Here is a 72,089-nt window from a genome sequence, read left to right on the forward strand (position 1 = left end):
ACATGAGTTAGGTCTTTCTTATTTATTTATCCAAATGAATGTTGCACCTACACCATTTAGTCATCTTCATGTAGCCAAGACTTTGGTGATCAGATATCTGGGATCAAAACAAACTGCCAGCATTGCTTACTATGTACTTTTATAATGTTTCTGCAAGTGTTCCAAACTGCATTTTGCAATGTCTATACTTTGATGTCAAATTTCAAACGTAACAAAAATCTGACATATTTACAATATATATTAAAATAAAGATGAGTGTAATGGCAAAACAAATATATACGAAATAATTTATTTGCCATGAATTAAGTTTATGATATTTGAAGAAATGTGTGATCATGCCCCAGTCAGTGAAAGTGTGTTTCCTACCCCTAGACCCCAGAGGGTTAATGAGGTGGCGTACCTCAGACTAGTCGATGAGGTGATATACTGGCTCAGACAATCCTGGAAGAGATCTCCTCGTCCGAAGACCCGCACCGTGTGGAGGAGATGCGAGTAAGCCTTCTGCAGCTGAGGAGTGAAGTAGCAGAGACGATGATCAGGCAGGTATCCCTGGACTGTGGACTGGCTTGTTCTCTGTTAGAACTGCCTGAACCATCCCTGGCTCTGACTAAAGCTGCAGGTAAAAAGAAGTGAAAGAATCGCAGAGAAGCATTTTCCTCAGGAATCCAGTTAAAACCCCACGTGAACCCCGCTTGCTTCCCAGTGGTTAAGCATGAGGTGTATCTCACAGTACTCGACCTGGCGGTGTTTGTCACACCTGGGTCGTCAGCCACCACTACTCCTGAGTCTGCATCTGACCTCCCTGCTGCCGGTCCACTCAGATCGGCACTTAAAGTCCCCGCCGCTCCATCCCTGTTGGGAACCCCGGTCTCCGGCCTCCCGACACAGAGTCTTCTGTTCCCTGACTTCCAGTGTGCTCAATCTCCTTAGCCCCAGTTCCTAAGGTTCCTGTATCTGTCCCAGTTCCTGCACGTGTCCCAGCTTCAGGTCCTGTCCTGGCTCCAGTTCCCGTGTCTGCGCCAGTTTCTGTCCCAGCTCCAGACCCTGTGTCCTGGCTCCAGTTCTCGTCCCAACTCCAGACCCCATGGCCACCCCATTTTGGAAGATCTCGGCCAGGATCCTGTCTCTCTGTCTCTTGCAATGGGAGAGGCCACTTACACAAAGGTCAAATCCCACCCACCCTGCCCCCAGGTTTGCCTTCAGTCCCTGTTGCTTCTGCCCAGCAGTCACTGATTGTTCCTCCACCTCCTGCTCGGCTGTCGTCTGCAGTCCCACTGGCTCCTGCTCAGTGGTCACCTGCGGCCTCCCCTGCAGTGACTCATTGGGCATCTACGATCCCACCTGTGATGACTCGTTGGTTGCCTGCGGTTCCCCCAGCTCAGCCTTGTCAGTGGTTATTAAAGTGTATTTGAGTGAACCTAAGCGTGCCTGTTTGTTCCTTCGAGAGCCCTATATCCCTCTCTCATCCATTTTAATACACCTCCTCATTCACTTGGTTTTCCCCTGTTCCCTTTTGATTTTTCTCCCCCTTTAGTCAGTGTGCCCTAAGGTGCTGTCCCTTCATTGTCCCCTTCCTTGATTTCTTTGGGTCTCCTGTTCCTGTCCTTGGTGTCCCTGTTTGTGTCTCCATTTGTTCAGTTGGTGTACTGGTTGTTGCTATTCTGCTTGTTCCTGGTGCCTGTACAGTATCCGTTTGTTTGTTAATGTCTTTTGGTTGTTGTTTCCCCCAGGTGGTGCTGTGCACTGAGTTCCATTGTGTCCCCTGTTTGGTCCCTTTAGGGGGACATTTAGTTAAGTCAGTCATCAGCTCTGGCAACTACTACAACTTTTGAAATGGGAGAAATCCATTTCTGTGGTTTACAGTAATTTTTCAAAGAACTTATTGAATTACTATAAACTCGTGGTTGGATAGTTCTGTAAAATTCCACTTGTAGTAAGTCAGGGGGCACCTCTGGCAACTACTACAACCTTTGAAATGGGAGAAATCCATTTGTGTGGTTTACAGTAATTTTCCAAAAAACTGATTGGATTACTGTGCGATCATGGTTGGATATTTCTGTAAAATTCCACTTGTAGTAAGTCAGGGGGCACCTCTGGCAACTACTACAACCTTTGAAATGGGAGAAATCCATTTGTGTGGTTTACAGTAATTTTCCAAAAAACATATTGAATTACTATAAACTCGTGGTTGGATATTTCTGTAAAATTCCACTTGTAGTAAGTCAGGGGGCACCTCTGGCAACTACTACAACCTTTGAAATGGGAGAAATCCATTTGTGTGGTTTACAGTAATTTTCCAAAAAACATTTAATTACTATAAACTCGTGGTTGGATATTTCTGTAAAATTCCACCTGTAGTAAGTCAGGGGGCACCTCTGGCAACTACTACAACCTTTGAAATTGGAGAAATCCATTCATGTGGTTTACAGTAATTTTCCAAAAAACATATTGAATTACAGTAGACTCATGGTTGGATATTTCTGTAAAATTCCACTTGTAGTAAGTCAGGGGGCACCTCTGGCAACTGCTACAACCTTTGAAATGGGTGAGATCCATTTGTGTGGTTTACAGTAATTTTCCAAAAAACATATTGAATTACTGTAACATCATGGTTGGATATTTCTGAGAAATTCCACCTGTAGTAAGTCAGTCATCACCTCTGGCAACTACTACAAGCTTTCAAGTGGGAGAAATCAATTAGTGTGATTTACAGTAATTTTCAAATAAATAAATAAATTACTGTACACTCATGGTTGGATATTTCTGAGAAATTCCACCTGTAGTAAGTCAGGGAGCACCTCTGACAACCACTGCAACCTCTGAAGTGAGAGAAATTGGTTTAGTATGAATGTGAAATTATTGCAATTTCACAGATGTTTGTATTAAAAAATCTTAGCAGAAAAGCTCCAGTAGCAATGCTTGTTTCTCCAGAATGCACTGAACACTTTGTAGACGGTCCCTAGCAAAGAGCTGCGCTTCCAATGCTGGCTTATTGGTTTCGCAGAAAATGCCTCGTCACTACAATAATTAATGAACATATCACTCACTATGCAATGTTGTAGTATAATCTGCATTTTCTCCTGAAACAGAGAGTGTGACTTTTGTGATTTTTGGTGGTGTCGTTTCAAAGATATAGGGGAGGCAAATCCGAATATCAAACGAATATCGAATATAAAACTAACTTTACCACGCTCGCGAAGCGTGGTTTTTGATGTGGGTGACGCAAAAAATCTCTGCGTGCTCGCGGGACTGTACCCGTTAAAATATCTTGGAAATGGAAAAAGACATGGACAACAACACCAATAACATGCATCATATTTTCCATATTGCATTTTAAAAATATAGCTCATTTGCATCAGGAGTTTGAGTTAAGAGTTGTTTTTCCCCTCGTCTTTTAAACGCGTTCCACCACTGCCTTCTTCCACAGGTTAATGGGTACAAATAGGTACTTTCCAAAATCATGTACCTTTAAAGGTACAACATGGTATCACAAAGGACCTGTCCTGTACCCTTTGAGATACAGTCAACTGAAAGGAACAGTTTTGTACCAGGAGGTTTAATATTGTACCCTGTGTGTACCTTTATTTCTCTGTGTGCACTACCATTGTCTGTACCACTACCAGACTATCATGGTACCCAGTACACATTTAGCTTAAACAAAGCTGCCAAATGTAGCACAACAGAGTGTAGTTAATAAATAATTTCAGATGAAATAGAGTTTGTATGGATTGAATCAATAAGACAAAAATGAATGAAAGAAAGCCAGATGACAGCATAGAAGAGGAACCAAAAACTCCCAAGTAGGGAGTTACAATTGGAGCAGACATAATACCAATTAAATTCAAGGAAGGTATTTTAATACAGACACTTAAATGTCTGGCTGTTACAAACAATCTTTTATGTGAACACAGTCTGGATGAGGTAAAACATTAAAATGCAAATCAGGAGGAGCTACTTGGTCCAATGTAATGGTATGGTGATTGCTTCCCCTTCATGCGTTCCTTGCAGCCTTAAGAAGTGGGCTCACACAAATCTTCAGAATAGTACATTCATACATTATTAGCCAACCTTTAACTTTAATATTCCAGAAATTGTCATCTGGGGGTGTGGTACCTTCTGATTGGAAGCATGCCCATATTCAAATAGAAGTAATCCAGCAAACTATAGGCCAAACAGTTTAACTAGCATTACTGGAAAAATAATGGATGCTATAATCCAAGTGAAAATGGTAGATTACCTGGATGCAAATACATTCTGAGGGATAGCCAACATGGATTTAGGAGAGGTAGGTCCTGTTTAACGAATTTACTTGAGTTCTTTGAGGAAGCTACAAGAGAAATTGATCAAAAAAGGCCTACAGTGTGATCTGCTTAGATTTCCAGAAGGCATTTGATGTTGTCCCTCACAAAAGGCTCTTGCTTAATAGGCTAATAATGAATGTGGCAGGTTGAAATCAGTGTGAGTTGGAATGAAAACATTCTGGCAGGGGGGGGGGGTGCCCAGAACAGGACTGAGAATTACTGATCTATACAGTCCTATAGAAAGAGACATGAGAGACAGCAATGTGAAAGGTTACATGTTGTTAGGTACAGTGGAGTCATAGAGTCATTAATGCAGAAATCCATAGAATTCCAAAGTGTTCAAACTTTCTCTTAAAACCAAGGCTGAACTGGCCAACATTTTCCCAGTGGGCCAATGGGTTTGTGGGTCAGCAAATTATGGTGACCTTTCCGATCATGGGTATGTATGATCTGTGGTGGGCCTTTCTGGTCCATCATGATCCCTGGGGCTCTAATCACTGTTTTGCAAACAGAGGAGGGCTCATCCCAGTGCATCATCTTCCAATAGATGCCTGTTTATGTCTGGCTACTCCTCTTTTAGTCTGCTGATTGGTTACCTTTTCTGTTTGATTCTGGGTGCATTTTATTGGCTCTGTGGCCTGTCTGGCAGTGGTCTTGGAGCTATAGAGTCTGGGCAGAAGTGTTCATGTGGAGGGCCACATCCTAGCAACACAGTCCCCACAGAGCACTCCCTGGCCAGTATTGACTTTAAGCGAGTGTGCCATCTGCTGGCCCAGGGGATTCAGCACAACAAAGTACACTGGATGGAGCTGGCTGTCCAAGGTACCTGTGGCTCTGTCAGGAAGGAAGCTCTTCCACACAACACCTTCATAAATGGACTCTATATTCAGCAGAAACACTCACTGGTACCTTTCATGTTTTCATGTTTCTACATAAGAATTAAAGTAAGGCATCCAGCTACACCCTGGCACTGTGGTGTAACTCGATGTAGCTACCAGACACCATGCCATCCAGAGGCCATGCTGTCACAGGCTTGTATTGGGTCAGGACTGAAACCCCAGCTCAGCAGCACAGACTCCCCTGAATGAACCAGCAATTTCTAGAGCCTGGGCCTACAGCCATTGCGGGCAGGCAGCACCCTCTGCAGGAAGACTTGGACAGGCACTTTGTATAATGAATAAAAAATTTGCCCTGACCACTTTTCTACAGTGACATGTCTGATGTGTCACTGTCCCAGGATAGGGATCTTCTCCCTAAGCCCTTTGCAATTAAAATTTTTTGTATTCTCATCTTTCTGTCCCTTTGTTTTGTAGGAATTATTAGCTCAGGTAAATTTTAATATCTCCACCAATATGTTTGAATTAATTAAAGTTTAATTAATTATTATTTAATGCTGATTATTAATCAATTGTTATGCCGAATGGTCGGCTCCTCCAAACTCGATTGCGGTATCCCCGTGAGTCTGTAAATGTGAGACTTAAATGGGATTCACTAATTACCAGTATCACTTAGTAAGCTGGGTTAGAAGGCTCGTCCACCGAGCTGCATCACCAGGTAATGTAAACGATTGGTAGCGAAGCTCCCCTCACGGCCGATGAGAAAGAGTCTCGCGATGTTTCAGGCGAGTTTGAGGTTCAGAGCGTGTAGCAAGATCGCACAGAGGCAGGGACTTAGTGTGAATACTCAATGACGGAGGCTGAAGTTGTGTAAAAGACATGCATTTATTCCTAACTAACACTACAACTAACATAAGACAGACATTACACCTAACACAAACAATAAACACGAAATAACGGAATAAAACAAACGATGTAATTATGAAAATGCAATGACCAGATTTAAATGAGTAACCTTAAATGGGAAATACTGTTCTGCAAAGCAAGCACAGTTTGTGGAAACACGACCCTAAAGTCTTATAGCAGGTTAACAGAACAGCTTAAGTTGTCAGAATGAAAGGAAGTTGGTTTACTTGGTTGAAGAGTTGGGGGGGGGGGTGGTCTTGGCAGTTGATGGCAGAGCTGCTGAGCTGATGGCACTCAGGAAGGCGCGGCGTTTGGAGCAGTGGAGTGGAGCCCCTTTGGATTCTCTCTCCTGGTGAAGCTTTGTCTTGGGTGCTGTTCTCTGTTCAGCTGGGCCTTCACCGGAGGACTTCTTGTGGGCTTCTCTTCTCCCGGGCTGATGGTCTTTTTCTGCGCTGCTGATGGTCGTTCTGCGTTTGATGATCTGTTTGCCCCGGCTGATGGTTGTTCTCCTCGGGCTGATGGTTGTTCTCTGCGCACCTTTGTTCTGAGGAGCCAGGTTTTTATGGTCTAAAGTTCATGAATAGGGATGACCAGGAATTCGACTCCTGGCCCAATGGCTGACCATCCATTTGGTGGGCTTTCGGAAGGGGGTCTGTATCAGTCCTTTTGGGATTTATGGCCCGACTGATTCTCCCTTTACTGATGATTTTCATTAAGCTGTTATAATTTTTGATACATCCACTTTTATGGTAATCACTGACCAGATTTGGAATCAGGGGTGATTAACAATCCGTTTGACACCAAACATGCCATACCAGCTTCACAGGTACATACCTCATACCATCTGTATTAATTGATTAAACAATTAATTATTTTATCTATGTGACTGATTCACATCAGTATAGGATACAGGTGTTTTGGGTTGCACCTCAACAGATGTTACACTTTGTGCAGACATTACATCAAATATTCATATTACAAACAGCACATCTTATCCATAGATAGGCGTGGCCATTAGTTTGTGGTAATATCAATATAAGTTGCACATCTGGACACAACATATCTTGGTTGGTGTGGCTTATTCTAATTGATCTTCTCCAAAATGGATAAAGTACACCTTAATTCAGTTCTTTTTAATATAGCATGGTAGAACAAAGAAACTTGGTAACGGTCCACCAAGATCAGATAAGGACCACAAAGGAATGTTGGAAGAGAAGGGGGGGTTGTTAACAAAGAAGACTCTCTAAAAGTTAGGACACATTGGTTACACTCACTTTCCAGATTCTTCTGGTATACCATGAGAACATATATACAATGGTAGCTATACCTATCTATTTATTTAAATTTATATGTGTTCAAGTGCAAAGGGGTAAAATAGGTGATACTCAGTGAACATGGTTATAAGAGTGGCACACAAAACACTGAGATTGTCTAAGGACACATACAAACATAACGTATCTGTATATTGAGACTAGTAGTCATGAGTAAATCAATATACAGGGTATACAAAAGCCAAACTTAAATGAAACTTCCTTTAGGGTGTTTTCGTCTGTTGGGTGAGTGATATGTGAGGCAGAATGTATGGGGAGGGGGTTGTGTGCCAAGTCGAGGGACCCCTGTCCATTAGGTCCGCTCTGCTTGTCTGTAGGTCCCTAAATCTTTGGGCAATAAAAGTTGGAGTGCTGGCCTCCCTTGTTATCTGTGTGTGTGTGTTTATGTGTGTAACCCCCCTTTGGTGCCTCTCGTACCAGGCTCGGCCTTGTCTCAGGCCACCTGGAATTTAGGCCCTGTGATATGTGCATGTGTGATCCTACAGTTTCTTTGAAGCTTTGTATTAAATGTGAGGCTTTCCCTGTCTGTAATATGGACACAGGTTTCAGCGGGAGCCCTTTCAGAACCTAGTCTGCCTGATTTAAAACAGAGTCACAGTCCTCCATGTGCTGACAAAAAAGCAAGCAAGGAGCATTCAGAGAACAGACATTTATTTCATGTTAAAAAGGCAGAACATGTACAAAGAGAGTATAAAATGACCCCAGGATAGAGCTGCGAATGAGCAGTAACTCTTATACTGAAAGCCTGTCAGAAGCTGCTCAGGCTTGATGCAGAGCTTGAAGCTGACAGTATGCATTTAGCCTGAACCTGCTGCCTTGTGACAGTTTATCAGGTAGACCTGAGGGCACTGATACCTCGAAGAGGGTTGCATGATGCTGGGTGCAATGCATGCTGGGAAAAAGAGCAACATTCATATGGCTGGGGATCTCTGATGTCTCTCTTTGGGTTAGTTGATTCAAAATGAATCCCAAAAGAACAGATGTGGTTAATACTAATAAACATTAATGGCATTCAGGTCATCACTTAAGGTGCCAGTGGCCCTTCAGTTGGGGGCCCTCTCACTCCCTCCAGCTGGAGAGCAGGGAAAAAGCTCAGAAAAGGCAGAAAAAAAGGGGCCTGGAATCCATTATCGATCCACTGTGACCCACTCAGTGCAGAAAGGAAGCGCGGGGCTGCTGACACTCTGATACTCTTCTAGGAGGCGCTGTCCACTGATGAGCGCCTAAGCACACATATCATCTTCCTCCTCTTCTGGGAATGACGGCTCAGTATGTGTCTTCAGAAGCTTTCCTCCTGACAGAGTGACACAGGATAGGGTCTCAGAGAAGAACTCGCCCTCCCCTCGTGATTTCAGTCAGACAGGCAGCCATGCCAGCACTGCTGTGTGCACTCTTGCTCTCTTCTCTGATTGGGGGTGTCCCCAGGGATAGGTGGCACTGGTCTACAGGTTGGCCGTGGTGTATCCTAACTCTCACTGCCCTCTCTGCCTGTTCTTCCTCAGGTTGTGATTTCTAAATTACTATGCCATCTGCTTGGTATTATGTCTGCTCCAAGACCAAAGGTGAGACTCTGCATCACTGCTGCCCTTGAGTTTTGTGTGAAAACAACTGAATGTGTTTCTGAGCTTAGTCTGAGCAACACAGGTGTGTGGACAGCTGATGCAGCAGAATGACTCCTGAAACCACAACGTAATACGGAGAAACAGCACCGCCATAATGTGGTCCTGCCAGCCACTGGCCATGGACCATGTGACCCGCTCATGAGCGGACAGTACAGTACAATTAAAGGCTCGGTCACTGCTTTAGCTGGGATACCATCATGATAACAGTAGCTGGTTGTAATGGGGGGTCTATGGGGCAGTATCAGCTGCTGGGGTGCTGTGAAGACCCTACCTGCGGGAGCATGAAGCTGGTGCTGATAGGGTGTATCTTTGCACCTGGTCAGGGCCCCCACATGCTCCTCGGGACATGCACCTAACCCCACCTGTGCAAGTGGATGTTGTTTGGCTCCTCCTGGCTCCTGGCACAATCGGCCTAAGTGGGTGAAAGGGCATGTGGGGCAGGCCAAACACAGAGAAACACAATCAGTTGGCCAACCAGCTATTCAACCTGCTGGCTCTGCAGTCAGCAGCCAGCACAATGCTAAAGATGTTAGTGAAGAAACCTGAGGATGTAAAAACACCACAGAGTTTGCTGATCATACAGGTACTGTGCTTACTTAGGCAAAAGAAAATGTTTAAGACTGTTTTCCTGGGTGACGAGTGCATATCTTCCTAGGAAAAAAAACACAACTTACTACTAGAACATATGCAAATAAAAACAGGAATTTCTTCTCTTGTCCAAAAGGTTACCCATATCTAGTTGGGTGGCTAGATCTATTCCTAGCCCTTTGTTACACCATGTAGACTGTGATCTACATTTCGCAAATGACGTGGGTACTGTAAGCCTCCTACCTTTGCTTGATTTAAGCACGGCCTTTGACACAATCACACACCCTTTTCTGATTCAGAAACTAAACCTAGGTATTTGTGAGGCAGTGCTTGGTTTATTTCATATCTCACAGACAGAAAACATCTTATTACCCTATCTGGTTATAAATCATACTTAGCAGGTATCAAGGATGGCATCCACCAGGGCTCTCTTATAGGGTTGCTGCTCTTTATCACTCATCCCGTAGGCCTGATCATTGGTCGCTTCAACCTAAATTTTCACCTCAATGCTGATGACATCCAGATCTACTTCAGTATCAGCTTCACAAACAACCTGCCACTAGCAGATGTCAAATCATGCATTTCTGAAATAAAATTATGGATGAGCCTCAATTTTCTCAAACTTAACAGTGATAAGATGGAGATAATTGTCATTCGGTCAAACTCTGTTGTGTTGCAAAACAAATTGGTCAACATATATAGGATACAGTATTTAATGCTTGTTCTGTATAATGTATTAAAGTGGAGATTCCTGCCTGGTACACTCCACTTAAGCTCCTTCCTTGCGCTGTAATTTATTGGTGTCCATGGTAGAAGGGCCAGTAATACACAGGTTCAGAAAGCCAGCTGAGTGAGCTTGATGAAGGAGAGCACAATTTTACATATAAATATCTGACCAACTAAAATTGGTCATATTGTCAACTGTCCACACACTGTCCATTTTAAAAATTACCATTTGCAACTGCTAGGAAGCCAATGGAAGCCTGAGCCAAGTAGCCAGTAAACCATGTTTCGAATAGAGGTGCAATCGGATCGGCATCACCACCAGTCCTTACCTATTAGACGGATCAGGTATTGGCCATATATGACCGATCCAAGTCCGATACTTACTTATTTAGTTTTCAGCAGTTTCGTAAAAGATAGCTCCTATTTCTTGTTAAATCGATTTGTACAACCAATTGCACAACAGCTCTTTCCCATTTTAGATGTGTTTTTTTCGTAACATTCAATACATTCAAACACTGCCACTCAGTTTTTGCCATTCAGTGGGTGTGAGCGTGGTGACTGCTACCTGCTGAGACGTCATGTGCATAACCTTTGCAGTAGAATGTGAGCATAAGAACATCAGATACAAGGGTGACAATTTGGAAGTACTGCATTTTATGCTTTTAACAACGGTGATTTTCAATCTTTGTAAAAAAAAAAAAAAGTTTTTAGAGGTGGAAGTAGTGTTTAGTGGAAAATCCACTAATGAAATACCAACAAAACTAGTGAAACATACGTATAAATAAATATAGTTTTATATTTCTAAACATTCATGTACAGGAAAAAGAACACTCACATATTCATTTGTTGAGATTAATATACACTATATGGACAAAAGTATTGGGATACCCCTGTTAATTAGAGGAATTGTTTAGTTTTTAATGTTTTGGTTGACTTAAACAAATTTACCTGTCAAGATAATAAAGGTACAAGAGTTTAGTTCTGCTCCTTTGGTCACATCGTCCAATTTCTCTGATCCTACGTATCTCAGACCAGTTATCTCAAAATTAGTGTTGGTTTGTGTCGCCCTTGTGCTTCACTTTTTTCAACTCAAATTTCTTCACAGGAATAGTTGCACAAAATGAAACATCCACTCTTTTCTGGCAAAACACAGAGCTTCTCCCCGATATCGATCTCTGCTACGCTCCAATTTGTAAAATACATACATTTCACAACTAGTTTCAGTGGCTAACGTATTTGGTACAGTAAATTGTACCGCTGAAAAATTTCCATCTTAGCATTCAACATTTTTAGGTAAAGTTAGTTTACTGATTTGTGATTAGTATCTTGAAATGTTATTTTGACATACAAAGTCATTGTGACGTCCAGTTGCACGAGCAGGGAGTGGGGAATCAGGTACAGGAAATGGGAGTCCAAAAATGGGGTTTTATTGTGGAAATGCGGAACAACACGGGACACACTTCAATGACAGACTTAGGGTTACAGACACTGACGTGGACTTAAATACACCAGATGAATCAAACTGAGAGAGAATAGCTGGTCAAAATCGGGGTTGCACATGTGGTTAATAAGGGGGCGTGGCACACAAGAGGTTCGTACATGCAGGTCATGACAGAACCCCCCCCCCCCCAAAAGCGTGCACTCTAGGCGTGCCTCAGGGGAGGCAACGGATCAGACAGGACCGGGGATGCGGGACCTGAAAAACAAAAGCAAAAAACATCAACAGGAGACCAGAAACAGGACGTACACACAGAACAGGCACAGGGACAAGAAGTAGGACAAAACCTGACACAAAACAGTAAACACAGACAGGCAAACCAGAAAGGGAGACAGGGGGAATACCAACCGGAGGGACAAAGGGGCTGGGAGTGAACAGAGGAGACAATGAGGGATGAGGAGCAGATACAGGAGGGATGAAGGAAAAAGGTAGAAAGACAGAGGACAGCGGACAATGGGGACCCCGAGGGAACCCCAGTGGGTGGAAGGCGGCAGCTGCAGGGGCAGCAGTCGACCACAAGGCCGGAGCAGGAGGGGACCTCGGAGGGAGCAAGGAGGAAGCCAGAGGGATAGACAGAGGAGGCGAGGAGGAAATCGGAGGGGGCACCAGGGGAGGCGAGGAGGAAGTCTGAGGGGACCCCGGCGAAGGCAAGGAGGGAGGGGAAGCCGCAGCTGACGATGGCACAGCCACAGCAGGTGAAGGCGCCGTCCACCAATGAGCCTTAGTGGGGAGACCTGCCGGCGACCGACGAGTCGAAATGGGGGAACCCACAGGTGACCGTCGAGGCGCTGGAGGCGGAGCCGAAGCCAGGGGTGGGACCCGACCCCTGCAAATATGTCCTCTCCCCTTCCAGGACATGGACAGGTGGGGACCTGGCCGGGATCGACCACGCTGGGGTGATGGTCGGTGCAACCCCTCAGTGGGGGTCGGGCCGTCATGGACCTCCTCGGGGCCAGGGACTGGTGGTGTTGGACCTGGGTCAGTGGTAAACAGGGAAATCCCCGAGGGGTCCCATTCGAGCTCCTCCTCTCCTTCCACCAAGGGAGGAGGAGTGACAGTCAGGCAGTCTGGAACCTCGGGTGGAGCAGGAGGTGCGGGCAGAGCCGGGATCTCAGGTAAGGCAGGAGCCGGAATATCAGGTAGAGCAGCGTGCGGGAACCGAGGGGGGCGCTGTGTCAACTGCTGGGTCTTTAGCTGCAGGTATGGGTACCTTGGGGCCAGGAACCTCAGACACAAGCTGGTCAGACACATCAGGTACAGGCTGGTCGAGGACATCAGATGCTAGAAGAGCATCGACCTCTGGTGTAGGAATCTTAGGAGGCACCTCTGCAACAGGCGTGGGCCCTTTAAATGTCTGTGGGACCCGTGGGATAGCATCCAAAACTGACCTGCCCCCTTTAAGAACCAGGCGGATTCCCCGGGAAGAGGTGAGCTGCCAACGGGGACAGCTTCGCGGCGGCGATGTGGGCTTTGGGCACCGGTACTCACAAGGCTGCTGTGGCAGCATCTGTGGTGAACCCAGGTTAGAAGCGGCGATGGAGATGGCCCCCAGGAAGATCGTCGGCTCTGCCTCTGATCTCCTCTCTTTCCACTTCTTTTTTCTCCGGTTTGTTTGGGGCAGTGAAGCTGGAAGCACCTCAGAGACAATGGGTATCCACTCTCTGGTAGGCTGCATAACCAGCCGGAGCTGCCTCTCTGTAATTCTGTCCGTGAGTTGCTGGACATTCTCACGGACTGCACGAATTGTGTCCGTGCTCCTGGGTGGGGACATATCACTGAGAAGGGTCCCACTCCGGCTGGCTTAGTCCAACGCTGTGGGGTCCTCCCGGAACTAAGGCTGGTTGAGCCAGTAGACCACCTCTTGCAGTAAACAGAGGCGTTGATCCTCAGTCCACCGCAGTGCATCTTCGCTGAAGTCATTCTGTGACGTCCAGTTGCATGAGCAGGGAGCGGAGAATCAGGTACGGGAAACAGGAATCCAAAAACGGGATTTTATTGTGGAAACGTGAAACAGCACGGGACACACCTCAATGACAGACTCTGACGTGGACTTAAATACACCAGACAAATCAAACTGACATAGAACAGCTGGTCACAATCAGTGTTGCACACATGGTTAATAAGGCGGCGTGGCACACAAGGGGATTGTACAGGCAGGTCATGACAGTCATTGAGAAACTCTTGAAATAATGACTTATTGGCCTGAATAAAAAAATACTTTATTCATTAATACCTATGTACACATTTGTAGATTTGTCTATGCCATGGAAGGTAGTGTGTGTCATGCGCTGAACAGGGAAGCAGAGGCAAGGAGACGTAGGATAAGGGGAATACGGGGTTTAATGAGGGATACACACGAAGGAGAAGGCAACACACAGATCGACATTACAACATCAATGACCGGACTGGGGAAACAAACGGAAACGCAGACTAAATACAATGAACTAATGACAACAATCAGGAACAGCTGGTAAACACGGGGAATCCACATGCGGTTGACGAGGGGGCGTGGCACATAAGAGGAGTGGACGATCGGGGCATGACAGAACCCCCCCCCAAAGGCGCGCACTCCGGGCGCGCCCCAGGGGAGGCGACGGACGCGACCTGGAGAGACAAAAGCAAAAAAAACTCAATGGGGCACAGGGAACAGTATGGACACACAGAACTGGCACAAGGTGGACAACTCAAACAATAAGCCACAAACCACGGGGAATGCAGACAAAGACACCAATGACGGAAACATGGGACCCAGGGACACTAAAGGGGATGATGGAGGGACCACACCAGGGGGCACATAGGGACGAACAGGGGGCATGGGCACAAATGGACGAGAAGGACATACAAAGGAACCGAAAGGGGACAAAGGCACAGAAGAACGAGGATAACATGTGGGGGCCACAAAAGGACTAGAAGACACCGAGAGACAAGGGGGAACCACAGGGGGCACGAAGGGACCAACCAAAGACGAAGGCACTGAGGGATGAAGGGGAAACACGGAGGGCCCGAAGGGACCAGAGGGGAGCAATGGCACAGAAGGACGAGGAGCAAACATGGAGGGCACAAAGGAACCAGAAGGGAACAACGGTGACAAAGGACGGGGAGTGAACACAGGGGCCAAGGGATCTAAGGGCAGGGGGCAACAGGGAGCAGAGGGGACCTTCAGGGCTTGGGAAGTAGGGCACCCTGGGGCAGCAGGCCTCTGCGGGACTGGAACAGGGGTTGAGGGTAGTGAGGATGCAGGTAATGGGGCTGGTGGAGGTGGCAAGGAGGGAGCTGAGGGGAGAGCCATGGGCGAGGGACCCTCAGGCCGTGGAGGGGACACCGGCAGGTGGGCCGTGGCCGACTGAGCAGGTGCCCCAGATGAAGCCGGGGGAACCGGGACCGGGGTGACTGAGGCCGAGGGGACCGAGTGGACTGAGGCCGAGGGAGCCGGGACCGGGGATACTGAGGCCGACAGGTGTGGTGCGGGCGGAGCCAGGGCCGGGACGTCGGGCGCGGGCGGAGCCAGGGCCAGCTCCTTAGAAGGGGGCGCCAGAGCAGGAGCCACGGGTGAGGGGGCCTTGGGCGCCCGAGCAGGAGCCGCAGGGGACACTGCGGGGGCCTCGGGGGACGCCGCGGGGGACACTGCGGGGGCCTCGGGAGACGCCGCGGGGGACACTGCGGGGGCCTCAGGGGACGCCGTGGAAGGCACAGGAGTCACGGGGAGCTCAGGAGTCACGGGGAGCACAGGAGTCACGGGGAGCACAAGGGATGCCAGGACCAGGACCTCGGGCGGTGTAGCAGCAGCAGCAGTCTCCAAGCCAGCAGGGGGAGGCGCAACAGCCGCTGGAGGCACAGGCACCTCTGGGGCCACTGCAGGAACAGGAGGTAGTGCAGCTGGAGAATGGTGACATAGGAACCTCGGGGGCGAGAACAGAGACCTTGGGGGGTGCTGCAGGCGCCACAGGAGCCTCGGGGGGCGCTGCAGACGCCACAGGAGCCTCGGGGGGCACTGCAGGTGCCTCAGGGGGCAGTACGGGGACCTCCGGGACCGCTGCGGGCTGAGCAGGGGCCGCGGGCACCGTAGCAGCAGCAGCAGGGGACTGAGCTGGGAGCTCAGGCACTGGAGTCACGGGGAGCACTGCAGTCACGGGGAGCTGAGGCGGCTGCACAGGGGACTGGGCAGGGGGCACCCACTCCGGGCCAACAGGGGGCGCTGCAGGCGCCGCCAATTCTGGGGGCGCCACAGGAACCACCGCCTCCTGGCCAACAGGGGGCACCGCAGGAGCAGGAGACACAGGCGCCTCTGGGAGCACCGTTGGAGCAGTCACGGTATCCTCTGCTGGGGAAGTCTGCTCCATCCTCAATCGGAGCAACCTCTTCAGGTTCTCCTCCACCCTTCCCAGCTGCTGTGGTGGAGATACCAGGGTGATTGCAGCCAACTCCCCACGCAGCTGCTCCAGGAGCTTGGCAGCCCCTGGGGAACCTCGCACCGCTGGTTCCCCCATCACCCGCCAATACAGGCCCTGGAGGGTGAATAACCTTCTAGCTAGGGCTTCAGTCGTAGGTGAGACTGCAGGCAGGCGAGCCACGGGCGTAGCAGTGGCAGCCGCGACCGCCAACTCTGGGCCAGCATGGGGCGCCGCAGCCGGAACCTCACTGGGCAGCGCGGTATCCATCGGGACAGGCAGATGAGGCTGGACAGGCTGAGCAGGCTGGACAGGCGGGACAGACAGATTCAGTGCCAGCGGGTCGTGCTCATCAGGTGTAACCATCAGGGTTGGCACCTCAACAGCAGGCGCTGCCCCTTTTAAGGACCATGGAACTCGCAGGATGGCATCCCTGATTGCTCTGGCCCCTTTAAGAACCAGGCGAGAGTCCCTGAAGGGGTGAGCTGCCAGCGTTGGCCGTATAGCGGCTGTGTCAGACTCATGCTCGTGCATCAACCAGGTAGCGGTGACATCGGGGGTGAACACAGTTGGGCTCAGGATTGGGAGGCCCAATTACCGGCGGGGGGAGAAGCAGCGGCCAGAGAGACAGCCCCCAGAACCATTGTTGACTCATCAGGGCGTCTCCAGTTCCTTCGCTTCTTCTTACGGCTTATAGTTGGGGACACGTCGGGCAGATCAGCCAGCGGGTCTATTGGCAATCGCCTGCCTGTTTATCTCCGCCACCCGACTTCGGAGCTGCCGTAAATTCAGTCTTACCTCTTTGGCCAGGAATGCATCCTTTGACGGGGAAATCCCTCGCAGGACATCCCCCGTGTGAATTGCCAAGGCACGAGCGGCGGGGTCCTCCTGGATGTCTGGCTGTTGCATCCAGTATACAGCCTCGCTGACTAGCGCGCTGTATTCCATCTCCGTCAGTGGAGGCGTCTTCTTTCACAGTCCAGTCATTCTGTCATGCGCTGAACAGGGAAGCAGAGGCAAGGAGACGTAGGATAAGGGGAATACGGGGTTTAATGAGGGATACACACGAAGGAGAAGGCAACACACAGATCGACATTACAACATCAATGACTGGGGAAACAAACGGAAATGCGGACTAAATACAATGAACTAATGACAACAATCAGGAACAGCTGGTAAACACGAGGAATCCACATGCGGTTAACGAGGGGGCGTGGCACACAAGAGGAGCGGACGATCGGGGCATGACAGTGTGCATGAAGATACTCCAGTCAGTGTTGTCAAAACAGTCCTGGAGTTCAGAGACAGCACAACAGATTCTGAATAAACATGTACAGATTCCTGTACACATTCACAAATTCAGAAATTCTTTTACACAATTCAATTTCATTTTTATTGTCATTAACACAATGTGCGAGCACGTGTCAATAAAAAGAGTGTTGCAGATTCACTAGAACATGTGAGACATAGCGGGACTGTGGAGGGAGATACATAGATTGGACATGTGTTATGTACATTATACATAAATTATGCATACATTATATATAAATTATACATGCAACATAAATTACACATACTGTATTTTAGAAACAGGTAAGCACCGGATGATTTTTATCATGTCCTGACATGTATTAGGTGGGACCAGAGGTGGAGATTTCAGGTCCAAAGAGTACAAATCCAGACCAAGATTTCATTTCCACCACCCAGTTGAGTATAAAAAGTCTCAGTCACAGAGTACTCAACCTCTGGGTGAGACCCATCTCTTCACCTCAAAATAGAAACAGTTTCTACTGTTTTTTTATTTTTTTTTAAACCTTTGAATCCTAGTTAACCTATTCTTTTGAATGTTAAATTTTTATGTTCTTGTCTTCTCTCTCCCACCCCACCCCTCCTTGATGCACCAAGGATCCAGTGGACTACTGCCAGTTTAGAAGAGGATAACTCTTTATGGGGTACAATGTACTGTCACCTGTCACGATTTCACTGTATGTTTGGTCAGGAGGGCTTGCAACATTATTAAAAAAAAAATTGTGCAAGCTACACCTCTGCAACATTGTCCCGGACTTGTATTGCATTTTGGTGGTCCAGCTGACAGGGAGGAAAGAAGCAAAGTTTAAACTTTTAAACTTTGAATAATGTTGTGGGAGGCATTTGCAGTGGACCCTCCCAACCACTCCCACACTTGATCACCATGTTTAAAGACTATGGGTCTATACCATACTGTAGGCCTAATTCTACAAAACTGAATCGTTGCATTGTATTTAGTGCTGTAGGATCACACATGCACATATCACAGGGCCTAAATTCCAGGTGGCCTGAGACAAGGCCGAGCCTGGTACGAGAGGCACCAAAGGGGGGTTAAACACATAAACACACACACACAGATAACAAGGGAGCCCAGCACTCCAACTTTTATTGCCCAAAGATTTATGGACCTACAGACAAGCAGAGTGGACTTCACGGACAGGGGTCCCTCGACTTGGCACACAACCCCCTTCACATACACTCTGCCTTACATATCACTCACCCAACAGACGAACACCCTAAAGGAAGTTTCATTTAAGTTTGGCTTTTGTATACCCTGTATATTGATTTACTCACGACTACTAGTCTCAATATACAGATAGGTTATGTTTGTATGTGTCCTTAGACAATCTTAGTGTTTTGTGTGCCACCCTTATAACCATGTTCACGGAGTATCACCTATTTCACCCCTTTGCACTTGAACACATATAAATTAAAATAAATAGATAGGTATAGCTACCATTGTATGTATGTTCTCATGGTATACCAGAAGAATCTGGAAAGTGAGTGTAACCAATGTGTCCTAACTTTTAGAGAGTCTGCTTTGTTAAAACCCCCCCCTTCTCTTCCAACATTCCTTTGTGGTCCTTATCTGATCTTGGTGGACGGTTACCAAGTTTCTTTGTTTCTACCATGCTATGTTAAAAGAACTGAATTTAGGTGTATCTTATCCATTCTGGAGAAGATGAATTGGCATAAGCCACACCAAACAAAATATGTTGTTTCCAGATGTGCAACTTATATTGTTATTACCACAAACTAACGGCCACGCCTATCTATGGATAAGATGTGCTGTTTGTAATATGAATATTTGATGTAATATCTGCACAAAGTGTAACATCTGTTGAGGTGCAACCCAAAACACCTGTATCCTATACTGATGTGAATCAGTCACATAGATAAAATAATTAATTGTTTAATCAATTAATACAGATGATATGAGGTATGTACCTGTGAAGCTGGTATGGCATGTTTGGTGTCAAACTGATTGTTAATCACCCCTGATTCCAAATCTGGTCAGTGATTACCATAAAAGTGGATGTATCAAAAGTTATAACAGCTTAATGAAAATCATCAGTAAAGGGAGAATCAGTCGGGCCATAAATCCCTAAAGGATTGATACAGACCCCCTTCCGAAAGCCCGCCAAATGGATGGCCAGCCATTGGGCCAGGATTCAAATTCCTGGTCATCCCTATTCATGAACTTTAGACCATAAAAACCTGGACCTCAGAACAAAGCAGCGCAGAGAACAACCAGCAGCAGCGCAGAGAATAACCATCAGCCCGAAGGAGAACATCAGCCCGGGAGACGAGAAGCCCACAAGAACCCTCCGGTGAAGGCCCAGCTGAACAGAGAACAGCACCCAAGACAAAGCTTCACCAGGAGAGAGAATCTAAAGGGACTCCACTCCACTGCTCCAAACGCCGCGCCTTCCTGAGTGCCATCAGCTCAGCAGCTCTGCCATCAACTGCCAAGACACCCCCCCCCCACCCACTCTTCAACCAAGTAAACCAACTTCGTTTCATTCTACAACTTAAGCTGTTCTGTTAACCTGCTATAAGACTTTAGGGTCGTGTTTCCACAAACTGTGCTTGCTTTGCAGAACAGTATTTCCCATTTAAGGTTACTCATTTAAATCCGGTCATTGCATTTTCATAATTACATCGTTTGTTTTATTCCGTTATTTCGTGTTTGTTGTTTGTGTTAGGTGTAATGTCTGTCTTATGTTAGTTGTAGTGTTAGCTAGGAATAAATGCATGTCTTTTACACAACTTCAGCCTCCGTCATTGAGTACTCACACTAAGTTCCTGCCTCTGTGCGATCTTGCTACATGCTCTGAACCTCAAACTCGCCTGAAACATCGTGAGACTCTCTCTCATCGGCCGTGAGGGGGGCTTCGCTACCAATTGTTTACATTACCTGGTGACGCAGCTCGGTGGACGAGCCTTCTAACCCAGGTTACTAAGCGATACTGGTAATTAGTGAATCCCATTTAAGTCTCACATTAACAGACTCAAGGGGATACCGCAATCGAGTTTGGAGGAGCCGACCATTCGGCATAACAATTGATTAATAATCAGCATTAAATAATAATTAATTAAACTTTAATTAATTAAAACATATTGGTGGAGATATAAAAATTTACCTGAGCTAATAATTCCTACATTAATTGGTGGAAGAACACGGGCACAAGGTTCAAACTTTTTGTGAGCACACAATTTAAACTTTTTATGACCGAACGTGCAGTTGAATAAGTGCTACTGTGAACAGGTTGCAAAGTTGAGGATTAATTGCACTCACGGCAGTCCGAAGGCATTTAAGCGGGATTATACGGGCTTATTATTTTTTTTTATTATTCCTATTATTAGTAGTTATTTTCTTTTGTTTTTATTTTCGGTTATTTTATTTTAGGTTTCATTCGTTTTAAACTGCAGTAAACTTAAACCCTATATCTGACGAGATTCTCAGGTATAGCGCGTTGTTTCCAGGATCGATTCGGACGAGTTTCTCCGCTTCTATAAATCCTGGCAGAGATCTCTCTCTCTCTATTAGCGTGCTGGGTGTGCTGGGTGTGCTGGGTGCTTACCATTCGCTCTCTGCTGTCACTGCTTACGATCGTACAGTTTGTCAGAACCGAAGGGGAGTTCTCAGCAATTGGATGCCCAAAAGCGCGCCAGCCCGGCTGCACCTGCTGACTCATTAAGGGCAAGGCTGACAGGTACCTCATGCAGTCATTACAACTTTTGAGCAGGACCTCGTCTAGGGCGAAGTTCAGGAGAACAGCCCTAGCTTGGACTCTCAATCGGTTGGGTGACACCCGAGTGCCGTCGCGCCGTCTCTTGTTCGAATCAGGGCCAAAAGTGCGCCCGATAAGCTGAGCCCACAACCCTCACCTGAACCCACACCAGACAATGCCCACAAACTCCCTCAGATGTCAGCCCCAAATGACACTCAACAGTCATCGGCCTTCCCTACCAGAGATATTGGGATAACTGAAGAAGTCCCACCTCAACCAGAAAGAGTGGCTGACTCAGGCCTGGTAAGAGCACCTGATGTCGCCGTCACCAACACAGAGCTTGATCAAGGGGATGAGCTCCCACCAGTGCCTGACAGCGCTGTCCTGGTTGTAAGCTGTGACTCAGAAGAGCACCAACCCTACTGGGGTGATGCCTCACCAATTCCTGACCAGGCCCTTGTGCCACAGCTTCTGGGTGACCTGATGGAAAGGGGGGTAGCCAAGAAATTCTACCTCTCCATCACCCTGGAAGATGTTCTCACCCTCGAGACCCTCATCGACACTGCAGCAGACATCACCCTCATGTCAGCCAGTCTCTTCTACCAGGTACAGCACCTAGCCGCCCAGAAGAACAAAACCCTCCAGCCGAGGAAATGCTCTTTGGACGTGCAGGCATATTCAGCCGTGGGCACCAGGATGGATCACATGATCCCCCTCAGATTGTCTGTCGGCCCCATGGATCTCATGCACCCTGTATACATTTCCCAACTTGAGTCCATTCCTCTCCTCATTGGGAAAGACTTGCTGAACCGGTTTCAGCCGTTATTGGATTTCCAGCAGTTGAAAATGTGGGCTCAAGTCAGAGAACCGCTGCCACTGGGGACACCTGACACCACCTCACAGGAATGTCAAACCCTGGCTGCCTCCTCAGACCTTACTCCACACCATGGAGGATACCCAACTGGAGAGCACTGTCGTGACACAAGAGACCTATGCCAGCATCATGCCTCCTTCCTGTGCGGGCTGGACCCTACCCCGGGATCCTTCCGTCCCAAGATCAGGAAAGGCATTCGGCTCCAAGGCATGGAATTCCCCGATGTGCTGATGACCATGGGGGTGGAAAAATCAGCCATCAACCAGAAGCTGTACAATTAGCTGAAGAGTAGTGACCCTCCCGTGCCTCATGTCAGCAAAACCTCAAGGTTCCCACTGAGCATGGACCCGGAGTCCACCACTACAGCCACTGGTGTCTGCGCCCTGGACCTTGTCTGGAACAAGCGAGCCCTGAAACACTGCTTCATGGTCGTCCCAGACCTCCCACATTCAGTGTACCTCGGTGCAGACCTCCTGGTCAGGTTAGCCGTTCAAGTGGACACAATCAACAACGTCCTTTGGACCTCCTTCAGGGGACAAGCACCCCCACCTGAAGTGACCCTAGACAACCTCTGTTTGGGACAAACCATCCCAGAAGCATGTGCCATGACCACTGAACACACCACGACACTCCCCGCCTACACAAAGAGCATCTCGATTCACATAACCATGAAAAGGGGCCAGACGTTAAACCATTCCCTGGCCTTTTTCCAGCCATCCACACAAGCCACGGAAATGGGGTTAACGTTGGAAGCCACACCGCTGCTGGAAGTCACATCCCGGACGGCATACGTGCTGTTTAATAACTGCACAGCAGCCGACATCACCATACCCAAGAGGACTACGGTGGGATGGCTCATCAGCTAACAATTCCACGACTTTGACTTGACTCTCCCAGTGATCGGCCAGATCCCCACCAATTTGCTGCCGGCCCAACTGGACAGGGACCGTCTGTTTACAGTACCGACTCAAGCTATCACCATCGTCTCCTCAGTGCCGGTGACAAAAGAGGCTGTGTGTCGCATTGAGCTTGCTGGTGATCAACATCTCACAATCCATGCCATAACCACCCAGCCAGACGTAGTACAATCACCTAGCATGCCGATTCCAGGAGGGGCCTGCACAAGTGCACTCAGGGAACCCTACTCCGGTTTTGACACGGAAGTGCAACAAATCCTTGCAGAAGCCGATGCTATCGACAATGAGGGAGATCGACAACAGCTTCGTCAAGTCATTTACAAGTACAAGGATTTCTTTGCCAAAGACTCCCTGGATTGTGGACTGACGGACATCCACATGGTCCGCATCCCCACCTGGCCTGGGGCCCCACCAACCTTTGTAAAGCAATACAAGATACCCATTGCATCGTATGAACCCATACAGGACATCATTGACTCCATGCTGGAAAAAGGGATCATCCGACCGTGCAATAGCACTTACTCGGCTCCCATCTGTCCAGTTCTTAAGCCAAATGGAAAATGGCGGCCCACCATTGACTACCGCAAATTAAACCAACAAGTTCCCCTGTCCCGTTGGCCCATGACGCAACTGGACCAGGAACTGCCTAAAGTCAGAGGCGCCAAATTCTTCTCAACCATGGATGTGGCTTCAGGATTCTGGACTATCCCAGTCCACCCCGAGGACCAACATAAGTTAGCCTTCACTTTTGCCAACAAACAATACACTTTCAACCGCTGCCCTTTTGGATACGCTAATTCACCGGCCGAATTCAACATCTTCCTGAACAAAGCATGCCCTGATGCCCATGCTCGAGGGAACCTCATCTACGTGGATGACATCCTCATCAGAAGCACCACAATGGAAGAGCATCAAGCTGAAATCGACCATGTTCTGGAACAACTAGCGAAGGCTGGTGCCAAAATCGCCGTCCGCAAAGGCCAGTGGTGTAGAACTAGAGTCAACTACGTGGGTCTACTGTTTGGTCCAAATGGTATCGAACCTCAATACAGCCGTACCCAAGCCATCCAGACCATTAAGGCACCATCGAACCTGACAGAGTTGCGTAGTTTCCTCGGCGTCTGTAACTACTCTCGGCAGTTCATGGAAAACTACGCCGATGTTGCCAGACCGCTAACTATACTCTTGAAGAAGGATGCTCCATTCCGGTGGTCCACAGAACAGGAAAACAGCATGAAAGAGCTGAAGCGACTTTTGTGCTCAGCCCCTTGCCTAGCTTACCCTAACCCAGACAAGGAGTTCTATTTGGAAGCGGGCTTTTCAGACCACTGCCTTAGTGCTGGGCTGTATCAAACCTACGACCAAGATAAATGCGTGGTCGCATATGCCAGCAAAACCCTTCTGGCACCAGAGCGCAAGTACTCTGATTGTGAGAAAGCACTGCTCTGCACTGTCTGGGCAATAAAGCATTTCTCCAACTACATTGGAGGGCAGAAGTCCTCACGACTACTAGTCTCAATATACAGATACGTTATGTTTGTATGTGTCCTTAGACAATCTTAGTGTTTTGTGTGCCACCCTTATAACCATGTTCACGGAGTATCACCTATTTTACCCCTTTGTACTTGAACACATATAAATTTAAATAAATAGATAGGTATAGCTACCATTGTATATATGTTCTCATGGTATACCAGAAGAATCTGGAAAGTGAGTGTAACCAATGTGTCCTAACTTTTAGAGAGTCTGCTTTGTTAAAAACCCCCCTTCTCTTCCAACATTCCTTTGTGGTCCGTATCTGTTCTTGGTGGACGGTTACCAAGTTTCTTTGTTTCTACCATGCTATGTTAAAAGAACTGAATTTAGGTGTATCTTATCCATTCTGGAGAAGATGAATTGGCATAAGCCACACCAAACAAAATATGTTGTTTCCAGATGTGCAACTTATATTGATATTACCACAAACTAACGGCCACGCCTATCTATGGATAAGATGTGCTGTTTGTAATATGAATATTTGATGTAATATCTGCACAAAGTGTAACATCTTTTGAGGTGCAACCCAAAACACCTGTATCCTATACTGATGTGAATCAGTCACATAGATAAAATAATTAATTGTTTAATCAATTAATACAGATGGTATGAGGTATGTACCTGTGAAGCTGGTATGGCATGTTTGGTGTCAAACTGATTGTTAATCACCCCTGATTCCAAATCTGGTCAGTGATTACCATAAAAGTGGATGTATCAAAAGTTATAACAGCTTAATGAAAATCATCAGTAAAGGGAGAATCAGTCAGGCCATAAATCCAAAAAGGACTGATACAGACCCCCTTCCGAAAGCCCGCCAAATGGATGGCCAGCCATTGGGCCAGGAGTCGAATTCCTGGTCATCCCTATTCATGAACTTTAGACCATAAAAATCTAGCACCTCAGAACAAAGGTGCGCAGAGAATAACCGCCAGCCCAGAGAAGAACATCAGCCTGGGAGACGAGAAGCCCACAAGAACCCTCCGGTGAAGGCCCAGCTGAACAGAGAACAGCACCCAAGACAAAGCTTCACCAGGAGAGAGAATCCAAAGGGGCTCCAAACGCCGCGCCTTCCTGAGTGCCATCAGCTCAGCAGCTCTGCCATCAACTGCCAAGACACCCCCCCCCCCCCCCCACTCTTCAACCAAGTAAACCAACTTCCTTTCATTCTAACAACTTAAGCTGTTCTGTTAACCTGCTATAAGACTTTAGGGTCGTGTTTCCACAAACTGTGCTTGCTTTGCAGAACAGTATTTCCCATTTAAGGTTACTCATTTAAATCCGGTCATTGCATTTTCATAATTACATCGTTTGTTTTATTCCGTTATTTCGTGTTTGTTGTTTGTGTTAGGTGTAATGTCTGTCTTATGTTAGTTGTAGTGTTAGCTAGGAATAAATGCATGTCTTTTACACAACTTCAGCCTCCGTCATTGAGTACTCACACTAAGTTCCTGCCTCTGTGCGATCTTGCTACACGCTCTGAACCTCAAACTCGCCTGAAACATCGCGAGACTCTCTCTTATCGGCCGTGAGGGGGGCTTCGCTGCCAATTGTTTACATTACCTGGTGACGCAGCTCGGTGGACGAGCCTTCTAACTCAGGTTACTAAGCGATACTGGTAATTAGTGAATCCCATTTAAGTCTCACATTAACAGAGTCAAGGGGATACCGCAATCGAGTTTGGAGGAGCCGACCATTCGGCATAACAATTGATTAATAATCAGCATTAAATAATAATTAATTAAACTTTAATTAATTCAAACATATTGGTGGAGATATTAAAATTTACCTGAGCTAATAATTCCTACAGCACCTTCTGGCCAGACAGTGACTGTCTTTACTGGCTTGACCTGTTTAATGAGGGGTCTTTAGGCTGGGGTCAGGAACAGGCAAAGGTGGTCGGACTGCCCAAGGTAAGGGCAGGGAGTAGCCTTACATGAGTCTTTAATGTTAGTGTAAAGGTGGTCTAGTATGTTTTGTGCTGCTGGAATTTACCCACAGTCCATGAATAGCTGACATAATATCACACTGCAAGGTTGTTCAGCAGGACTAATTATGCAGTTATCGGCATGATTTGCACCGCACCGCATGTATCTTTAAGTAGTGTAAATTAATATGTGAATTTGTGTGTTTAAGGGTTTAAGGATACTGGAGTTTGTAATACTGACTATTTGTCACACAACCCTAAATAAATATCCCTAAATAAATCATTATCCTGAGAAAGTTTCTCAATATTACGACATTCATTTTTTTGAGATAATGAGTCATTATTTCAAGAAAGTTTCTCATTATTTTAAGAAAGTTTCTCATTATTTCGAGATACTAAGTTGTTATTTCGAGATACTAAGTTATTTCCAGAAAGTCTCTCATTATTTCAGGAAAGTATTAAGTGATTATTTCGAGATGTTTTATTTCAAGATATGAAGTCGTGATTTCAAGAAAGTTTCTCATAATAATGACTTACAGGATCTTTTTTATCACTTCGGCTGAGATGTAGTGGATGAAAACAGCTGTTCCATTCACAACACCTTAAACTTCTCATACAAAACCAGCATTACAACCAGCAACATGGTACAAATATGCTGGACCATGCCTTCACACCGACTCCATAGCATGAGCTGCAAAACCAACCACCTAAAAGCCCAGGTTAGTGGTACAGGGGTGAGGAGAAGTTGGGCCTACCTGAGCCCAGAGTTAGGGAGGTGCTGCTGGCGGGTGTGAGGGCTGTACCTCTCATGGCTGGTGCCGTGTAGACCCCATACTTCCTTTGTGCCCTGCAAAGCTCGCTGGATGGGGCCTGACATGGGGATGATGGGCAGGTTCTTAACAAATGCCATTTCAGTAACAAAACCCAGACTTCACTAACAGAAACCTCATATAGTACATGATAGCTAAATGTAAAACAGGTGCTTATAGCTGGCATTTCCAGTTCAGCACAGGACGGATATGTTGTGTGTCACATACATCAAAGGAGAAATCAACCACATCCAACCACACAAATGATCTGTGAGATCAGCTATAAAAGTGGACATGAGGGTCCTACCTCTCCCAGATATTCTGTCTCCCGCTTGTTTCCAGTTTCTGGAAGAAATAGGTAGATTAATAAAGTCCAAAAGATTTGCTGATGTCAACTTAATTCAGCATTAAACAACACAATCACCACCCAGAACACCCATTCTTGCTCTGGATGGTGATGTTAGACTAAGGCATCAACATTGGATACTCCTCTTTATCTGAGAGTGTTTATATGTGTGAACATCTTCTGGTTCACACTCAAAAGAGCTCTATAGGCTGAAATCACTCATTTGCAGGATAGTAAGTGATTATTTTACATGATTGTTCACAGTAGAGAACACGAGTAACCTACCACCATTTAGTACTAATGCAGCGTTGTCTATGACCAATATATGTATAACTGAGACTGATGTAGTACAAAGCCTAGTTAGGCTCAAAATAAATAAATCACAGGGCCCTGATGGCATCTTACCTATAGTTTTAAAAGATATGAGAGATATTATTAGCCAACCTTTACTGTTTCAGAAATCCTTATCTGCTGGTTTGGTACCTTCTGATTGGAAGCATGCTAATATAACACCCATATAAGGGGATAGAAGTAATCCAGCAAACTATAGGCCAATCAGTTTAACTTGCCTAACTGGAAAAGTAATGGAAGCTATAATCCAAGTGAAAATGGTAGATTACCTGGATTCAAATAACACTCTGAGGGATAGCCAACATGGATTTAGGAGAGGTAGATCCTGTTTAACTAATCTATTTGAGTTCTTTTAGGAAGCTATGATCACAAAAAGGCCTATAATATGATCTACTTAGATTTCCAGAAGGCCTTTGATGTTGTCCCCCACAAACGGCTCTTGCTTAAGCTAAAAGCTGCAGGGATTTTAAGAACTGTAGCATCTTGGATCGAAAACTGGGTAACAGACAGGAAGCAGTGGATAGTTATTAGAGGCACAATGTCACAGAGTCCCTGCGTTCATAGTGGGGTACTGCAGGGTTCAATTTTAGGACCACTGTTGTTCCTAATTTACATTGATGATATTGACAAATACCATTGACCAATACATACAGTAAATTAATTAAATTTGCAGATGACAACAAGGTGGGTGGTGTAGCAGATACTGAACTAGCAGCATAGAGGCTACAACGGGATCTTGATTTAATTAACGACTGGACTGATACCTGGCAGATGAAATTCAACATAGATAAATGTAAGGTAATCCATGCAGGGACCAGAAATATAAAGTCCAGATATTTTATGGGTTCCACTGAAATAAAGGTAGCTGATTATGAGAAAGACCTTGGTGTGTATGTTGATGCTTCCATGTCCCAGTCTCGCCAGTGTGGGGAAGCAATGAAAAAGGCCAATAGGATGTTGGGTTACATCTCTTGGAGTACGGAGTTTAAGTCAAGGGAGGTGATGTTACAATTATACAATTCCTTGGTAAGACCCCACCTAGAATAGTGTGCGCAGGTTTGGTCACCATGCCTTAAAAAGGACATTGATGCCTTGGAAAGGGTGCAACCTAGGGCTACAAGAATGATTCCTGGTCTTAGAGGAATGTCTTATGAGGAGAGGTTAGCTGAGCTGAATCTGTTTAGCCTTGCACAAAGGAGATTAAGGGGGAACATGATCCAAGTATATAAGATTCTAACAGGTCTGGATGCTGTTCAGCCAAATGGCTACTTCAGTATTAGTTTAAATACTAGAACTCGTGGCCATAGGTGATAATTAGTTGGAGAACGTTTTAAAATGGATTTGAGAAAGCACTTCTTTGCACAGAGTGCAGTTAAAGTATGGAATAGTCTCCCTGTTAGTGTAGTGCAAGCTAAAACCCTGGGTTCATAAGAACATAAGAACATAAGAACTATACAAACGAGAGGAGGCCATTCGGCCCATCGAGCTCGCTTGGGGAGAACTTAACTAATAGCTCAGAGTTGTTAAAATCTTATCTAGCTCTGATTTAAAGGAACCCAAGGATTCAGCTTGCACTACGTTATCAGGAAGACTATTCCATACTCTGACTACACGCTGTGTAAAGAAGTGCTTCCTTAAATCCAGTTTGAAATGTTCTCCCGCTAATTTCCACCTATGGCCACGAGTTCTTGTATTTGAACTAATGCTGAAGTAACTATTCGGTTGAACAGCATCCAAACCTGTTAGAATCTTATAGACCTGGATCATGTCCCCCCTCAGTCTCCTTTGCTTGAGGCTGAACAGATTTAGCTCAAATAACCTTTCCTCGTATGACATTCCTCTAAGACCAGGAATCATTCTTGTGGCCCTACGCTGCACCTTTTCTAAGGCCGCTATGTCCTTTTTAAGATATGGTGACCAAACCTGTACACAATATTCTAGGTGAGGTCTCACCAAGGAATTGTATAATCTTAGCATTACCTCCCTTGACTTAAACTCCACACACCTGGAGATGTACCCCAACATCCTATTGGCCTTTTTTATTGCTTCCCCACACTGGCGAGAATGAGACATGGAAGCATCAACATACACACCAAGGTCTTTCTCATAATCAGCTACCTTTATTTCAGTAGGTCCCATAAAATACCTGTACTTTATATTTCTGCTCCCTACATGGAGTACCTTACATTTGTCTATGTTAAATTTCATCTGCCAGGTGTCAGCCCAGTCACTAATTAAATTAAGATCCCGCTGTAGCTGCTGAGCCGCTAGTTCAGTATCTGCTACACCACCCACCTTGGTGTCATCTGCAAATTTCACCAGTTTACTGTATATATTGGTGTCTATATCATTTATGTAAATTAGGAACAAAAGTGGTCCTAAAATTGAACCCTGCGGTACCCCACTATGAACGCAGGCCCACTGTGACATCGAGCCTCTTATAACTACTCGCTGCTTCCTATCCGTTAACCAAAAGTCAGAGCTAGATAAGATTTTAACAACTCAGCTATTAGTTAAGTTTTCCCCAAGTGAGCTTGATGGGCTGAATGGCCTCCTCTCGTTTGTAAATTTATGTTCTTATGGACATCTGTTTTTTTTTTTATTACTAAACGTTTCTGAATTTGAAAGAAAGTCATCCCGTTACTCCTGACATCACATACTAATGAGAGATCTCTGGCATGTCCTGGAAACGATAAAGATTTCATACTAGTGAAGGAATTTCTCACACCTGCTGTTTGGGTGGGTTTGGAGCATGGTGTTGATATGAAGTACCATTAGGATTAGTCAGCTGGCAAACGTGACAAATATCTAACTGACAAAAACATTTCACAGCTGTCTGATGAAAACTGTGAATGTCCACTTTTTGATGATCGTGACTTTTTACTGTAGAGAATATTGCAAAACTTAGAACAATGCTCTCACTTCAGGATGCAAAAAAGCGAGTACACGCCTTTATAATAGGGTTGCTACCTGTCCCGGTTTTCCTGAAATTGTCCTCTTTTTTGAGCAACTGTCCTGGAAAATTTATATTCTTTCCCGGGACACAAATTGTCCTGGTTTTTTGAGAAAATGAACATGCACTAAGAATTTCATCCATCCATTACCTTCCACTTGTCTGGGATTCGGGTCGTGGGGGTAGCAGCTTCAGGAGAGATATCCAGACCTCCCTCTCCCCAGCTAACTCTACCAGGTCTTTGGGGGGGATTCCGAGGCGTTCCCAGGCTAACTGAAAGATATAATCCCTCCAGTGTGCCCTGGGGCCTCCTTGCTGTAGGACATGCACGGAAAACCTCTCCGGGTAGCCGCCCAGGAGGCATCCGCACCAGATGTACAAACCACCTCAACTGGCTCCTTTTGACGTGGAGAAGCAGCGGTTCTACACTGAGACTCTTCCGAATATCCGAACTTCTCACCTTATCTCTAAGGGAGAGCCCAGACACCCTGCGGTGAAATCTCATTTTGGCTGCCTGTATTCGCGATCTCATTCTTTTGGTCATTACCCATAGGTCATGACCATAGGTAAGGGTAGGGACGAAGATGGACCAATAGTTCGAGAGCTTTGCTTTCCAGCTCAGTTCTTTCTTAACTACGACGAACCAGTTAAGCGCCTGCAAAACTGCAGACACCACTCCGATTCGTCTGTCCAGCTCTCGATCTCGCCTACCCTCACTCGTGAACGACACCTGAAAGATACTTGAACTCATCCACTTGAGGCAGTACCTCCTCCCTGACCTGAAGAGGGCAATCCACCTGTTTCCGGCTGAGAACCATGGTCTCGGACTTGGAAGTGCTAATCCTCATCCCTGCCGCTTCACACTCGGCTGCAAACCACCCCAGAGCATGCTGGAGGTCCCCAGCAGATGAAGCCAACAGGACGACATTGTCCACAAAAAGCAGCGAGGCAATCCTGAGGCCACCAAACTGGACACCCTCAATACCCTGGCTGCACCTAGAAATCCTGTCCATAAATATTATAAACAGGACCGATGACAAAGGGCAGCTCTGGCGGAGCCCAACCCGCACTGGGAACACGTGCAACTTATTACCGGCAATGCGGACCAAACTTCTGCTCCTTTCATACAGGGACCGAATCGCCCACAATAGTGGACCCCGAACCCCATACTCCCGAAGCACCCCCCGCAGGGCACCTCGGGGAACCCGGTCGTAAGCCTTTTCCAAGTCCACAAAACACATGTAGACTGGATAGGCAAACTCCCAGGCCCCCTCCAGTAACCTCACAAGGGTATAAAGCCGGTCCAGTGTTCCACGGGCAGGACGAAAACCAAATTGTTCCTCCTGAATCGGAGATTTGACTATCAACCTCACCCTCCTCTCCAGTACCCCGGAATAGACTTTCCCAGGAAGGCTGAGAAGTGTGATCCCCCTAGAGTTAGAACACACCCTCTGGTCCCCATTCTTAAATAAGGGGACCACCACCCCGGTCTGCCAATCCAGCGGCACTGTCCCTGACCTCCACGCGCTGTTGAGAAGGCGTGTCAGCCATGACAGCCCCACAACATCCAGAGCCTTTAGGTACTCCGGGTGGATCTCATCCACCCTTGGGGCCCGCCCACCACGTAGCTCTTTAACCACCCTGGCCACCTCAGCCCCAGTGATGGGCAAGTCCACTCCAGCCCCCTTGGGCTCTGTGCCCTCAGATGTCTCAAAGGTAGTACTTGTAGATGTATCTGAGGTAGGGTTGAGGAGGTCCTCAAAGTATTCCTTCCACCGCCGGGTGATGTCCTCAGGTGAGGTCCACAGCACCCCCTCCCCACTATAAATAGTAGGAACTAGGAGCTGCTTCCCCCTCCTGATATTCCGGATGGTTTGCCAGAACCTTTTTCAGACCGACCGAAAGTCACTTTCCATGGCCTCACCAAACTCCTCCTATGTCTAGGTTTTTGCTTCCGCAACCGCCCGAGCCGCGTTCTGCCTGGCCTGCCGGTATCTGTCAGCTGCCTCCAGAGACCCCAGAGCTAATAATTCCCGGTAGGCCTCCATCTTCAGCTTGACAGCCCCCCTCACCTCTGGTGTCCACCATTGGGTACAAGGGTTACCACCATGACTGGCACCGACCACCCTGCAGCCACAGCTCTATACGGCCGCTTCCACAATGGAGATCCGGAACAGTGTCTATTCAGAGTCAATGTCCCCAACCTCCCCTGGTATGCAGTTGGAATTCTGCCGGAGGTGTGAGTTATAGCTCTGGTGAACAGGAGCCTCTGCCAGACATTCCCAGCAGACCCTCACTATGCACTTGGGCCTACCAGGTTTGACCGGCCTGCTCCCCTGCCACCTGAGCCAACCCACCACCAAGACAGAAGGCCGCAGGTCAGATGATACGATTATGAAATCGACAATCGACCTGCAGCCCCGGGCGTGTTCCTACCATGTCCACTTATGGACACCCTTATGCTTGAACATGGTATTCGTTATGGACAAAACATGCATTGCACAGAAGTCCAGTGACAGTACACCACTCGGGTTCAGATCAGGGAGGCCATTCCTCCCAATCACCCCCCTCCAGGCCACACTGTCATTGCCCATGTGAGCGTCGAAGTTCCCCAGCAAAACAATGGAATCCCCTTGTGGCGCGCTAACCAGGAAACCCCTCAGGGAGTCCTAGAAGGCCGGTACTCTGATCTGTCATTTGGTGCATAAGCGCAGATGACAGTCAGAAACCTATCCCCGACCCAAAGGCGCAGGGAGACAGCCCTCTCGTTCACTGGGGTGTTACGTGCCGCTGTTTTACCCCGCCTCCATATCCGAACTCCGCCCACGACCATGCCCACTCGGCCTGCCCTAGCTCCATCTCCACCTCCGGGCCCCGCCTTCGGTTCCCGCACGTCGTCATCACTTCCGTCCGGCGAAGGATAACAGCCGGACAGAGACACACTTCGGGAGCTTAGCTCATTTTCTTGGATTATTGTTAGATTGCTTTCTTTGGTTTGGATAACTCGTGTATGACATTTTGATTCCTTGGTTTACGATTCTTTGCCTTACCCCTTTTCTGTACTTTTGCCCGGTCTGCTTGACTTCCTGGTTATCGATCTTTTGCTTGTTTTTGGTTTACGTCTTCGCGCGCCCCTCAAACTTTGATGCTTTGCTGTATGTATGTTCTGTGTGATTGTTTGGTGCATAGGGAGTGATTGCCGGTTTTGGTTTGGAACTTTTTGTGAATGCTTTTTGGATAGGGAGTGAGGAGTAGCACTTGTTAGTTGGTTTTGGTTTTGCACTTAGTTAAGTTAGAATTGGGTTGTGTTTTGTAGTTGGGTTTTTGTTTCTTATTTTGGCGATAATCACTCCTGAGTCTTTCTGCACCTACACCATTTGTTCTGTGTCTGTCTTGCGTGAATAAAATATAAAAACTATAAAAATATCCCCTTTGTCCACGTGTGTTCCCTTGTGCACCACACCCTGTGTTTCCCTTTGTTCCCCATTCCCCGTTCCCCTCCTCTGTTATGCCCTAACCCTAGACTAGGGTCGTAACAGGGGTAAACTACATTGTTAATGCACCGAGCTGTGAGGCCACCAGTAGCCCCACCCCTGTCTGGCGCCGCTCACCTGCCGCAACTCCAGAAGAAAAAAGCGCCCAGCCCCTCTCCAGGAGATTGGTTCCAGAACCCACGTTATGCATTGAGGTGAGCCCGACTATATGTAGTCAGTATCTCTCAACCTCATGCACAAGCTCAGGCTCCTTCCCCACCAGAGAGGTGACATTCCATGACCTGAAAGTCAGTTTTGTCAGCCGGGGATTGGACCACCAGGACCTCCTTTGGCAGCCACCTGATCCACAATGCACCAAACCTCTAACTATTCCCCTTGCGGGTGGTGGGCCCACCTAGGTATCGATAGGATTGTAGTTTCAAATAAAATCTCTCTTGGTTTCATTCTACCGCTATTCTTTTTTTTCTGGTTATGTTTATACATGCAATCCTGTGTCCGTAAATGGTTAAAAACTAATAAAACACAGCGACAATTGGCCTTATCTGTACTTTCATCTGATTGGTAGCAGAAATATGAAAGTTACCTTATTACCTAACAAACTGTGCAGGCTGTCAGTCTTCCATGTGCCATGTGCATCCTCATCTATGACCCCACCCATGTTGGTGTCCTGGTTTTTCACAAATCTAAGGTGGAACCTTACTCTATAACCTCTAGACTAGAATTTTTTTGCCCTATTGGTTGGGTGGGCCTCTGCATCATTTAATAAACTCCAGTTAGTCCAGTTAGTGCAGAATGCTGGAATACTACTGGATAAACATGCGCATATCAGTCCAGTATTAGCCTCACTCCACTGGCTTCTGGTTAGCGCTTGTATTGACTACAAGGTGCTACTGCTTGCCTATAAGGCACTGAATGGTCTAGCACCAGAGTATATTAGCAGTTTACTGGTTCCATATAATGGCCCTTGTCTGTTTCACTCTCAAAGGGCGGGTTACCTGGTGGTGCATAGAGTGGAACCATCTTCATTTGGTTGCAGAGTATTCTGTTACAAGGTTTGAATAGTCTACCAGCAAAAGTCCAAGATTCAGACTCATTCCCAATATTTAAGTCAAAGCTAAATACTCATTTGTTTAGTTTAGCATATGGTCGCAAAGCTGATAGTTATTTCTCACTCCCAGCTAGGGTTATAGTCTGCAACACAGAGTTGGTTGGGTATCAGGGTCATTGATGACAATTCATGGATGAACTGGGTTTCCAGTGCTGCCATTTTGGCTTCACGTGTTTTGTGTGTTGTTGGAATGCTCATACTCAGGGATTCCTCATACCTGTGTTCCCTCCTACCTCTGTTGCCTATGTAAGCTTCCATAGTTATAATTATGGAGGCTCCCTATCTCCATACCACACGACAAAATACCTCATATAGTTTCAGCTATTTGTCATACAGTTTTATTAATGTCTCCTGATGGTGAGCTCCTGATGGTGGGCTACACTTCTGCCATCCTCACCTGCTTGCTGGTGGACCGCACCACCCATCCCACCGAAGGAAGCAGCTTTCTCACCTGGCTGTCTTGACATCAGCTGGACCTTCTCCATTTATACCTGGACTTTACACATTTCTACTTTATAAATCAAGACTTTGTTTTTTTGCACTTCCTGTGCACTCCCCTTTTGAGTCTGGTTCCTTCCAAGGTTTCTTCCTACTAGGGAATTTTTCTTTGCCACTTTCGCCTCCAGCTTACTCTTTGGGGGCATAGAGCGAGGACAATGCAAAGTGCATTGAGACAATGTAATATTTTAAAAACGGGCTATATAACTAAATTAAATTGAACATAAGAACATAAGAAATTTACAAACAAAAGGAGGCCATTCGGCCCATCAAGCATGTTTGGGGAGAACTCAACTAATAGCTCAGAGTTGTTAAAATCTTATCTAGCTCTGATTTGAAGGAACCCAATGTTTTAGCTTGCACTACACTAACAGGAAGACTATTACATACTCTAACTACATACTGTGTAAAGAAGTGCTTTCTCAAATCGATTTTAAAATTTTCTCCCGCTAATTTCCACCTATGGCCACAAGTTCTAGTACTTAAACTAATATTGAAGTATCTATTTGGCTGAACAGCATCCATACCTGTTAGAATCTTGTATACCTGGATCATGTCCCTCCTTAGTCTCCTTTGTTTGAGGCCGAACAGGTTCAGCTCAGCAAACCTATCCTCATAAGTCTTTCCTCTAAGATGAGGAAACATAATTGTAGCCCTATGTTGAACCCTTTCCAAGGCAGCAATGTCCTTTTTTAAGGTATGGTGAACAAACTTGCACACAATATTCTAGGTGGGGTCTTACCAAGGAATTGTATAATCTTACCATCACCTCCCTTGACTCCACACACCTAGAGATGTAACCCAACATCCCACCCACCCATAAAATATTTTTTATACTTTCTATTTCTGCTACCTTACATTTGTCTACATTTAATTTCATCTGCTGGGTCTCAGCCCAGTCATTTTTTAAATCAAGATCCTGCTGCAGTCTCTGTACTGCTAGTTCAATATCTGTTACACCACCCACCTTGGTGTTGTATGCAAATTTAAATAGTTTACTGTATATATTGTGTTCAATATCGTTAATGTAAATGTTAATGTAATGTAAAACAGTGGCCATAAAATTGAACCTGCGGTACCCCACTATGAACGCAGGCACTCTGTGACATTGTTCCTATAATAACTACCCACTGCTTCCTAGCTGTTAACCAGTTTTCGATCCAAGCTGCTGCAGTTCCTAAAATCCCTGCAGCTTTGATCTTAAGCAGGAGCCATAAGTGGGGGACAACATAAAAGGCCTTCTGGAAATCTAAGTAGATCACATTGTAGGCCTTTTTGTGATCAATTTCTCTTGTAGCTTGCTCGACAGAGTAATGATAATAATAATGAACACTTTATTAATCCCCATGGGGAAATTGTTTTTACGCCTCCCTCAACTTGCTCTTTTGTAGAGCAAGTTGTCCGCGAAGGGCAGCCACCCGTAGCAGCGCCCAGGGAGCTGGGAGTCCTGGTCGTGTACCCGCAGATAGTTGCTGGAACGGGCGGATTTTAATGTTCTGGAATTTTACGGGCAGGTATGCGGGTAGGTAATTGATTACACACGGGCGGGTAGCAGGTCAATCAAAACAGTATTGTAGCCTGCAAAAATAACATATAAGCAAAAATATCTATGTATTAGACTATCATGTACAAATTGTCATCATCACAGTGTGTTCAGTATGTCGGGGGTACCTTATAGTGCTTTCGATTATTTACCTCCAAGTCGGCACTCAGATGAAAATGTCACGAAACGTCATGAAAAACGTCACTTCCCGTCGGAAATATGCCTCTTTTATGACGTTGATGTCGGACAAGATTTTGTTGTCCGAGTTGCCCCTGTGGCATAATTTCAACATGCCGGCTTACACACTCGACAGTAATTCTATTTTATAAATCTTTAAAAATGTTTATTTTGTTAAATATATAAATAGTTATAAATGTAACTGCACATGTTCAATTTAGAGAATACCATATCATGACCATAAACAGTATCCTATCATGCAATATCAGATTTTTACCAGACTTGTTAGTGTCTTTGGTTTGTTTGTAGTTTGCTTGCCTCTCGAAAAAAGAATATTGCTATGAATGTGCTAAAATATTTTATAAAGCTTTTAATGTGGTTTGACTAGTTCGTGTTTCTTGTTTGTTTGTCTCTCGGAAAAAATTATTTGACTCCAAATCTGCTAAAATATAAAGCAACAACACACAGCAGCGTGTTCATGGAGGCAGCCATGTTTGTTCCGAGATGTGGTAGTTCAAACGTGAGATTGTTGGACTATCACTCAACTCGGAATTTCTGAGTTCCGAGAGAAAAACGAACGCACCATTAAATAATTGCCTCGACAAACATTCACATACACATCTGAATCCTTGCTCAAGCGTGTCGTTGTGTTCTCTCTTTCACGCTCGTCACAGTATGGATAGTTTAGATCTATCTGATTTGATTTTGTGTTAAACAGACTTTTTCGTTTCAATTCAAAATTCATGTAGGCCTAGCGCTTGTCACGTTGAGAGGTGCATAGAAAAAATTATTGTGTGTAATTTATCATGTGTACGGGTGGGTAATGGGCGGAATATTAACGGGCCCGGGCGTGTGCGAATTTAAATTAATCACGGTGCTGTACTGTGCGGGTGCGGACCCGTGCAGGACTCTGTTCCTCGATGAACTCAAGTAGATGACTTAAACAGGATCTACCTCTCCTAAATCCATGTTGGCTATCCCTCAGAATGTTATTTGAATCCAGGCACTCTACCATTTTCACTTGGATTATAGCTTCCATTATTTTTCTAGTTAAACTTTTACCAGTTAAACTAATTGGCCTATAGTTTGCTGGATTACTTCTATCCCTTTTTTTGAATATGTGCATTAGGGGTGGGCGATATACCGGTAGACTCGACTAACCGGTAGAAATTTGTCAACCGATAGAGATTTTGGTCTATCGTCTTAATCGCGATTGAGATCACATGACGTTGCACGTTGGGTAACCACGCAATACACATTCACTTCGACAATGGAAGAAGACGGTGCAGCGGTGAGTTTGCTTACATGTGACGAAACCAACAAGGAGGAGATTGTAAAGAAAAAAGGTGCATCGTCTGTGGTGTGGAAAAGAGCATGTGAGCGGAGCGGAGCAGAGCGGGCGGAATTAAGTCAGAGCGCGGAGCGGGTTTTCTAATTAAGGCTGGAGCGGTCGCTTTGTCTCGCTCCAATTTCGCTCCGATACCGCTCACACTACAATTCTGAGGCGTGCCCAAATCTACGCAGAATTCATCTGTACAATTATCAAAACTGTTACACAAATTGGCCGAGATGGAATTCGCAAAGTATTTCACAAAGGAAACTGATAAATCATACAAGTGTACTATTCTTATCAAACATATAGATGACAAGAATGTACAGCAAGAACAACAATGTGGTGAAACTGTTTCAGTGAGTAAAGATTCACTTTGGAATCACTTTTCTCAGAAACATGAGTGTGCTACGCGAACAAGCGGAAGCCAGAGCAAAACGCGTGCAAGTTTTATATGTGTCACGTCCCGCTCCGTACGATCCTGATGTGTGCCACGCCCCCCTCATTACCTCGTGTTCTTCCCTGATGGATCTCACCTGTTGCTCGTTTTCCTCAGCTTGTTTAGTGTATTTAGTCCTTGTCATAGTCAGTGATCCCTAGGTTAGTCATTGTATTGTTACGTGTCGTCCCTTCCTGTCTGCCCTGGTCATCATTAAAGTCCCGTTTCCCCGAACCTCTGACTCTGTGATCCTGTTCACCCGCCCGCTCACCGGCGTAGCATGACAATATGGTTGTAACTTGTAGCATATCAAGTCTATAAAGTATAAAAGCCTATAAAGTAAATATTGGTAATCAAATAAATTTGTTTTGTCATTCAAAGTAGGTCTAATAAGATTTTTTTTTTATTTCACGTAACGTAAAATGTTATTTTAGAGACGTGCTGCATCAACAGAAAAAAATTGAGGAATTTAAAACGTGTCTGTATATTCTTTAGGCTATTAAGCCCACTGATTCCTTTATTTGTAAGCCTATTTTTGTGTGGAATGCCATTTCCAAACCTGTCCGTTGTTGCCGATAGGTTGCTTAAAAATAAATATTTTCTGTTCTGACTGGCAATGTTGCCGTTGCTCATATTTCTTTATGACATAAGGCTTCGGTTTAAGGTGACATTTGTTAGGCATGCAGATTATTTGTCCCTCTTTTAAATTGGAGCGAGCGTGGAGCGATTTGACTGGAGCGGGAGGACATTTTAGTGGAGCGAGGAGCGGTGTTGAGCGGAGCGGCGTAGTGCGAATTAGAGCGGAGGAGCGGGCGGAGCCAACAGCCTCGTGAGCGAGGAGCGGAAATTCTCACCGCTCCGCTCCGCTCACATGCTCTGGTGTGGAATTGGTTTGAGTATAGGAAAAGTGAATACGAATGAGACGAACGTGATTTGCAAGGTATGCAAGAGCACTGTTTTAGCAAGCGGTGGAAACACGTCAAACCTTTTCTATCATCTCAAATCCAAGCATCCAAACGAATATGTCAAAAAATGCAGTACAATACATTGCAGTAAACAGTATGGTTGTTTTTTTTACTTAAAGTAATGCTGCAATTTTAAATAAAATTACATCATATAAAACAGTTTCTTTGTGTTTGAATTTTTATTTATGCATTTCCAGATACAAATTGCTATATTGTGATATATATCGTTATCGAGGTAGAAAATTGCCGTGATAGAAGATTTTGGTTATATCGCCCACCCCTAATGTGCATTATATTAGCATGCTTCCAAACAGAAGGTAGCACACCAGTAGATAAGGATTTCTGAAATAGTAAAGTTAAATTTTGGCAAATAATATCCCTCACCTCTTTTAAAACTATAGGTAAGATGCCATCAGGGCCCCGCAAATTATTTATTTTGAGCTCAGCTAGGCTTTGTAGCACATCAGCTTCAATTATGCATATTTTGGGCATAGACGACACTGGATTAGTAATATGAGTTGGTATGTTACTTGTTTACTCTACAGTGAATACCCATGTAAATCAATCATTAAACTCATTTACTATATCAATTTAATTTTCAATTATGAGACCCTTACTGTCCTGCAGATTATTTTGGAGTTAAAAAATTGGAAGAAATGTTTAATGTCATCCTGAGCCTACAATGCAATCTTCCTTTCGACATTCCTCTTAGCGAGTCTAATGTTATTCTTTAACTCAACTTGTAGACTTAGATACTCCTGCTTTATTCTAAAATCATTAGTTATTTTCCAATTGTGGAACAGAGTCCTTTTCATCCTGACTTTATTCTTCATTTACATAGTAAACCACCTTGGTTGGAAGTCCTCTTGTACTTACAATAATGTGCTTTTAAAATATTCCCATGCCTCAACAGTTTTGCTATTTAACTCCATCTAGTTTACAGTTTCTAGTTTCAGTCTCATACCATTAAAATGAGCCTTCCTAACATTGTATATTTTTATTTTGGATTCTTCGGACAGTAAAATTAACCTCACATTTAATCATGTTATGATCGTTACTGTTAAGTGGTTCTAAAACCTCTAATTTTCCAGTCCTATACTAGCTATTACAGAAAACAAAATGAAAAATGGCTTCTCCTTGGTAGAAGCTTTAACAAACGGAGTAAAAATGCAATCCTGTACCAGTTTCACCATCTCCAGTTCATTTACAGAAGAGCCAGAGACTATGTCCCACTGTATCCCAGGTAAATTAAAATCACCCATAACTACCACATAATTTTTATTACTCATAATCCTGATATGGTTGTATAGCATTCTGCTTTCCTCTGCAGCTACATAAGGTAATCTATAACAAACACCGACAATTAGGCCATTTGAGTTTTTAGCATCTAAGTTTGTCTTAAACAATGCTACCATACACACTGCACCAGACAAAAAGCAGTCTTATTTTGACAGAGACGTGTCATATCAGCATGAGAGTCTGCCGCAGATTCCCAGAAAGCACCCGCATGCTCTGCTCATGAGATCGACACCCACCGTGCAGCAACACAGGCGAGCTCTGAGCTTCTCTGTGTGAGGCAGCTCTAGTCCTACAAAGAGCAGCTTGTTCCATGGTGTCTCCCCTAAACAAAGACTCTCTCTCACAGCACCTACAGCAGATGGAACTGGGGCAGCTTAGACAAGGCATCCTGCACTCCAACACTTGATGAGGTCTGCTCTCTAACATTTGGTGATGTAAATAGCAAGGTATAGGATTGCTGTGCTCATGAGGAATGGGTCCTGGTACAGCTGCACTGCATTCATGCTGAAGAGTGTCATTACTGCATGGCTCATAGCCTCGGGGGTAGACCTCCCAACAGAGCTGAAATGTAAATTTTGTCACTCTCTCAGTCACTCTCTCATGTTACTCTGCAGAGATCCTGTCACTCTCAAGGCCAATTCATACTTTTCTGCTTGTGTTTTCAGGCTGCAGATGGTTGTGCGCACAGCTTCCGCTTATACTACATTTGGTGGCAGATGTGGATGGTTGCGGCCAGTACACATATACAGCAGTGATTTTTCTATGAGACCAGGAAATGGCATATGTATTGCAACAAACACAAATACAAACAGGGCAGTGAAACAGGTGAATTTTTAGCAGTTTTAAAAGTTAATATTCTATGCTTGGGCAGTACTACCATAATATGGCATACAGCACTATATTAAAATCCAAACCGCCACCACAACAACAACAAATTTATTTTTGTATAGCGCATTATTACATTACATTGTCTGAAAGCGCTTTACAGCATCCCCACCCAAAGCCCCCAGTGAGTAAGCCATAGGCGACAGTGGCAAGGAAAAACTCCCTAGAAGGAAGAAACCTTGGGAGGGACCAGACTCAAAGGGGGAGCCCATCCTCCAGGGGCCGGCAGGGAGAGTCAAATACAGTTAAGTCTGAGACACAAACACCCTGCTTAGCGAATTTTATTGCCAAGATTTAAAAATGCTGGAACAGGGTTACTTTTAAAAATACTATTGTCAGTAGTATATCAACCCACTCACGCCACGGTGCTGCCTCTTTCTCACACATGTAATGTCTGGACAGTATGAAAAATTAGACATGCGGATACCTCTGACCCTCCTCATATAGCTGGTCACCATGACTAGTACAACAACTGTTCTTCCTCTACTCTTTTATTATTGATTGCTGATCTGTGAAAGTCCTCACTGCCACTTACTGGAAATCTGCGTAGTCAGTGCTTATGGACGTGCATGATTTCTACTAGACATAAAAATCTGGGCTACATGTGCACCGACTGAAGCTGTATGCAGCCTCCCCCTGATGACAAAATTTACGTTATGTCTCCTCTTCGACAACTGAAACTGCACACAAAAAACTGAAGCATAAATTGGCCTTCAAACTCTCTAGCATTGGTCTGTAGAGAGCCTGTCACTACCACAATCCCACATGTTACTTTACAGACCGCCTGTCACTCTTATACTCCCACATTACTCCACACAGTGGGTGACTCTGGTTCAGCACACTGGTTCCTGATCTATTGTGATGTCTATTAGCAGTGGTACCCGTTTTTACAGCAGTAAAAAGTGAAGCACCAAAAGTATGGTACCTTGTGCAGCGGAACAGAATAATAGAGCAGGTCCAACATGCGGTTTCTACCAACAGAAACTTACAGCCAACAGCAAAATTTATCACAAAGCCACAGCATCAGGCTCCAAAATCTATCCATCTTTATATCCATCCATCTGCTGTCTTGTGCATCTGGGGATGGATACATTTACACACATGGTGGTGTCTTCCAATGCTCACGTGTAAATTCCTGTGCTAGTACTGAGTATGTCAACATTATAATAATCCAGTTGGGAATGGCAGAATTGTGCGAGATGGACAGTGGCATCTTTTTGTCTAGAGCAGAGGTCACCAACATGGTGCCCGCGGGCACCAGGGTGCCCCCAAGGACCACATGAGTCGCCCGCGGACCTGTTCTAAAAATAGCCCAACTCACCATTGAGCAGCATCTAAAATTTAATTTTATCCTGTTGCTATTCTTCATTAATCTCATTTGTATTTATATAGATTTGATAGTGACAATATCTAAAAAAAAAGCATTTAAATATGTTTATTATACATGATTTAAGAAGAGTGTATAAAACTGGTAGCCCTTCATATGGCTCAGTACCTGTGAAGTAGCTCTCAGTTTCAAAAAAGTTGGTGACCCTTGATCTAGAGATTTAAAGGTTGGTACAGTAACAATTATGCTCTGGATTAAGATACAAGTTAAAGCTGGTTAAAGCCAGTTAAAATGTGAGCGAATGTTTGTGGCTGTACCAGGTGTGTCTGTGTGCATTTCTGTGCATATATGAGGTCAGTGAGCATATTCCAGAGTTTTAAGCAGACGTCTTCCCTGGAATGTTAACGGCACCAGACGAGCAGCTGACATTTGGGGTTCCTGTGGAGAAAATTCTGACTGGCATCCTTTACCTGCAGCCTCTGGGTTGGCATACACCACCAGGGAGGCTGGTGTGGGTCGTCTCCTGCGGATCTAGGGGGACAGGAGGTGAGAGTGACTGACCTCGGACCCACTCACACAACGGCGCTGCCTCTTTCTCACACATGTAAATGCTACACTATCAGAGCTAGCAGCACACAACCCCAAAGCTCGGTTTTCATTGGCTTGGGGGGGATGAGCCCCAATGAGTGTAAACAGAGCAAATACAGTGGTGACTGTCTCTTCAAATGTGGACTTTAGGCTACTTAATGCATTACCGTGGAGGTAAACGCCAAGATACAGCCAAGCTCCTACAGTGGGGTCCAGAACGAATCAGCATTCAACTCATTCTGGACTATTCTTCTCTGTATGTAGCTCACTGGCATACAAACCATTATTCCCATGGTATAAATAAGCTTCCTCTTGGGACAAACCAATATCACCACTGCAAATACCAACTTCCCCCTTGGATAAACCAGTTTCCCTGTGATCTTGCAGTCCCCAAGGCAGCCTGTCCTGCTCACCTGCTCTGCAGCCTGCGGGTCCAGTTGCTTTTGGTGGGGTGGCACAGCAAACTGGATCTTCTTTGGGTTGTTAGGCTCCATAGTGTGAGTGAGAGAAGTGAGCGGGACAGGAAAGGAGAGAGGAAAGAACAGGCTTCCCTCAAACCTCGCTCCACATCACATTCACTGAGCTCTGCTGGGTAACTCCGCCTTCGGCTGGCTCTAGCTTCACCCTACGTAGCTTACAGCCTCACCCCATCCTGCCACAACCAACATGTTCCTGCCTGCTGCGCCCAGGACTCAGACACTCTTTACTCCACCTAGTAGCCCAAAGTGTTGCATTCCTCCCCCCGTACTTGACCCCCTCAGGAGCAGCTCATGTCCCTCAATTATAGATCAGGGAACCTGTCAATCCTGTGCAAGTCTAATTCTGTCAGTCCCAGGGCAGATTCTCACTTTTAGCAGAGCAGGTCAGTGTGTGTGTGTGTGTGTGTGTCTGTCTGTCTGTCTGATATAGCCTGCAGAGCTGCTTGCCGTGCTGGGCTGTTTTTAGGCGTGTATTCTGGAGGCTGTCGCCGTGAGCATGTGCAGGGCAGGAATGCAAGCAACACACAGGCGTCATTCACAGCAGCCCTGTGGGGCCATTCTGGGGGGACCCACGCTGTTACTTTCCCTCCAAGCGTCAATGTGGGCCTTTTATTGGCTGTGATATTACCGTCATCCCAGCACTCTTTTGGAAAGCGTAGAAGTCATAGTGGCAAACCATAGTCTAGTGAGGCAAGCAGTGGACTGGCTGTGCTAAAGCCATCCTCTGTGCTGAACGAACAAGGTCAGCAGGAGGCATGGAGATTAAGGGGCAACATGAAGAGGTAACTACCTTACGGCCATGAAACCGCTCTGTGGCTATGTTGTAATATAACGACTGCACAGCACCCCCTGCTGGTTTAGTGGATGGGGGGGATTTGGTCAGAGTGCGAATTACCCCTCCATAATTGGGGGGTACTGCCTTCATAACACTTATAAGACCATTATGGTCCGCTACCGCGTCAATACGAATAGTCGCCACCAAGATCAATGTTAAGAGTGCAAGATGCGCTAGGGGTGTTTACTAACATGTATGCAACACACGGTCATGGTCTGGACATGTGATAAAATGAGAATCAATACAGAAGATCTCATTATCCTTATCCCAATCCAAAAGATTTTGGTTTTGATAACTCCCAGGAATTATCCTAGAAGAAGTATACTAGTAAAAGTAATAAGCCTATACATTTACAAACAGCCTGGTCTGGTCCAGCAGTCTGGTGTTATTCCTGCCCTCTCAGTCCCCCCAGCTCCAACAGCCTTCAGAAATAAATATTTGCCTATTAGGCTAATATATGTCTTGATGATACAGTAGATCTTAAAGTACAGGCTAATTTCTAACTCACCTCTTGGTCCTGTGCGCTGTCCTCATCCTGCCATCTTCCTGCTGCCTGCTCACTGTCCTCATCCTGCCATCTCTCTGCTCCTGTGTCTCCTCTGCCTTCTGCTGACCACCACTTTCCTTCATACACATTAACAGTTTGCAAAACTGCACCTATACTTTTAGTGTAATGTTCTGTAGCTCTTAACACTAATATTTCCTACTTACTCTTCTTTTACCACCAAAAAAGGGTCTGATGTCTCCGTTTTTCCTTTTCCTCATAGTGTGTCTGTGAATAAAATCTAATCTATGTTTAACAAAACAGTATCTGGGCTATCAGATGAAGCTTCTAAAAATGTTCATAAATATGAAATTGTGGAATGCAGAATCAATACCACTAAAATTCAAATAATGGGGCTTTTTTATTTGCTAGCTAGTTTTTTTACATTGCCCCTATAGGTTTCACTTATAGTAATGTTTTTTCAGAGCATAACGTTAGACCTTCTTATGCATTAACATTAGCCTAATAACAAACCACACAGGCTAAGTGGTGAATTAATTTCAGAAAGGCACAATTTATTCATGATAAAATGAGAATGAAAACATAGGAAGTTCATCTCCTTGGAAAATGATCATGATTGATTTTACCTTACCAAATAAGCCTGCTTTAAATAGAGAACTTAGCTTATCTTGCTAGTTAACGTAACTAACGTTGACTGTACCGGTGTTCTGTCGAGTTGAGCTACTTTGTCGAGGTCAGCAATTGTTAGGGCTATCGATTAGCACTACCGTAGCTTACCTCGACAAAGTAGCTCAACTCGACAGAACACCGGCCTCAGAAGGACAATGGCAAGTAATTCAAATTATAAAGACGTCAGCTTGCATTAGTAGATGAAACACTTAAACGAATAATGAAGGTTGTAAAATAACACATTTTCAACAGGCAAGACTCCTGCTGGCTACTTACATTTACCAATGCACGACAAACAGTACCATGACAGACGAACACAATGAACAGGTCACTCAATGAGAATGAATGACGCAACCGACTGGCTGCTTCTAGCGCCGAGGTGGTTAAAATGGTACAGTCCTCATTAGGGGTGTTTGAAATCGTTTTACATAACATCTTCCTACAAAGTGAGGTTATCCTTTTTTTTAAACTTTACAACAAAAGAAACATTTTAAGACCCCCCCCAAACTGCTATTTTTGTCTCTTTGGGGGGGTCTGGGTCTTGATCGGGGGGTACAGTACCCCCCGTAATTTGAACCATGGATTTGGTTGCTGAATGGGAGTTAGTCCCTCCCCCTGGCCCCCACTGATGACCACAGAATCACATCAGCCATTTGTTCAAAATAAAATATCTTTATTAAGGCTCTGTTTCCGATATACAGTATTTCCACAGACAAGACCAGCTCCCTAAAGCTGCTTACAAGCTTAGAACAAACACATTGATTAGTATGAGCTTTGAAGTGGAGGAAGAAACAGCATCTTCAAGTGTCTGTCTCATCCATGAAGGTCCATCTACCCCAGATGAGAAGCAGGGTCTAAAGAACTCAGCAGCTGACTGGACATGTTAGAGGTACCATAGCTCAGAGGATCAGGCTGCCCCAAGCAGCTCAGATGGTCCTCCTTTAGTATTTCATCTAAAAGAGAAGAACCACACAGTGACATCTGCCAGGTTGTGAGGCAGAACTGCTACTGTGGGACCTCATGGGACTGGATGATCTGCAGGAGCGGGGGAAGGGGACTGTGCTAGCTCTGCTTCCATAGCCTAGCTCCACCCTCAGCTGCTAGTGCTCTCTCAGGAACTCTGATGCCTGGCGAGACAGAGAGTAGCTCAGGTAATTTTTAATATATCCACCAATATGTTTGAAATTAATTAAAGTTTAATTAATTATTATTCAATGCTGATTATTAACCAATCGTTATGCCGAATGGTCGGCTCCTCCAAACTCAATTGCGGTATCCCTGTGAGTCTGTTAATTTGAGACTTAAATGGGATTCACTAATTACCAGTATCGCTTAGTAACATGGGTTAGAAGGCTCGTCCAGAGAGCTGCATCACCAGGTAATGTAAACGATTGGTAGCGAAGCTCCCCTCACGGCCGATGAGAGAGAGTCTCGCGATGTTTCAGGCGAGTTTGAGGTTCAGAGCGTGTAGCAAGATCGCACAGAGGCAGGGACTTATTGTGAACACTCAATGACGGAGGCTGAAGTTGTGTAAAAGACATGCATTTATTCCTAGCTAACACTACAACTAACATAAGACAGACGTTACACCTAACACAAACAACAAACACGAAATAACGGAATAAAACAAACGATGTAATTATGAAAATGCAATGACCGGATTTAAATGAGTAACCTTAAATGGGAAATACTGTTCTGCAAAGCAAGCACAGTTTGTGGAAACACGACCCTAAAGTCTTATAGCAGGTTAACAGAACAGTTTAAGTTGTTAGAATGAAAGGAAGTTGGTTTACTTGATTGAAGAGTGGGGGGGGGGGGTCTTGGCAGTTGATGGCAGAGCTGCTGAGCTGATGGCACTCAGGAAGGCGCGGCGTTTGGAGCCCCTTTGGATTCTCTCTCCTGGTGAAGCTTTGTCTTGGGTGCTGTTCTCTGTTCAGCTGGGCCTTCACCGGAGGACTTCTTGTGGGCTTCTCTTCTCCCGGGCTGATGGTCTTTTCTGCGCTGCTGATGGTCGTTCTGCGCTTGATGATCTGTTTGCCCCGGCTGATGGTTGTTCTCCCTCGGGCTAATGGTTGTTCTCCTTTTGTTCTGAGTTGCCAGGGTTTTATGCTCTAAAGTTCATGAATAGGGATGACCAGGAATTCGACTCCTGGCCCAATGGCTGGCCATCCATTTGGCGGGCTTTTGGAAGGGGGTCTGTATCAGTCCTTTTGGGATTTATGACTTGACTGATTCTCCCTTTACTGATGATTTTCATTAAGCTGTTATAACTTTTGATACATCCACTTTTATGGTAATCACTGACTAGATTTGGAATCAGGAGTGATTTTCCATCAGTTTGACACCAAACATGCCATACCAGCTTCACAGGTACATAGCTCATACCATCTGCATTAATTGATTAACAATTAATTATTTTATCTATGTGACTGATTCACATCAGTATAGGATACAGGTGTTTTGGGTTGCACCTCAACAGAAGTTACACTTTGTGCAGATATTACATCAAATATTCATATTCCAAACAGCACGTCTTATCCATAGATAGGCGTGGCCGTTAGTTTGTGGTAATATAAGTTGCACATCTGGAAGCAACATATTTTGTTTCGTGTGGCTTATGCCAATTGATCTTCTCCAGAATGGATAAGATACACCATAATTCAGTTCTTTTAACATATAGCATGTTAGAACAAAGAAACTTGGTCAGATAAGGACCACAAAGGAATGTTGGAAGAGAAAGGGGGGTTTTAACAAAGAAGACTCTCTAAAACATTGGTTACACTAATTTTCCAGATTCTTCTGGTATACCATGAGAACATATATACAATGGTTGCTATACCTATCTATTTATTTAAATTTATATGTGTTCAAGTGCAAAGGGGTAAAATAGGTGATACTCCGTGAACATGGTTATAAGGGTGGCACACAAAACACTAAGATTGTCTAAGGACACATACAAACATAACCTATCTGTATATTGAGACTAGTAGTCGTGAGCAAATCAATATACAGGGCATACAAAAGCCAAACTTAAATGAAATTTCCTTTAGGGTGTTCGTCTGTTGGGTGAGTGATATGTAAGGACCTGGAATTTACGCCCTGTGATATGTGCATGTGTGATCCTACATCATCATAATTTTAATTTTTGCAGGATTTTTGCGCACATACTTTGGAAAGTAAATGGCAAAGTGGAGATTGTATTTTCTTTTTTATCATTTTCATTTTATTTTTTGCAGAAAATACCTCCCATAACTGAACACCACACAGCTGGTAAAGAAGGCTCAACAGTGGCTGTACTTCCTGAGGAGGCTGAGGAAATTTGGTATGTCAACCAAGATCCTCAGCAACTTCTACAGCTGCATCGTGGAGAGCACACTGACCAGCTGCATCACCGCGTAGTATGGCAGCACTACAGCTATGGACTGCAAACGCCTGCAGAGAGTGGTGAAGACTGCAGAGAAGATCATCAGGACTCCGCTGCCCTCTTTGCAGAGCAGCTACCACCGCAGAGTCCAGAGGAGAGCTGCCTCCATCCTCAAAGACCCCACACACCCCCAACATGGACTGTTCACACTTCTGCCCTCAGGATGGAAGTACAGAAGTGTGAAATCTAGAACCTCCCGACTTAACAGCCCCTTCTCCCCCAGTGCCATCAGACTCCTTAACAGCCGACAGGAGTATGATTAATGGACATCATACTACCGTACTACCATACCATACTACCATATACTGTAATTTTTTGCACATTAAGCTCGTTTGCACATTACACTTAAAAGTATTTATTTTTCTATTTTTTCTATTATATTATACCTCTGAATTTTTGTGTGAACAGCAAAAGTAAGAATTTAATTGCACAGAGAAATGCACTTTTCTACTGTACATATGACAATAAATGCTTTGAATCTTGAATCATGATGTGACTTGTAAAGAAGGTAAGGGGATAGCAGCAGCGCCTGCAGGCTTCTGATCCAGTAAATCCTTATGACCGATATTAACAGGGTCTCTCATGTACACAGTCTTGTCTATTCATTATAGTTGTTAAAACCTCAGCTCTGTAAGTGTGTGTGTGTGTGTGTGCATACCCATACAAAAAATTTATATAATACAAAATATATTATAGACAATATATTTTCACCAGGTTAAATATATTAATCCAACTACATAAAAAATACATGGACTAATATATTGACCAAAATATATTGACCAAACACCAATGTATTATAAATATATTTTAAATATACAAAAAATTGCCGCTTTGGTATATTGTAGTATATTTCAAAAAATACATTTGTATATTGAAATTATATTTTTCCATTATATTTATTTTCAATATATGCAAACATATATGTAAATTAATATATTTCTTATATATGACAGGTATACCAAGAATTATATGAGTATATATAATAAATTATATTTTAAATGTATGGGATTTTTTTTATTTGATAATACATTTTTAAATATATTGTGATGTGTATTACACAATATATTACTATATATATTATACAATATATGTACTGATGTACTATATAAATATGACTAAACACGTTTCTTATTTTATAGGTATACCATTTATTACTACATTTATTAATATAATGTATAAGCAATAGTTTACTTTTTATAGACACTATATTTTAAAATACATTGTAATGTTTTGCCAATGCACTCATATTTCAGTAAGTAATATATTTAGTTATAGAATTATATTCATCAGAATTAACCCAGTGGGCACAAACACATGGAACATGGAATACATGTGGAAACAGCATGTGGAAAAGACAGGTGAATTACGTGTAAAAGGCAAGTTTTTTTCACGTGGGTTTTGGCACGTGGAATGTACGTGTTGTGTTCAACATAAATTCTGCAAATGCAGTGGGCACAAACAAGTGGAATACATGTTGGAACAGCATGTGGAAAAGACAGGTTAATTACATGTAAAAGGGAAGTTGAGTTCACATGGATGTTGGCAAGTGGAATGTACGTGTAATTCTATGAAGTTTACAATATCTACATCCTCCATAAAGCAGACATGAAAAGATAATTCACAGAAATATTCAATGGTAATGTATTTATTATGATATACTTCAAAACAGACTAAATAAGATACACATTAAAATTGGATGTAGTTTATAATACTAACATATGTCAGAATATCTGGCACTAAAAAATAAATGAAACACTCGTGACCAGTTAGATAACTGTCTAAATCAAACCATACCACTCGCTGCAACAATAATAATTAAAGCATGTCCGGTCTTCCTTGACGCTTTGGTGCATTTCTTAGTCTGCTGGCAATGAAGCTGTAAACAAAGGCTTCTGTAACCCCATGGCTCTTTACCACACTGTCTGTGAATCAAGTGACAAAAAACATTCAGAAGTGTTAGCAAATTCAGATGTGTGGAATTCAAATCACCAGTTACAGACATTTAGATAAAAAAGACACAGTCACTTAAGTGACAATCATTCACCAATTATTAATTTACAAAGAGCTGTCTTCTCAAAAGATGCTTTCTCCCCTCTCAATCTCTTCATGTTAAATTTACTCATAAGTGCATTGGTTAAGAATCTAGAAGAAAATAAATATTTTAATCAACATCACAAACTTGGCAGTCTTTAAACACCAATTTCACATGACGAACAAAACGAAATAAATGGTCTAACTGTGGTATTCAGACTTTGATCTATAAGCACAGATGCATTAATCAAAATTATTGTATTAATATTTTACTAAAAAGTTAGAATACACATTTGAGTGTGGTTTCCTCATACATTTTAATCTAATTTTATATCAGAGTTAGAGAAAAATAATGTAGAAACTCAGAAGTCCACTTATCGAAAGACAAGGTCAACAAAATAAATACCATAAAATTGATGTGTGAGCATCTTCATAGTCCTATTACAGGGTCATAATTACCAGAAAAATGAACTTACATGGCTCACCTTATTTTCATAAAAAAAACTGATAATTGTTTTATATGATGGAACGGTGCATTGACAATAGCATGAACTAAACAGGTGTGGCAGCATTTGCCTAAAACTTGGGAAATGCTGATGTGTAGTGCATAGTGCTGAAATTCACATGCCTGCTGTTCAAATGTTTTACCATTTCCTTTGCAGTAGCCACACTAATTTTCATGCAATTCTTAAACTGAAATAAAATATAACATATACTCATATGCTAATATACTGTATACTTTAACTCCATGTTAAAGTAATTGTGACAAAAGTTTAAAAACTAAATGCTGAGGATATTTTGAAAAGGCAAACCTTTGGAAAGACCAACAGTTACTAGGTATGTCACAATCACCAGTTCTGCGCCATAGGGGCTTTGGCAGGCAGCCTCGTTTTCAATTTGGTCGCCATTCCACAGAGCACCAGGGTATCCCAATAGTTTTTGCCTTTTTGTTGTGTTATTTTTGTGTCTATTAGGGTAACCCGTTCTGATAACGTAAAACACACCTTCATCTGGGGATTTCCATTCAAAACACGGTAATCTGACTTTCTGATAACTTCGAAATTTCCTCCCGATCTTACCGAAAATTTCACTCGTTAAAACCTTCGTTGGGACAATAAACGTAAGCAGAATTATTCTTCAAATTATGATAATTATATTTCTTAGTTAGTTTATTGTATTTAGGCGCATTTTGAGCAAAATGTATCGATCAGCAGTTCACTTTTTTGGATCTGCCGCGAGAGCCGGTCATGTTTTGTGGTGAACAGTGCAGCAAGAGCCGAAAATAGCATGATTTTCAGCATGGAATTTACAGCTTTAAAATGATGTGAAGGCTTTTAAATGAGGTTATATGTGTTTATGAATATATATTCTTGTAATAAAATGGAGTAGATACCCATCGCTTGCTTTTGTAACACAGATGATTGATAATTTTGAATGGGTTGGAAAGGCTAGAAATAGTTGCATATTGTCTTTGCAGTTACCTTTAACATGAAGAGAAAACGTAATCCTCCACAACCAGCACGGGCTGGCATAGCAAGGCAGCATCTCAAAGACTTCTTTTCTTCAACTCCCGGAGATCAGACAGTTCTTTATGGGCACATACTGCATATTTACCTGTACCTTTTGATACTTTACTATGCTTTTCAAATGTATTATTATTGAATGGATTATAATGATAACACAAAGTACTTTTTAATTTGATGCTGTGGACTCTTTGAAAAGACATTCTTTGTATTATTCACTACATACATTCTCCGGTGAGTATTAATTGACAGACAAATAAATTAAATAATATCTGTATCTGAGACTGTTAGGCAAGGAATAAGCTTTCTAATGATACCTAGTTTATTAAAATCTGATAAACAATAACAGAGTTATGCTCATTTTTCTGAACACCATAAACAGGTCACAAAGTCAAATATGGTTCTCCATTGTTTTATCTGTTACTAAGTGGACGTTAAAAAGCCTTAATTGGCGTTACAAAATATCCTATAACTTTCTTGCCATTCATCACAGAAAGAAGTTCTTGGTATCATTGGAAAGGTCTTATCAAGCCTTTTCTTTTGTAAAAATCCAACAACTTTGAAATTTTTTGTGACATACCTACAGTTACACATTTTATTCTGGAGCATTTGATAATTAAAATTTAAAAACCAATTATGTCTGAAAATTTCTAACTGTGTTGTGACATACCATTACTTATGATGTTGCTGTCATATACAAAATCACTTGAGTTTTCGATTAGCCTGGCGTTTCTTTGGAACCTCTTCATCACTATTCTCAGTTGCTGTGGTTACGTCATATTCTTCACACTCTTCCATACTGTCTGAAAAGCAGAAAGTAACTGTTTTCCAATGCCTTCGTCACTGCTTTGACATAAATTAATTTCATTATTTGACATAAATGAATTTCACTTACGAGAGGAATGTTTAATCTTTATGAGCTTAATTTTTCTCCATTTCTCTACATCAAGCTCAGCACACTTCTTGTGTAAAACGCAATATTGGTACACACTGGCCAGAACACATTTGTGTCCTTGATCCAGTTGAATGGAAAGTCGCTTGTTTTGGGCTTGTTTTCACAGGCCTGGTTGCTTATTTATCTCGCGAGATCTGGCAACACTGGTTTCTTGGCCATGGTCAACCTTGTCACCCAAACTAATGACAAAGTCACACGCGGCTTACGTTAGCTACTTATCTGCAGCTTCTGATTCGTTTAGCTTCTTATTTCGGGGCTTAAGTTAATTCCAGCTTCCTTATATCAGAGTGTTCGCAGCTGCACATGCTACAGTTTTTAGTTAAGACATTTTGAAAATACGAAATAAAATATGTCGTGCGATATAATGGCAGGTATGCCATTACACAAGCATACCTTTCACGATCGCTGCATTATAATGCTATATAAATAACATTACAGTACACAAAACGTGCCGTCTATATTACTTGTACAGTTTTCGGTACTGCATAAAACGGCTGATAACATGAATAATCTGACAACAGACAAGAATAATTAACTAGAATTAACACCGCCTCTGCACTCATCAGCACTGGGTTGGCAACACACGATTGGTACCCTGCACAAATAATTTTTTTTGTCATGTAAGAATATGATAATTTTTAAAGAACATCAAGTGGGTAACATTTAAAAATCCTATCTCGGTGGGACAAGGACACGCGTGATGCCGTTAGCTGTAAACCATAATGTTTTACTACTATGAATCTAAAAAAAAGTAATTTAAGTAACTGACTGACTGTTTAATATGTAAAACAAAGTATTTACTACTCACATGAGCTTCGAAAAACGTCGAAATCCTAGTCACTGTACGACAGGAGAAATCCGCGCGAAAGAGTCTGCAGTCGTAAATCCAGGAAAAAAAACTTTCAAATTTGGGTGACGTCATACGCACTGACAACGTCGCGACGCTATTTTTCCATTCTGTATATTATTTATTCTCACCTGATTTTTTAAAATAAAATACTAGACAATCCGTCACTAGATCACAAAAATAAAACAACAGAATGCTGAAATAAAAGTGTAGCTGCAGATAACCTGTTAGCGTTCCAAACACGCGGTTGCCGACAGTGCCATAAAGTTTATGGAGTTATCGAAAATACAATTGTGGGTATGTTCAGTGACTAGTTTAAAAAGACATCACATAAAGTGTTTTAAATCTGTCTAGGTGCCATATGAAAAATGTACAAAATCATTAGGGCCTACTTTAGAACTTTACAACAGAAAAAGCAGAGGTTGAGTTACACTCTGATTATCTCTATTCTGTGTTTACATATACATGCAGATTTACAATTTATGAAAAACATGCAAAAATATTTTTCCTGTTTGAACTAAAATTGTATTCGGTGGGCAAAGATTGATAATGGAATCAAAAATTCCACGTGGATTTAGTACATCTTTTCCACATACTTAAAATCACAATGGATCTACGTGGATATCAAGTGGAAATTGGTGGATCCACCACTTCACCAAATATCCATCAAAAACCCATATGGATAACACGTGCTGTGCCCACTGGGGATATTATTACAGAGAAAGGACAAGAACATGGCCCAAACAGGTATTTTATTAGCATAATCACTTTTTTTGTGAAAATTACAATGTGACAAATCACAAGTGTCTAAACTGCCTTCAAATGAACACAACACCAGCCCAAATCCTTAAACTTTAGGACACCACTGCGCTGTACTGTATGTATTTGTTTGTTCTAATTGTCACATAAACTACATAAATTAATAAATGAAATTTAAAACAACCTAATTGATTTAAATATATTTGGGAATATATAAGCAATGTATATGAATCGATGTATTTACAATCATATATTTCACATATATTTGAGAAATATATGGTATGTGAATATATTGCTTAAAATATATTTTTAAATACATTTTTTACTTCGAGAACATAAATTCCAATATATTGCAATATATTTCATTTCTGTATGGGTAGATACCCACAGACACACAGAAATCCCTGTCAGTGGCTCCTAATCTATGGATTTATACAAAGTCCACAGAGCTTTTCAGCCTATCAGTCAGCCCTGCAGACACAGACCTGACGGAAAGCCACAGGCAGCAAACAGACCCGGAGTAGGACGAATAGCGCTCGTTGAATTAATCAGTCAGAGTCTCAGCTGAAATCAGATCACAGCACTACTGTACTATAGTCCTGTGCTTTAAAATATTTGTTTTTCCATGATCTTCTTTTTGTATCAATGTCTATCTGGACAAAACTGAGCTCGTTTCAAATACCAGACAAGCGGGCCCTGAAAACAAGCAAAGCTGCGTGCTCCTAACCAGCCAGGATCGACTATGAGGTGGAACAAGAGTGCTGTGGGGGGGGGGGGGGACAAGTAGCATTAACCGACTACACTGCATCACACAACTTTAGGCTACCATTTTCATTAAAGATCACAGTGATTCCTGTGGTCAGCAGGAGGTCAGAGATTACAACCTGTCAAAGGGAAAAAGACAGCATGTAAACATGAATTGCAAGAATGTCATCAGAATAAAATGGTGCAAATGGAGCAGGTTGCTCCATGTCATTCCATTTGTGTATAGTAGGGGGTACAGTGCTTAAGGAACAACTTTGAAATCCAACCAATAACAAATCCTTTGGCCACAGCAGGTGGGGCCCATGGGGAGGAGGCCATCCCGGTAGGTCAGCCTCCTCACCCTCAATAGGTGTGACCTGCAGTTGTGCACCTGCGCCTGGGTCCTCTTAGTTCAGCTGGATGTTACATGCCTCACATAGGCAGTACAGCAGTCTCTTCTTCTCAGTGCAGGGGCTGATGTGTAGCTGGGCCGGATTCAGCAGGCTCTTTAAGTCTACAAGAGGAGCAGAAATGGCTGGATTTGTTCAGAGACCCAGCTGGTGGCAGGCACTGTTTCCAGCTTAATGCTCCCCCTCTCAATTCTTACCTCATTGTCTACACCAGTGGTGCTTCTAGCTTGTATGATGCCCTTCAGCACCCCCCTTCCTCCCGCTAAGAAAAATTGTGTTATGGACCAAACCACCCTGCTCCCCTGCCAGAAAAAACACCATTCGGTACTGTAAATTTTATTAAGAAATTTGGAATGATAAAAATAATGATAAAATTATATTTAAAACTGATTTTACTAATTGCATTATTACAGTGCAAAATTAGAGATGTGCTATTTGATAGATTCTCTCACTCCCCCTACCTCGGGCTTCCAGTGGGGTGACTTGAGGTCCACCCACCCCCACCACCCTCCTTATTTCGTAATCCGTACTAAGTGCTAGCCTTCCTAGCTTACAAATTAGAATCAAGGCGCTCACTCTGACAAGGTTAACTGACCCACGCGGTGACATAACATTGACATGACAAGCAAATGCCTGTCCATGTTGCCCAAACCTAAATACACCAGCGGTCCCCTGCCAGTGATCTTACCCCACCATGAGTGTGATACCCTACCGAGAGACTGGTGCTTGAAAACCAAACTCATCTGACCCACTGTGAACTCATTTGGGGGTGTTCACCTCATGGGTATGTTTGCTCCATGGGAATGATTCTACATGCGTGGACTGCACAGAAACAGATATGACAGATTCAGAAACACACTTTTTAAAAACAATTAATGTAATAACACTGCATAGCACCTCTAACCCTCCCCTCCCATTATGCTTCCAGTCCACAGGAGGGCACGTCTTTTATCACAAAACTGCTTTTGTTTGTAAGCATTCGTTTTTGTCTTTTTGGGAAGCTGTCATAGTCAGCAGGACTAAAACAGTGAGAGCAGGCAGGATATGCAACAAAAAAAATTATTGAGTGAAACAGAACAAGAATCAAAACAAACAGAATCTTGAGGGATGCAAACAGGGATTTACATAGTTAATTTGTAGTTATTTAATTATGTTTAACTCTATGGAGGGCACCAGGGGCCCCTTGCATGGGGGGGCATTTCTTCCCTCTTTGGAATAATTACCTTATAACTTCAGATATAAAAGTCACAGACACATGCCTGATACCTAAAATCAGAGTTGACCCCTTTACAATTGATTGTAGGAAGTTCAATAACGAAATGAATAACCTGTGTATAATTTATGGACATGCGAATATAACAAAAACAGCTGGAAAAATACAAAAACCTGTCTTTGTGTCTTGGATTTTTGTAAATATTTCAAAAACTACATGATGGAATAGGTCCAATTTTAAAAATCTGGTTCCCAAACTTGTTTTCTACATGTGTGCCCAATTTCATATCATTTGATGCAGCCCAACAGGTTTTACGGAGGAAAGAGCAAATGGTGCAACTGGGAGCCTTTCCTATCCAAAACCTAACCTAAACTAATCTGAAACTTATCCAAAATGGCAATAGTGTAACTAGCAGTGTTTTTTGGGGTAGCAACTTTCTTTCTAAATGCATTACCACTTATAGGTCATAAGTAACAATTTGTCACACATCATCACCACACATTTGTAGGAAAATCTATATTTTATTCACACGACTTGTGCCAAACTTATCCAAAACCTATCCAAAACCTATCCAAACTGGCCACAGTGTAACTAGCAGTGTTTTTTGGGGTAGCGTCTTTCTTTCTAAATGCATTACCACTTATGGGTCATAAGTAACATTTTGTCACACAAAATCACCACACATTTGTAGGAAAATCTATATTTTATTCACACGACTTGTGCCAAACCTATCCAAAACCTATCCAAAATGGCCGCAGTGTAACTAGCAGTGTTTTGGGATAGCGTCTTTCTTTCTAAATGCATTACCACTTATGGGTCATAAGAAACATTTTGTTTCTAACCCTAACCCTGCATAACTGTGCTCAAACAAAGCCCGACAAGTGCCCCGCATAACTGTGCCCAAACAAAGCCCGACAAGTGCCCCGCATAACTTTGCCCAAACAAAGCCCCGCGTAACTTTGCCCAAGTGAAAGCCAAAAGCGCTGCATTACTTTGCACACTTCAAAGCTTGACAAAGGCGATGCGGAACTTTTCCCAATGTACCACAATACAAGTGTTACCAAAGCAAATGTTAATTGTAATTTACTGAATCACGGAATTATAAAAATCTATAGAATAAAAGAGTAAACTGTAAATAAATGTACTTATGTCGAGCGTTGCATCCTCTCCGCGCAAAAAAGCGTCCTCCTCCATCGAATCAATGGATAAAAGCGACACTTTCTTCCCCCGAACCACTCTTCAAAATCATCTTCTGTGCTTTCTCAACAGTGAAAGTCATCCGAGCCATTTTTCTTCAGTCAAAAAAGTTGTTGTCCGAAAATAACTGGGTAAACTCACGGAGACTACGTGCGTAATGCGTAATCGAGACACTCCCACAAATACTGCACCTGCAGATAATAAGTTGCGCATTCATGTCCCCAGCGCGAAAAACAATGCCCAATCAGCACATCCCATACCATTTTGCAAACCTTAGACACACCTCTATTGGATGAAGCAAATGACACTGTAATTTGATGTTCATGTAAAAAGTTTATTATGGTGAAACATAACCATGGGCAAAGGTTCAGTGCGTAAAAAATAATGTGCTAGCAGGGAAGCAGAGCATATATCTGAAAAAATACTTGACAATGAAGGATTACAGTGATTGATTTATGTACATAAGAGATCAAGCTTTCAAACGAGGGTAACTTTGTCATTTTATTCATTGGTTTTCTTCTAAAACTCCGAAGATAATAAACATTGCACGAATGTACAGAATGCCGACTGACATTTTTCCGCGATGAGTGAGCAAGCTATTTCAGAGCATTACAGTCATATTTATGGAAAAATGCGTGTTTTGTCTTAATACTGTGACGGTTTATGAATTATTGGCCGTGAAAGAAATAGTTTGAAGTGCTTAGTTTTCATTTTATTAACACTTATATTTTACTTCCTGACACTCGACCCGTTTAAAGATGGCTACCATGGTCATTTTATTTTTACTTGTTACAAAAAAACCATGGCACAAAAATTGCGCAACTTTCTACAGATATTATCTGAAAGGTTTTTTGTAGTGTAACAAGCCGTTTTTGGTTGATTTGATACATTTGTTTCTTTTATTGAACGTCATTTTTTTTTGTTATTGAAAATTTGGACGTATGCGTCCGAACCACTAGGCGGCGACAATGAAAGAGTTAAGTATCTCGGGGTCTTGTTCACGAGTGAGGGTAGGCGGGATCGGGAGTTGGATAGACGGATCGGAGCGGCGTCTGCAGTTCTGCAGGCCTCGGAGTAGAACCGCTGCTTCTTCACGTCGAAAGGAGCCAGTTGAGGTGGTTTGGACATCTGGTGCGGATGCCTCCTGGGCGGCTACCCGGAGAGGTTTTCCGTGCCTGTCCTACAGGGAGGAGGCCCCGAGGCAGGCCCAGGACTCGCTGGAGGGATTATATCTCTCGGCTGGCCTGGGAACGCCTCGGTGTCCCCCCCGAGGAGCTGGTGGGGTTAGCTGGGGAGAGGGAGGCCTGGGTGCCTCTACTGAAGCTGCTACCCCCGCGACCCGAACCCCGGACAAGCGGAAGATGATGGATGGATGGATTTAGTTCACTCATTTATAGCTTTCATATTTCTTATTTTTATATTTCTTTCTGTCCTTGCTACTTGCTCATACTTGTTCTTTGACTATCTCATACAATTTACTTTCACCAAGGCCTACTGACCCCTTACTCCAGGGGCCTCATGTATAAACGGTGCTTACACACGAAAATGTTGCGCACGCCCGTTTCCACGCTCACGTCGAGATGTATAAAAACTAAACTTGGTGTACCGCCACGCACATTCTCACGGCAACCCCAGACAAGGCGTACGCAAGTTTCTGCTTGATTTGGCAAAATGGAGGCACCTACTGGCAAAAGAGTGCTACTGCAGTTTCACTGTGTCAGACTCGCATTCATGACGCGGTCTGCATGAAATACACCGAAATTATTTGCCCATCGGTCACCTGATCGTAATCAATCTGTGACAAAAAAACGGTGCAGGGAAAGACAAAAAATATTCCAACGATGGCTGCTCTTGCATTGTTAGTGGACATTGCAAATGGAAGAGTCAGAATAGAGCTCGTATTCAGGGATCATATACTGATTTCCTGGCCCATGACGATGACTGTCTTCTTAGTCGATTCAGATTTCCAAGAGCAATCCTTTTGGAGCTGTGTGCTAAACTGGGGCCAGCATTACAAAAGCAGACGATGAGGAATTGCGCTATAGGCTACCTGTTCCTTTACAAGTTCTGTCCACTCGTGGGTTCTTAGCCACAGGTGCTTTTCAGTGAGAACTTGCGGACTGATTGGGTATTTCTCAGTCAACACTGAGTCACGCCATGCCAGTGTTGTATGGGACGGCAAAATCTGCTTGTCACCCAGATACATGGGCGTAATTTCCAGGGGGGTCATGACCACCTCCCCCAAATAATCATGTTTCCCCTGTCATGGGTGGAGACTTCCACCCCCCCCCCCCCCCCCCAATGTTCCAGCCAAAGTTACGCCCTTGCCCAGATATATAAAATTTCCTTACACTGTGGTTGAACAGGCAAATATTAAAGTACAATTTGCAGCGATGTCCAGTTTTCCCAACGTAGACGAAGCTATCGACTGCGCGCACATTGCTTCAGAGAACGAATTTGCTTATGTAAATAGAAAGCACTTTCCCTCTATTAATGTACTCTATTAATGCATTGGGGGCACCTCTTGTACTGTTGTCTGTAAGAATAAACAAACAGAATAAACAAAAGTAACACTGCATCTGCGCCCTACGTGTTATTCATAAACATGCAAGTAATTCAAAGAAGTATGGTACAAGAAAAACTCACCCGCGATGACATCAGCGTCCCCCTCACCCGAAAAAAGTGTGTCCCTAATCATCGCAGCAACTAGTTGCTCAAAGGGTGTGAGACCGGGAATTCCGCTACCTCCGCCTGTGCTGTTAAGACTCTTACGGTGAGCGGCCGCTCGTTTTTTCACGTCGATTTTAATGTCCGACCACTTCTTTTTAATTTCGGCCACCGTGCGAATTTTGGAACCAACACTTTTAACTGACTCCGCCACGCTGTGCCACTCCGTCAACTTTCGTTTATTGCTGATGCCACTTATACCACCAAATAATATCACTTTTCTTTTCTCGATTTCTGTTAACATGACCTCCACTTCGCACTCGCAGAAATACTTCTTTTTCCCTCGTGGTTTGTCCATTGTTGTTTAAGAAAAACATAGGACAAAGCGGGCATTTATACAGATTTACATATGCAAATATACATAAATATGGGTGGGTCGGGGGAGTGGCTGTGGGCTCGTTCACGTACGTAAAATTTCACGCTCATTGGGATTTATAAAGGGAATGTGCGTAGATCTGTGCTTACGCACAGTTTTATGCATCTGGATTTTCTCTTGCTTACGCACATTCCTAGTTTTGTCCGTACGCCATGTTTTAGTGTGAATTCTACGCACGTTGTTATACATGAGGCCCATGGAGTCTGTACTAAGACCTTAGATAAAGGGACTGTTTCCCTTAGTGGGGGCAGACACTGAACCAGCCATGTATAAACATCTTTCTGTAACATCTTCATTCTGTCTTAATAAACTTAAGCTTAAGGAACCTGCCTCATTATTCAACTCTAAAAGAACTCAAGGTTTCACTGAAGAAATGTATCAAAACTGATAAGGGACAGGAAGGGAAGGGAAGGAATGGAAAGGGGCAAGACAATGACTTCAATGATGGATCTGGCTAGCAACTAACTGGGAAGCACTTAAATACAAGATCTACAAATGAATAAACAGGAGGTAGTTTAAAGTGAATAATAGAACAAAACTGAACAAGGACTGGAAACTCTCAGGGGATTGGGAAGAAGGAGTGAAATGGGGCAAAGGCAACATGAGGGAGCACTAGAGATGGCAATTTCGGCACCCAGGATCGATCCGTTCCGAAGACGTCCGAAACTTCTGGTCTCGATACGGAGTTTACGAAATGTTTCGAAACATCAGTCACGTGACCGCCGTGTCATTGTTCATGGCAAGAGAAAAAACCTATTTAAAAACCCCCGAAAAAAATAGGGACTTGTTGGTTTGAGCAAGTAGTTTGGCGATTATTATTATTTGAAATCCAATTGTCTTAGTGAAACAGGTTAGCAGTTTGTGTGATTTGGGCATAAATATAGTGAGGGACATATAGTAGGTGTAATATCAAGGTTTTGCTTAGATTCAGTTAGAAACATAATTAAAAAGCTAGAGTACGCATAGACACATAGATTACATATATATATATATTAACATTGCTAACATAGACAAAGACTGTTGTCTGAAACTGCGTTTTTGCACTGTTCTATTCTATACAAATTAATTAAAACTAAACCATTCCTATAACCTGCTCAACATACACAAACCTAGATAGGATGAGTATTCTAACCTCAGTAGCTAATTACTTACTATGCACACTCAATACTCGGATGGTACTGTATGTAAATACAGAAATTATGTTTTAAAAATACACAACCATGGGAACAAATAATTTCTATAAAAGACCTAATTTAGTTTTTGATTGACTGGGGGAAATTCTGGTGCATACAAATAATCAATACTTTATTGACCCCTGTGGGGAAATTGTCTTTACACCTCCCTCAACTTGCTCTTTGTAGAGTGTAGTGGAAAATTACCACCAAGCATGATGTCTGATGGTTACTAAGGAAGTTAGGCTGCAAAATAAGGTTGCTATGATAGAAGAAACAGATGCAAGAGACTGGGGAGGGGGTTTTAGACCTTACCCATGTTAAGCTAGACGAGATGAATTTTTATTCCATATATGGTAAATATAAGATGCATGTGCTAGACGAAAAGCTTGTCCTGAGCATAGAATGTGCAAAAGCAGACATGGGTCTTCCGGTTGTGGTTGCAGAGAAGGGTAATTTGTTTGTCAATATAAAATGAAAGCAGCTGCGTCTGCTATTTGGAGAACTTCTCAGAACTGTCTGTGGAGAGTCTCCCCGAGCTCGCATAGAAAGATATCTCAATAAATGAAACCAAGCTAAACCATTGGACTCATCTGTTACTTCCTACCTCCAAATTTCCATAACAGACTTGGGGGCTTGTCCGGGATTCGGTTGCACGGGGACCGCCAGGACCTTCAGAAGGACGCGAGTCCTAGAAGGACGACGAGGTACCCGTCTGGAGTCGAGGACAGAGAATTTTAGCCTGACCCATCGCAGTTCCTGAGGCCTGCGGTCCCCCGTCACTCCGACCGGACTAAAAGGTAGGACAAATTTTGTGGAATAGAAAATTTGTTGCGGTATCTTTCTGAAGGTAAAGGCCTCAAGTTCGACTGGGAGAGTCGTAAAATAACCAAGTTCGACTGGGAGAGTCGTAAAATAACCAAGTTCGACTGGGAGAGTCGTAAAATAACCAAGTTCGACTGGGAGAGTCGTAAAATAACCAGTTTCGACTGAGAGAGTCGTAAAATATCTGTATCACGTCCAGCGAGATGTGAAATGTGTTTTGTCTGCAAACTAGATAAAATAAGATTGTATGAATGTAACGTGCACGGTATGAATGTGTAAGGTTTGTGGTTTGGATGAGTGTGCCGAGTGTGAAATTAGAAACCTGACAAGTTAAGAATATCAAATAAATGAGCTCATAAGTATTATTAAAAAAAAATAATAATAATAAAATAAATAAATAAAAATAAAATAATAATTAAGCAGAAATTAAGGTGTAAAAGGTTCCGTAAACATATAGTTTAACGGAGAGGCTGAGACAAAGACCTCCATGTACTGTAGATTATCCCCACGACTGCTTTGTCCCTATTATCAGAACTGCGCCCCGAATTGAGATTTATGTTACTGGGATGTGCATTTGGGATACATAAATTATACAAATATAATTGTTTTGTGATAAGTCTTTTGTAAAAGTCTGCATTGTTGCAATGAAGAACTTGCTTTGCAAAATAACACAGGCATAGAAGTTTTCTACTGTGTGACGATTTTAATATATATACTGTATATATATTCTTTCCCTGCAAAGAAAACAAGTTTACCTTTTCTCTTTTTCTTTATGCAAAGAAGACTGGCTTGACTAACATATTCTGTGCATGTTTGTTAAGTAACCTATCTTAAAAAAAAAAATAAAAATCAGTACTGAAAGTCTGGTGCGACAAAATGGGAAATAGCAGTAGCAAGTCAAATTGGGCTCCTGATCCGGCTTATGATCCGGAAGGTGAAACAGCATTTGAAAGGGAAATGCGTAAACGTGATAAGGGAAATAAGGGTTTACTACGGGGTAAAACATGTAGGGAAGCAGTAGAGGAAAGAACTGGAAAGGACTTTTCAGAGATGTTTGGAAATGTGGGAAAATGTGGCAAGACAGATCGAAATAGAGGCTGAGAGACGCAAGAATGAGGGAATCATGAAAAAAAATAGGCGAGGAAACAGCAAAGGCAGTCCAAGCACAACAAAGTCTGAATATGTTGTTAAAAGAGAAAGAAGATAGAGGCAAAGGCAGTGCGTCTGTCGTGCGAAAAAATGAAAGCGGAAGACAGCTGCATCTACCCACCCCTCCCTTCAGCGCCGCCAGCTCCCCCTGCTCAGGAAATCCTGCCACCTCCAGCGAGACAGGATCCGCCCCCTGCATACTCGCCAGCGCAAGCCACAAGAGCTGCAGATTCGGCAGAAGATGAAGAAGATACTCCTCCTCGAAGGAGTGAGCGTATTCAACAACGCATGCAACAGCCTCTGACTGAAGAGCAAAGGGCACCTGTTGGAGTGCCAAGACAGTTCCCCTTGGTGGAAATGCCAAACCCCAGAGACGACGGGATGGTACAGGTGCAGAGGAACTGGGATCTAAGTGAACTGAAGGAGGTGGTCAACAGTCTGCCAGACCCAAACCAAGTGGGAGGGGCCCCCACCCCAGTGGGGTGCAGATGGCCCACAATGAAGAGGCGAGGGGACTGAGGGACCAGGAAACGGCCAGTTCCTGTCCCTCACAGAGACATCAAGGGAGGACCCCACGATAACCCTCGAGATTGACAATCATGCTGTTGTCTTCTTAGTGGACACAGGAGCTACCAAGTCCACAGTGAAAGACACAGACCTCCCTGGAGTCCCTAAGTCTGGAAATCATGTGACAGTTGTGGGGTCCTCTGGCCTACCCCACACCTTGTTAGAGACTGTTCCGTTATCCATTGCCACAAGGTCCGGTCCTGTCCATCACGCCTTCCTGTTGAATAACCACTGTCCAGTTAACCTTTTGGGCAGAGACCTACTATGTAAACTGCAATGCAAAATTGATTTGGAAGAGAGGGGAGTCCACCTGACCTCTCCCCCACTTGGATTGTATGTCTCCCAAGAAAGCAAGCCATGCTACACCGCATGGGTCCTCACTGATAACACCATTGGTCGAGACAAGGTGCCACACTCACTTGAACAACCCCCCATCCTCCATTGCACGGCTCTCTATAGTTCACACTGCGACCATGAGATAAGGGAATGGATGATGTTCTTCCTGGAAGAACAGAAACCCCCTGAGACCGTGTTAATGAAGTTTCTGTATGTAAGCGCGTCCATGGCCGGCATGTCTGTCCAGCTCAACCAAGATCAAAGTATATGGATCTTCGATCATCATATGCCCCATGTGTCACTGGGAAAAACTGACGCCCACCAATGGAAAGACCTAGGCCCATGGATCAAAGACTGCGAAGACAGACAAGACTGGATTCCAGTCGAGGATGGCCGAAGTATCACTACTGATGGAACCATTCAAAGACGTACCATCTCCCTCACAGTAGATGTCAGGAGAGAAGCGTTCCTCTCTGAATAACATCGCCAGACCACGAACCTACCAGCCCCACTAACTGAACCTGAGTGGCTGTCTGAGATACCAGAAACCCTATGGGCAAGTGGCAAGAATGACTTTGGGAGAATCTGCACCGCGGCACCACTGCAAGTCCAGCCAAAGTCCAACCACAGACCAGTAAAAGCTCAGTACCCACTCTCACCTGAGGCAGAGAAGGGTATCACCATGGTGCACCAAGAACTGGTACAAAAGGGGGCTCTGAAGGAAATTCCCTACTCCCCCGTTAATTCTCCGATCCTGCCTGTGAGGAAGGCAGATGGCTCCTGGCGGTTTGTACAGGACCTGAGGGGGGTGAATGACGCCATACATCCCCGTGCACCTATTGTTCCTAATCCAGTAACTATCCTATCATCCATACCACCTCAGGCTCAGTGGTTTTCTGTTATTGATCTAGCAAATGCATTTTTCTCTATCCCTGTTCACCCAGACTCACAGTACTGGTTCGCGCACACCTTTAGAGGCAAGCGTTATACGTGGACAGTGATGCCCCAGGGGTACACTGAGTCACCTAGCGTTTATGCTCAAGAATTAGGGAAGAACTTAAAGGGGTTCAAGCCCCCGGGCGGGAGCACACTAATTCAATATGTAGATGACCTGCTGTTGTGTTCCACCACTAGGCAGAGTTGTGAGCAAGATACTAAAGCGCTGTTGCTGTTTCTAGCCCAAAATGGCCATAAAGCCTCAAAGGCAAAACTGCAGTTAGTCAAACAAGAGGTTCAATATCTCGGACATGTCCTCAATCATCTAGGCAGACGCCTAGGTCTAAAACGGGTAGAAGGGATTCGCAAGGCCCCCATCCCAGATACTAAAAGGCAATTGATGAAATGGATGGGAATGGTCGGCTACTGCCGTCCCTGGATCCAGGATTTTGCTGAAAGATCCCAACCTTTACTAGACCTTATGCATGGGGGACAAGGACTTAGACCTAATGACAGACTGGACTGGACGACTAAGGCTGAGACGGCGTTCTCTGACCTTAAACAAGCGCTATGCGATGCGCCCGCTTTAGGAGTACCAAATTTTTCCAAGCCATTTCAATTGTATGTGGATGAACGGCATGGTTTCATGACCGCCGTCCTTGGCCAGATTCATGGTGACAGGTTGCGCCCCATTGCGTATTATTCTAAACGTCTGGACACGGTGGCCAGCTCTCTGCCAGCCTGCCTCAGAGCTGTGGCAGCCACTGCGGAGGCAGTCCTCATGTCTGCAGATTTAGTCCAAATGCATCCCCTTGTGGTGCACACCTCGCATGCTGTGCATGCCCTGATAACGCAGGCTAAAACATCTCACCTTACCACTGCACGTCTGATTCACTACCAAAACATCCTGCTTACTCTCTCCAATGTGACCCTCCAAAGGTGTTCCACAATAAACCCGGCCACACTTCTTCCCACTGAAATGGAAGGTTCCCCTCATGACTGTGTTGAGGTTGCTCAATCCCTCGCTAAGCCTAGATCAGACCTGGGTGAAGACCCATTGCCAAATTCTGGGTTAATTTTTGTGGATGGGTGCTCCCTTAGGCTCCCTGATGGGAGCCCATCTACCTCTTACGCTGTGGTTGCGTCAGAGGGCCAATTGCTGTCTGGAGGTAAGTTACCGTCCACCTGGTCAGCACAGGCTGCAGAGCTGTTCGCCCTAGCCCAGGCCTGCCGCCAGTTCGCAGGTGAGGATGTCACGATATTCACAGATTCCAGGTATGCATTCGGGGTATGCCATGACCATGGAGCCCTCTGGAAACAGAGGGGCTTCCTCACCAGCACAGGTAAACCAATACAGTACCATGAGTTAGTCCGAGACCTCCTTTCTGCCATCCAACTGCCTCACTCCATTGCTGTGGTTAAGTGTAAGGCTCACACGGGGTGCTCTGACCCGGTCAGCATTGGTAACTCCTGGTCCGATTGGTGGGCTAAGAGGGCAGCCTTACACACTGATGCCCCAGTGGCGCTCCTGCCTTCACGGGTATTACATGACACTCACACCCTCCTTGATGTCCAGTCGGGTGTGACAGAGGGGAAGAACACATAGTGGAATGGGGTTAGCTCCATTTGAGGTGCTCACCGGGAGACCAGTGCCGCTCCCATACCCGGGAGGCACGCTCACGTTAGAAACTGTTGATGGCGATTTACTACCCTATGTGTCTAGTTTACAGATTTCCTTGAAGAGGATCCATAGCCAGATCAGGGCTGCTCAGGTCGGACCGGAGCCAAATCAGCCAGAGACCATAGGACCAGGAGAGTGGATCCTGATCAAGGACCTGCGCCGGAAGCATTGCCATCAACCGAGGTGGCGGGGACCATACCAAGTCCTTCTCTCTACACCTAACGCCGTGAAGGTCGACGGTATCTCCTCCTGGGTCCATCAGTCGCACTGCAAGAGATCTTTAGTCCTCCTGAAAGACTATGATTTGGAGACGTAGATTGGGGTATTGGGCCCCAGCTATAAGCATTATTATTGGTTGTGTAATTTTGTGTTCTATCATTGCTTATGTAGGGTATATGTATGATCATGTGAATCTAAAGGAAAGCAGAGATGATATAAAGGGTGTAGGCACAAAAACGTATCATATGCCTCAACTGAATTCGTATTTGCAATTTGCAAATTTCTCGGTGATGCAACAAAACATTTCTGGCCATTGTTTGGTATGCACTTTGATTCCTCACTCAGTGGAACAACCGTTTCCTCCATTGTTGCATTCACTGCAGTGAAAGAGGAACTCACGGCTGTCCGTTTAATGACCACCCAAAATAGATTAGCCCTAGACATACTGCTAGCCAAGGAAGGAGGAGTTTGCGCTATGGTGGGAGACCATTGCTGCACGTACATTCCCCCAAATGACGAGGACAACGGCACTTTGTCACAGGCCATCACCAAAATGCATGAGGTCGCCCATGCGCTGTACAGTCAGGAGTCTCATGATAATGGCATATGGCCATGGCCCCTGAATATGTTTCAGGCATGGTTTGGGAAGTGGACCTTGATTATCCTCTCTGCTCTCCCTATTGTTTTATTGCTTGTCTGTGTGTGCTTATTTGTTCCATGCTGTATACCATGTTGTTCTACTATGGCTCAATTTCATCAACGGGCGTCACATCATCAGATGGTACAGCTTATGCAGGACGTTCCACCGCAGAGGAAGAAGCAACAGACAGCACGTTCTGCTGCCTCCCATGCCCAGCTGGAATGGACTGCTCCTGGGAACCCTTACTCCTCGGACGAGGACGACGTCAGTGTGTGATACAAGAATGATTTTGTATCAAAGGGGGGAATGTAGTGGAAAATTACCACCAAGCATGATGTCTGATGGTTACTAAGGAAGTTAGGCTGCAAAATAAGGTTGCTATGATAGAAGAAACAGATGCAAGAGACTGGGGAGGGGGTTTTAGACCTTACCCATGTTAAGCTAGACGAGATGAATTTTTATTCCATATATGGTAAATATAAGATGCATGTGCTAGACGAAAAGCTTGTCCTGAGCATAGAATGTGCAAAAGCAGACATGGGTCTTCCGGTTGTGGTTGCAGAGAAGGGTCATTTGTTTGTCAATATAAAATGAAAGCAGCTGCGTCTGCTATTTGGAGAACTTCTCAGAACTGTCTGTGGAGAGTCTCCCCGAGCTCGCATAGAAAGATATCTCAATAAATGAAACCAAGCTAAACCATTGGACTCATCTGTTACTTCCTACCTCCAAATTTCCATAACAAGAGTAAGCTGTCCACGAAGGGCTGCCACCTGTAGCAGTGCCCAGGGAGCTGGGGGTTAAGGGTCTGGCTCAAGGACCCTCAGACGTGCTGAGGCTGGGTTTGAACCAGCGGCCTCCAGATTACAGGCACACAGGCTTAGCCCACTGAACCACACGCTGCCCCTAACATGCAAACAATGCAGATAATGCCAAACAGAAAAGGTACAAATACTGTACAAATGGTGCGAGCAAAGTAAACATACTGCAGCAGATTTAAAAAGTACAAATGGATGTAAAATATTGAGGAGCAGAATTCACTAAACGTGAATATTTAAAGATAAGAATAATGATCATTATAACAAGAAAGGATGCTTTCTGACGTATTATGGCTATGGATGGAGAGTGTAACGTCTGGAGAAAGTGTGATTTCGGTCACCAGTTGTCTGACGGCTTCGGGCAGCGATAATCCCCAGCAGCATTTTTAGCACAGCATGGTGGAATAAATATGGCTAAATATGCTCCATTATAGAGGCCACAGAAGTGGACGTC

General features: G+C 44.3%; 1 protein-coding gene and 2 long non-coding RNA genes across 8 annotated transcripts; 1 reads left to right on the plus strand and 2 right to left on the minus strand.

Annotated features, from left to right (window-relative positions):
• Positions 1 to 8,008: 8,008 nt before the first annotated feature.
• Positions 8,009 to 45,458, minus strand: LOC111844671 (protein phosphatase 1 regulatory subunit 1C-like). 6 transcript variants are annotated; one of them, XM_072716802.1, is made up of 6 exons: positions 45,015 to 45,456; positions 44,484 to 44,544; positions 27,606 to 27,643; positions 27,293 to 27,359; positions 9,359 to 9,408; positions 8,009 to 8,668 (listed from the first exon to the last, which is right to left on the minus strand). In XM_072716802.1, the coding sequence occupies exons 1-6, from the start codon at positions 45,093 to 45,095 to the stop codon at positions 8,654 to 8,656; spliced, it is 312 nt and encodes a 103-aa protein (XP_072572903.1). In that variant the 5' UTR covers positions 45,096 to 45,456; the 3' UTR covers positions 8,009 to 8,653. The 6 variants fall into 6 exon arrangements, with proteins under 6 accessions (XP_072572903.1, XP_072572900.1, XP_072572894.1 ...); XM_072716799.1 differs by having other exon boundaries at positions 27,245 to 27,359; XM_072716793.1 differs by having other exon boundaries at positions 9,268 to 9,408; positions 27,245 to 27,359; positions 45,015 to 45,450.
• A 6,665-nt stretch (positions 45,459 to 52,123) lies between these two features.
• Positions 52,124 to 55,283, minus strand: LOC140578857 (uncharacterized). Its single transcript, XR_011983139.1, has 3 exons — positions 54,963 to 55,283; positions 54,738 to 54,870; positions 52,124 to 52,435 (listed from the first exon to the last, which is right to left on the minus strand). It is a non-coding gene; the product is annotated as an uncharacterized lncRNA (long non-coding RNA).
• A 9,683-nt stretch (positions 55,284 to 64,966) lies between these two features.
• On the plus strand, positions 64,967 to 71,516 carry LOC140592709 (uncharacterized). The gene is made up of 2 exons (XR_011993139.1): positions 64,967 to 65,267; positions 70,004 to 71,516. It is a non-coding gene; the product is annotated as an uncharacterized lncRNA (long non-coding RNA).
• Positions 71,517 to 72,089: the final 573 nt, after the last annotated feature.

This window comes from Paramormyrops kingsleyae, chromosome 1 (assembly GCF_048594095.1).
Source record: "Paramormyrops kingsleyae isolate MSU_618 chromosome 1, PKINGS_0.4, whole genome shotgun sequence".
Taxonomy (NCBI): Eukaryota; Metazoa; Chordata; class Actinopteri; order Osteoglossiformes; family Mormyridae; genus Paramormyrops; species Paramormyrops kingsleyae.

Coding starts and splice junctions, on each gene's coding strand:
- LOC111844671 (XM_072716793.1), bottom strand. CDS start 45,095: ATGGAGCCTAACAACCCAAAGAAGATCCAGTTTGCTGTGCCACCCCAC. Junction 27,360..27,605: donor AGACAGAATATCTGGGAGAG/GTAGGACCCTCA, acceptor TCCCCATGTCAG/GCCCCATCCAGCGAGCTTTG. Junction 8,669..9,267: donor CCAGCTTCATGCTCCCGCAG/GTAGGGTCTTCA, acceptor TCACTCTGTCAG/GAGGAAAGCTTCTGAAGACA.